We start from the raw sequence: 69,542 nt of genomic DNA, 5'->3' as shown, positions 1-69,542 counted from the left end.
AATTTGAAGTAGGATCCATGGAGGAACGCTTCTTGCTGGCTCATACTCAGCTTGTTTCCTCATATAGTTCAGGACCACCTGCCCAAAGAATGATACCACCCACATGGGCTGGGGCCTCCTAGATAGACTAATAGTCAAGGCAACCCCACACACACAAACATTTCCACTGGCCAATCTGATTTGAACAAGACCTCAGTTGAGAGTCCCTTTTAAGGTGACTCCACAGAGTGTCAAGTTGGTAACCAGTGCTGGCAAGGACACCAGCATGGTGGCTCACATATGTCATCTCAGCCATTGCAGATGCTACAAGCCGGAGGCCAACCTTGTTTCCATGAGATCCCATCCTAAAAAGTCACGATAAAGATATAACAGAATAAACAGCTCAACAAGCATATGTCGAATGGATGGACCAATGAAGCCAGTTTGAAGCCTGGTGATTACCTGTTTCTAGATCTGCCTAGGATACCATGTTGGAAGAAAGTCTCTGAAGAGTCCTGTGAAGTGTTTTCCTTAAACCTGGGGTCCCAGGGCACTTCAGGGACTTTCTTCCCCTTCCCCTCCCAGGGACAAGATGAGGACTAATGACTGGAGCTTAAGAAGTCGTGAGTAGGGAACAGATAGAACTCTAGGGTAAGGCTATTGCTTGTGGAATGAAAAGAAGAGGCTGGGGCTGGCGAGGAAAAGAGCAGGGAATATAACATAATCTTTGCTCCGGGGAAAGCTCTCCTCTATGCAATGAGATTAGAGGTAATTGTAAGATACTAAAATTTGATAAGACCTAGAGAGGCTATCAGGTGAGGGCAGCCAGGACTGCTGGCTGGTTGGCAGCTGTCGCTCCCCTCCAGCACTGGTAATCAGCTCTCTTGTGAGGACTGAACAAATAGTCCTGTCTGGGCCAACATCAGTGCCGCCTATAATGGGGGCAACTGCAGGAGCGGGGGCAGAGGGTGGCGCTGATCTGGTCACCCACAAAACATGAAACTTCCCCCTAGTCACTACGCCATGCCTGGCCCAGGAGCCCCCAGAGCCTGGACCTGCTTTGGGGCAGGAGGCTAACCAGAGTGGTTAGGCTAGAACTAATGTCCTTTCCCTTGACTGCAGGACACCAGAGGCCCTGGGAGGAACCAAGGGACACTAGGACTTGGCAGGACAAGATATTTCCTCCTGCTCTGTCCCCTTTGTCTTCTTTTTCTCTTACTAAGGATATGGTCATGAGCAACTTACACCATAAGACAGAAGGAAATACAGAAAGAGTTAGTTAAAAAGCACAGGGCTGCTGTGTGGTGGTGACACACACCTTTAATCCCAGCCTTCGGGGAGGCAGAAGCCGGTGGAGCAGACAGATCTCTGAATTTGAGGCCAACCTGGTCTACAGAGTGAGTTCCAGGACAGTCAGGGCTACAGAGTGAAACCCTGTCTCAAAATAAGAAAAATAAACAAAACTAAAAATAAAGAAGCATAGGGCCATGTGAATGTGTAACAGGGACCACCCACCCATGTGGTCCTCGGCTGCAGCAAGAAGAGAGTTTGCTCAAGAAGAGAAGTCTCCAATTGGGTCTGACACGCACCTGTGTGTGGGATAATGAGGGGGACCTTAGTGGGAAAGCATAAAACAGGAGGAGATACCTTCTAGAAAGTGTAGTAGACTCTGAGAGACAGATTTGGAAAGACATTGCTGAAGTGACACTAAAACAGCATGGGAAAAGGCATCACCAACTGTCTAAGGATCACAGGCTTGACCTAAAGAGGATAGAACTATGGGTGCCAAATGTACCCAAACATCTTACAGCAGGAAAAGACACAGTAAAGATCCAGCAAAGACAGTGATGCTGAATTTTATTTTATGTGTTTATGGTGAGCCCAGTGACAAAGTGGAGCCCGGATTGTATACACACTGGGTGGAAAAATGCTTTAATAAAAATGCATAGGAAGGTCTGTCATGGTGGCGTATGCCTGTAATTCAAGCACTTGGAATATAGAAACAGGAAGATCAGGAGTTCAAGGTCATCCTGGACTACATAGCAAGTTGGAGACCAACCTGGGCTACATGAGACCCTGTCTATAAAAACAATAACAGCAGAGCTGTATAGGAAGTTTTGATCCCACTGGTTGAGAGAAAGGCCACTACCACAATTTAAAGTCAAATTTGAGCCAACAGAGGAAGATGGGAGGTGGCACCTTGTAGGGGCAGGAATTTCCATAGTTCACAAGGGAAGCTGGGAAGTGTAGTCATTCAGCCGAAAAAGATCAGCTACAACCTAACATCAGTAGGGTGGGGAGGCAATAGATCAAGTTCTCCTGTCTCTACTTACAAGGGTACTGCTATGGTCCTGCAGGCGCTAACTCCCTGGCCTCATTACCTTCAACCACCAACGTATTGGACATTAAGGTCTAAGCAAAGAGATTTGGGAGGCCATACAAATATTGGGTCACAGCACACAGGTCATAAAATGTCAGCAAGTTTAGACACGGGTCTGTTGACTGGTTGTTACTGGTGGGTAGAAGAATGAGTGTCACTTTCACTGTCTTTGTTGACTGAGCTATCTACCTGATCCCAGATAGCTGTGACTTAAAAATAATAATAATAAATTAATGAAGAATCAGCGAGTGTGGTGGCATGCACCTCTAATCCCAGCCCTTGGGAGGCAGAGGCAGGTAGATCTCTGTGAGTTCAAGGCCAGCCTGGTCTATATAGAGAGTTCCAGGACAGCCAGCGCTAACAAAGAGCAGTGGTTCTCAACCTTCCTAATGCTGTGACCCTTTAATACAGTTCTTCATGCTGTGGTGACCTCCAACCATAACATTATTTCATTACTGTAATTTTGCTACTGTTATGAATCATAACGTAAATATCTGATATATAGGATATCTGACATGTGACCCCTGTGAAAGGGTTGTTCAACCTCCAAGGGGTTTGTGACCCACAGGTTGAGAACTGCTGACATAGAGAAACACTGTCTATTTTACATGTATTTATTTACTTTTTGTGTGTCTGAGGTTTTTTTTACTTGAATGTATGTGTGTTCCTGGTGCCTGTGGAAGTTGATCAGAAGAGGGCATTGGATTCCCTGGAACTGGAGTTACATATGATTGTGAGCTGCCATGTGGATGCTGGAAACCAAACCCTCTATGGCAAGCACTCTTAATCACTGAGCCATATCTTCAATATGTGAGTGTGTGTGTGTGTGTGTGTGTGTGTGTGTGTGTGTGTGTGTAAAAGATGTGAGCATGTTTTATTTCAATTATCAATAAAATGACTACAGATATTCTTAGGACATTCTTAAACAGGAAAGGACGTAGATTTGGAGAAACACTGAGCTGTCTCCATATATAGTTCCTCTTTTCCCTTAGGACAATGATGTTAATGGACACAGTGTCTCAGCAAGGACAGATCTTTGCTTTCATTCTGCAATCCAGGAACACTGTGTTAGGCTAAGCACTGAGTCATCTGGCTAGGTATGATTACAGGGGTGGGGAGGGGAAGGGGGACCTGTGAAACCAAGAGGGCCCCACATCCAGTTGAACTGACATGGATGACAGGGAGGGGAATTTGTTTATAAAGAAACATGTGAGGATGGTAGGAGACTGTCTTTGCTAGGACAGGACTGCAGGCAGGGAAGAGACCTGAGTGATAGGATCAGAGCTGGTCCCCCGGAAGAGCGTTTGGGGGGGGGCGGGCGGTGGAGAAACACTAAAATAGCCAGTACATGTACTTCCTCTCCTCCCTCAGGACAGCACTGTTGAAGGAGAGGAGGGATCCGAGGGTGTCCTGCATCCTTGCCCACGTTGGAGGCAGAAGGGTTCAGAGGGAGGTATCCTAGCAACCCCTGTGCTTGCCTAGCAGGCTTCCCTTAGGGCAGTAGGCAGGGAGCTGACTGAATCATCCCATTCCTGAGTGCTGGGAAGAAGAATGTGTGCGAGGGTGGTGGTTCCCAGTCTTGGCTGACTAAGGGACTCAACTGATGAGTTTTAAAACACTGAATCCTAGCTGGGCCTGTAGCACAGTGGGAAGGCGCCTGCTTAGCCTGCATGAGTCATTAGGTTAGACCCCCAGCACTGAACAAGAGCAGGTACCGTGGCACATGGCTGTAATCCCAGCACTCAGGAGGTGGAGGCCGAGGATGATGCTCAGCTACACACCGAATTTAAGAGCAGCCGGGCACAAGTGCGACTCAGACAGAAAAAGGTCAGATAAAGAAGGAGAGAAAGACAAGCAACCCAAGCCAGGCCCACTGAAAAACTCTCCCTGGCTTCTCTCTCGTGCGCAGTTTTCCAGCCACTGCCTTGGCGTCGTGTCAAACACACCAGGATCCCACGGTTTTGTCTCAGACAAGCTCCTCCACCTTTTCATGGAGCAGGCACCAGGCAGCGGGCTGCTGTTTGGCTGACCCTACTTTTAGAACATTTTGAGGGTAGTGACAAGGTCCACTACAGCGTTCGCAGAGCTCAGCTACTTCTGCCCAGAATTTTCCTGTACTTTCTGCCTTCCCTTCCTGTTCCCCCACCCTGCCCCCACCACATAGACCTACTCCCTTCTGAGTGCTGCTCCCCTCTGAGTGCTGCTCCCTTGTGAGTGCTGCTCCCTTCTGACTGCTGCTCCCTTCTGAGTGCTGCTCCCCTCTGAGTTCTGCTCCCCTCTGAGTGCTGCTCCCTTGTGAGTGCTGCTCCCTTGTGAGTGCTGCTCCCTTGTGAGTGCTGCTCCCCTCTGAGTGCTGCTCCCTTGTGAGTGCTGCTCCCTTCTGTGTTCTGCAATAGAACAAGACTGGGAAGGGGAAAGCACGTGTGTTCACGGTGTCACCTCACTGGGACCTTCTTCAGTAGTTTGTGGAAGTTGGGGTGCTGGGAAGGACTGTAACCCTGAGATCCAGGTGTATGACTACATATACAAAAAAAAAGCCATCATTTTTGATATGGTCTGCTAAGAAGCTGGGCTCTGTGCCAACACTGTCGGGTAGGCGTGAACCATAGAGAGTTGATATTTGTGATAGGTATCCAACAGCCACAATAACTGGCCGAGAAACACGGGCCCCCTCCAAAACGCGAGGCCACCTACAATTGCTCTCCTTTTCACTCCATCCAACATCTTCGAGTGACAAATGAAAAGGCAGAGAAGTGTAAGGACAGAAGTTTGGGGATGCTAAAGCCATACAGTGTGACCTTAATGCGATCAGTCACTCCTCTGAAGACCCAAACAGGATTCTGTGTTTCTCCCCAGCTCCATTTTCCTGCCAGCTTATGAGTGGGGAGTCTCAGAGACCATCAAAGTTCCTCTAGGGACCAACGGGAGCGCTGGGATGGGCAAAGAGTCACAGCGAACAGCTGAGAACCACCTGGATGGTCTCTGCTCAGCACTGGGCCGCTTGAAGAGTAGGGAGGGGGGAGGGAGGAGGGAAAAGAGGGGGGCCGTCTTCCCCCTTCACTAATCAGGATTGTCTGGGGGGGGGGTTGATGGGTCCTGTATGCATCTGATAAGGTTGTTATGTCAGCAGGCACACCTGCCTGGCCATCTGGCACTTCCATTCGGCAGACAAACCACCCTGGGCCTCCTTTGCCCACCTTTTCAAAGGTCAGGGCTCCAGGGGTCCCAAAACACCTGCTGGGGAAGAAAGAGGGCACCTCTCTGAGCCCCGGTTCGCAAGGCCCCCAGGTATCCCTTGGGAATTACTTTGCTTTGTCTGATGTGTGTCCCTAGCTGTGAAGTAGTGGGGCAGAGCTTCTCTAAGCCACCCTCCCCCCCCCCAAGAGTTTAAATGTGGATCGACTCCGACCTTGCTGAGATAACAGTGTGTGGCTGGAACAGGGTGAGTTTAAACAAGACTTCCCCTCTCTTCTCTCCATATCTGACTGGATCAGAGCAGCAGCCCAGGGACCATTAATCATCTCAAAAGCTGGGCTTCTGAAGCTTATCTATGGTACAATCACCACATCCCCTCCTCTTCTGGGCTCTGGAAACCATAGCATTTAGGAAGAGAGCACGGTACCTATGTTAGCAAATCCTGTTAGGTTCTGGCCAGCTGCATGCGGGCCGCTAATGTATGCATTTAGCTGTTTCAATAAAGATCTGATTTGTGTTACAAGAATCAGGCATGTCTGCTGTATATGTGCCGTATCCCAGCCCAGATAAAGGGCTCTGTAGGTTTGTGAGTAGAGAGCTTAGGAGGCAGCCAAGTCATCAGTGAGCAGCTGAGAACACTACAAACATCATCGCACTATATGCTTGTTTGTAATCTTTTTCTCAGTACTGGGGATCGAACCTAAAGGCTTCATGCATCGTTAGGCAAGCACTCTTCCACTGAGCAACATCATCAACCGTTTGACCTATATGCATAAGAGCCCCCTCTCCATTTTGAGACAAGGTCATTTGGAGCTCAGGCTGGCCTCAAACTCACTAGGGAGTCAAGGATAAACCAAGCTTGCCTTATTCTCCTTCCTCTACTTCTCAAGTGCTGGGATTATGGGTGTGTGCCACCATGGACAGTTTGTTATGGAGTGGCAGATGGAATCCAAGGTTTCTAGCATGCAGCAAGGCAAGCATCCTACTCATGGAGCTACATCCCCAGTTCCAGGCCAGAGGGAGCTCACTTGACTCCTTTGCCATACAAGGATACTGTGACAAGGAAACCACCTAAGAACCAGGAAGCAACTCTCACCAGACACCAGGGTAGCCAGCACCTGGATCCCTCTGCCTGGAGAACTGTGAGAAACAAGTTTCTACTGTTGCTCAACCACCTAGTTTTGGGTTATTTTATTATAGCTGTCCAAAAAGTCTAGGAGAGTGGGACAGAGCTGGTGTTCTCACACTGACCTATTCACGCCCATGCAGGAATGGACGATGTATCACCGTCATCGGGCCATCAGCACCCGCTCTTCTCAGGCTCACAGGCCTGTGCTGTGTGGCTCCTTAACCTCCCAAGACAGACACTTCCATTAGGGGCCACCAGCATTTCCAAGCCCTCCTGGGCTGGGGATGTAGCTCACTTAGTTCAATCCTCAGTGCCATATAAACTGTTATGACATGTAATCCCAGTGCTCTGGAGGTGTCAGGAGGCTCAGGAGTTGAAGGTCACCCTCAGCTGCATATGGAAATCAAGGCCATCCTGGTGTATAAGAAGCCTTTTGAAAAAATAAAAACACCATCCCTCCTTCTGAGCCTGCATTTCCTTCCCCCCAAATCTCCATGTTGCCCTTTTAACTTCCAAACATTTTAAGCCAATAATGGCTCCTAACCTCACCAGGAGCCTTGTCCAGGTTATAGACCCTATACCCCTTTCCTGGTAGTTCAGCTGTGAGCCTCAAAAGCCCCCCTTGCTGGGCCATGCACTATATTCTCTCATGGAGGCAGTAGGAGGAGAATTTCTATTTCATCTGTGGGTGACTTTATGCACAGACCCTTAAAAAATCATGGCTATTATCATCCCAGTTCCCAAGAGCCCATTTCAGGACCTTCTTCTGTGTTCTTCACACTCTTTTCAGCATCCTGCATCCCTCCCTCCCCCAGCATTGATTCTGGTTCACACTAATTAGGCCCTCCTTGGACTATATAACAGGAAAGAGAGCTTTGCCATGTTCTTTAAAGAACCCTTGTGAGAGTCTGACCTGCTGGTGGTTGCCAGGCAACCTTGATGGCCCCACAGTAAAGACAAACTCTTGAGTCAGTGTGACAGGGCCAGAAAGCCTAGGTAACAACTACTGAATAGGAGTCCCTACTCCACTAACAGGTTCAACAAAGTTCTGGATGGCACTGGCTCCCATTGTTCCACTGTCTTGTCTTGTCTTTTCTAAGATAGGTACGTGTAGCTCTAGCTGGACTTGAACTCTATATGTGAGATTACAGTGTGTGCAACACACTCAGAGTTCCACTCTCTTTTTATATTAATTTTCCATGGGGTGTGTGTGTGTGTGTGTGTGTGTGTGCCAGTGAGCGTGTATGCAAGCACCCTCAGAGACCAGAGAAGGGTGTTGGATCCCCTGGAACTGGAGTTACAGGCAGTTGTGAGATGCTCAGTGTGGGTGTTGGAAGCCAAGCTCAGGCCCTGTGGAAGAGCAGCAGGTGCTGTTAACCGCTGATCATCTCTCTAGCCCCTTGTCCCAGACCTTTTCTGCAGTGTAGTGAAGGGGCAGCTTTACCTGACTGAAGGTATCAGGGTCAGGAAACCCGCTCAGGCTGCTGCAAGTAGTGCTGGGCTACATCTCCCTAACATTAGCATTTCTAAGTCTATGAATTTACTGAAAAAAATGATATGTGTAAACCAGGCGTGTATGCGCGCACACACACCAGTAATCCCAAGATTCGGAAACTCAGAGCAGGAGGATCATGGCTTTGAGGCACCCCGGGTGGAATAGTGAGACCCTGTGTCAAAATAATACTCTCTGTTTTGTTTGTTTGTTGGGACAGGGTTTCTCTGTAGCCCTGGCTGTCCTGGAATTCATTCTGTAGATCAGGCTGGCCTCAAACTTACAAAGATCCTCCTATCTCTGCTTCCTGAGTGCTGGGATTAAAGGCATGCACCATCATTGCTTACCTTCAAAATAATATTCTCATTGGTAGTAGCACTTGCATTTATATGACACAAAGACTGCCATCTACCATGACGGTTACATGTCTAATGCTTTACTTTATGATGACACAAGAATGATATGCATTCAACAGAAACCACACTTCAAAACCCTGGGTGTGGTAATACATCTGTGTAATCCCAGCTCCTGGGAGGTGGAGGCGGGAGGCTCAGAAGTTCAAAGTCACCCTCAGCTACACAGTGAGGGTGAAGTCAACCTGAGCTCTGTGAAATTCTGCCCATCTGCACCCCAAAAGACATCATCCTCTGAGTTCGGGATTTTGATCTTTTCCTGGGATGTTAACATGAAATATGATCATCTCCTAAGATGCTAAGAAGCTGCAGGGAGCCACATCTACCAGTGAGCCACATGCAGTCAGGCACAGGAGACCACAGCGAGTCCTCCCCTGTGTGCTGTTCTACTGAGCTAAAGTGGTCAGTGGGTCAGTTGTGTTAGGTGCTTTTTTGACCTGTAACATTTTCAACTTCAAAGACCATTTTTATCAGATTGTGATCTGTCACCACCTAAGGCATCTGTATAATGCATTGCCACACCCCTGACACCAAAAAAATTAAAAGCTGACAGAACACCCACCAAGGGGAAACTAGTAACTAGCCGTTCCGGTGGGGCCCTGACTAGAAAAGGCTCTGCCACCATTAGCTCCAGTAAGGAGTTGCCCCATGTATTAGCATGGAATGATCTCCAAGGTGTACCTTATACAAAAGCATAAATTCAGGTATAGAACTATATGTAAGTCATACTACCATTGGCATAGAAAAGAAAAATATCAACAATGGTTATAGGTACAATAAATATTCCTGAATAACAGAGTATATTGTGTTATCTACAGAGAAAACAAGTGGCTGCTGAGGAGCAGGAACTGGATGGAGACTCTTCCTGAGATGGATGGAGGGATGGATGGATGGATGGATGGATGGATGGATAGACAGACAGACAGATCATAGATCATGCTGGAAAGACACCATTGGGCATGTTTTACCTCTGCATTCAAAGTGACCCTGTGACTTTGCAATTGTCCTCTGCAAACGGAGCCTGAGATTATATTTTTACAGTACCTATAATTTTAAAAAATTAAATTTTTTTAAAATTTGAAAAACCTTAAGAAATCAAATGTCTCCTATAGAACTTGTCTTATAGACAACAGAGTAGCTAAAATCAGGAGACAAAAGTTTGATGAGAATGCAGGATAATAAAACCTCAGAGTATCTGTCCAAGCAGGTAGAAGGTGATTATGGCTGAATCTGAAGACCTAAGTTTGATTTCTCCTTCTATCTCCACATTCCCTACCCCAAGATGCACATAGTAAGAGAGAACCAACACCAGCAAATTGTCTTCTCCTGCTCTGGCAGTGGTGGCACATGCCTTTAATCCTAGCACTTGGGAGGCAGAGGCACTGTGAGTTCAAGGTCAGCCTGGTCTGCAGAGTGAGTTCCAGGACAGGCTCCAAAGCTCTACAGAGAAACCCTGTCTCAGAAAAACAATTGACTTCTTACCTCCATACATGCACCAAAGCATGGAAACATATATGCACAAACAAACAAATAAGTAAATGAAAAAATTTAAAGTATCTATCCAAGATATTTATCACCAACAAAGGTGACAATGATTTCCTAGCAAAGAAACATTTTAGGACCACCTTAATGAAGCGTTCAAGGTGAACAATAAATATCTAGACCAATAAGATATCAAAATGATGGGGTCTCCAAAATGAGCCTCTTGTATAGGACAAAGATGTCATCTGTAGGATACACCATCTCTTCCTATTAATATTTGACACCAACTTCACCAATAAGAGGGCATCACAAACTCAAACTAAGAGATGCTGCACGAAATAGCTGATCAACCCTTTTTCCTCCTTAGAAATACCAACTGGAAGATAATGAAAGAAAGAGCTGCCATAAATTAGAGACTAATATGAGGTCATGGAATAAATAAATGGGCTAGAGATGGAATGTCGCACCTGCTGTGCGGCCTGCATCCAAGAATGTAGCGAGGTGGTCGGGATAGATGACACAGAGACCGGTCGGTTGCTTTAAGAAAACTTTATGCTTCCCAAGTCAGCTTAGGAGGAGACCCCAGTCCGCTTAGGAGAGAGAAGTCTCAGGAGAAGTTTCTGGAGAAGTCTCTCTAAGAAAAAGGAGCTTCCCTTTTTAAGGACTTCTGCCATTCATCTACATACCATTCTTTCCTCCTGGCTGGTGGTCTAATCTCCGGCCCCAGAATCGGGGAGACACCACAGGGAAACAGGAAGAGGCATCTAGCCGTAGGGGGTGTGAAAGGCATGGTATTTCAGTGAGCAAGCCCTTATCTCAGCCCTATGAAGAGCTTTAAAGCACTGAATTGTTTTCAGTAAACATTACACAGATGCCTGCTCCCAGGCCGAAGGGGAAGTGGGTTCCTGCTCAAGGTCTGGTGTCCCCACAATGGAACATGAGGAAAAATGGTGAGAGTGTTCTGGCCATGAATATTGACATGTGGTTATGTTGACATTAATTCTTTATATGATTATTGCATTTATTTAACTATAAAATGATTTTGAAATAAAGGAGAAATGGACCAAGATAGAGTCAGCAGAAGTAAGTGAAAAAAAATTTAAAGCAAGGCAAGTCAGAAGAGTCAAATTTGATAGCGCCCTAAGTAACCCTTGTTTGCTGAGCAACATCCTCACTCTAGGAAATGACTCAGTCCCTTAAGAGTCTTATCCTATTGAGGAGACAGATATTCAGGCTACCTGGTGTGAGCCCATCCCTATGAAGACATGCCTTCCTCAGCCTAGATACAGGGGGAGGGCCTATATCTCTGAGGAGCAGATGGGGGAGAAGAGAAGGTATGGGGAGTGGGAGGGCAGAAGGGAGAGGAAACTGGGATTTGTATGTAAAATAAGGTTGTTTTAAAAATAAAAAGAGAAAAGCTACAGATATCTCTCAAAATTTGCTAGCCAATCACATGGGCCCATACATAGGAAGAACACATGTTAACTAGATTTCCACATCCAGTCTCTTTGGAAGAGTTCTTGTTCATAATAACTCATTTTCTTTCTTTCCTATGACTTTTTGTGTGACAGGGTCATGCAGCCCAGGCTAGCCTGAGACTTGCTCCATACTTGAGGGTGACCTTGAATTCCTGTTCCTCCTGCCTCCATCTCCCAAATGCTGGGATCACAGTCATATACCACCATGCCTGGTTCACACACACATTTACAATAGCATCTAGGAGTTCCACCATTGTGTAGTTGCGTCTGAGATCTGTGTGATTCTGAATCCATCATCACCAACACCATGGCTGTGCCTCTGGGAAGGATTTAACGGAGTTCCTTCCCTGCTCATCCAGCAGCGAACAAACATCTGTCAACAGGAGTGCACACCAGTTATGGCCATGGGCTGGCAATGCACTGGACAAAGAAGACAGAGTCCCCAGGTCAGCTAGGGGCACAGAGAACTAGAAATTAATCACCACATGCTCCACTTGAGGGAAATACTGTGGCACCAAGGACATGGGTGGCAAAAAAGACCTAACTTTGACAAAAGACAAAAAATCCTTTCCTTTTCCTCTCCCTTCCTTCTTTCCTTCTTTCTTTCCTTCCTTCCTTCCTTCCTTCCCATCTGTCTTTCTTTCTTCCTTTCTTTGTGTGTTTAACATAGTGCAGCATTTCTCAACCTCCATATCAGATATTTACATTCTGATTCATAACAGTGGCAAAATTACAGTCATGGAGTAGCAACAAAATAATTTTATGGTTGGGGTCACCACAACATGAAGAACCATATTAAAGAGCTTCAGCGCTGGGAAGGTTGAGAACCATTGGCATAGTGTATGTGTGTTTATGTCTACATACTGGTACATATGTATATGTGTGTATGGAGGTCAGAGATTTATGTCCAGTGTCTTCTGCTATTTCTCTTCACTTGATTTTTTGGTACAGGGTGTTTCATTGAAGCCAACACTCACCAACTGATAGAGTGGCTGACCAGCAAGTTCTGGGATTCCTCCTATTTAAATTGATGTTTCTCCTACTTATAGTGTAAAGTCTACTAGTTGCATGGATCTCTACTTTGGTGGGGTGTCTATTCAAGTCTTTGTCCTGGTTTTAAAGACTTTTTAATGCAGGTGTATGTGTGCATGCCATGTGTGTTTACATGTCTTTGAAAGCTAGGCATGAGTGTTAGATACCCTAGAGCTGGCATTACAGACAGGTGTGAATCACTCAACATGGGTGCTGGGAATCAAACCTGGGTCCTCTGGCAGTAGTCCATGCTCTTAACTGCTGAGCCATTTCTACAGCCTCTTTTCAGAGTTTTAAGTTACGGTGTTTGCCATGTAAGTTGATTTAAAAGCTAGAATTCCAGCTGGGCATGGGTGTATGAGTCTGTGGCTTGCAACTGCTTGGGAAGTTAAGGCCAGAGAATGGTTTTGGCTCAGGAATTCAAGGCCAGCTTGGACAACATAGCCAGACAACGTCTCCAGAATAATAACGTCTCCTTGCTAGCTCACTTTCTCTCTCCTTCATTCTCTTTCTTTGTCCTGTGTCTCTCTTTCTTCCTCTTTCCCTCCTTATATTCCTTCTTTTTTCTCTCTCCCTCAGTCTTCACAATCTCTCAGGACGGCCCAGGCTGTCCTAGCACTCTCCATCCTCCTCCCTCAGCTTCCTGAGGGCTGAGGTTAAAGCTGTGAATTACCATGCCAGCTGACAGAGAATGAGCTGTAAATAAGACACAAACGAAAGGATAAATTCAATAACATAAAACCTAAAAACTTTAGTAGATGAGAATGCCTAAACTAAACTAAGAATCAAGTCAACACATTGGGGAAAATATTTGCAAAACATATCTTCAACAAGAAAATAATGTCTAGAAAACCTAAAGCACTGGTAAAATTGACAAGAAGAAACAGAGTATTGATTTTTTTTTTTTTTTTGGTTTTTCGAGACAGGGTTTCTCTGTATTGTTTTGGAGACTGTCCTGGAACTCACTCTGTAGACCAGGCTGGTCTCGAGCTCACAGAGATCTGCCTGTCTCTGCCTCCCAAGTGCTGGAATTAAAGGTGTGTGCCACCAACGCCCGGCCAGAGTATTGATTTTTTAAGTTGTATTAGTTTTCATTATGCATATTGGGAAGGTGGGGTGCCCATAAGTGCAAGTGCCCATGGAGTTCAGAAGAGAGTGATGTAGCCTATCCATCTGGAGTTACAGTTGAGAGCTGCCTGACTTGGGTTCTAGGAACCAAATCTGGGACCTAACAATCAGAGGAGTAGATGCTCCTAACTGCCAATCCATCTCTCCAGCTCCAAGAGTACTGAAAATTCAGTAAAGGTTACAACCAAGCCCTTCACAGCAGAGGGTACTCAAAATAACAACAAACTTATAAAAGATACCCAGGGGGCTGAAGATATAGCTCATTTGGTAGAGCACTTGCTTAGTGTTGTAGGATTTCAACCCATTAAGCAATCTGTTGGGGCAGCAAACCAAGCCTTAGGGCTTGGCTTCCTGCTTGGCAACATAAAAGCTGAAGGACAGGGTTGTGAGCCCCTCTTGCTGGCAAGCTCTCTTGGGTGGTGGTCACAGTTAGGATTGTAACCTCCAGCACCCCAGGGCAGAAGACTTGGCAGCTCCCTACATTTATTGTGTGAGTGTCCCCCAAATAGATATTTGATGTTCTTTTAATTTGGGTTTTGAGGACTCCCTTACTCTGCCCACAGCTTAGTATGCATAAAGCCCTGAGTTCAATCCCTAGCATCACATAAAACCAGGCTTGGAGATGGATATTTGTTATCCCAGTACTTGGGAGGAAGAGGTAGAAACAAGGTCAGGAGCTTCAAGGTCATCCTTGGCTACATAGTGTGACTGAGGATATATGAGACCCTGTCTCAAAAAGTAAACAGTACCCAAACTGACTCCTCATGGAGGCAGTGCAAGTTAAACCATGGTAACAGGCTGGAGGGATGCTTCTTCAGTTAAGAGCAGTGGGTTTACTTCCCAACATCCACAAAGCAGCTCACAACAAACAGTAACTCCAGCTCCAGGGGATCCAACTTCCTCTGATCTCCCAGGGCACCAGGCACACCAAGTGGTACACAGGTTTGCACGCAAGCAAAACACCTATGTACATGAAATTAAAAATTTAAAGCAATTACAACAACAAATTACACCCATCAACTTTGAAAAATGAACAGGAATGATGGTGGCAAATGTTTGTGAAGATATAGTGGGAAGTTTTAGATGTTGTTCTTGGAAGTATACATTTCCACAGTTACTCTGGTGACTAGTGTGGCAATATCTAATTCATGTGAAGCTGTGTATAGCCTTCAATCCAGCAGTTCTCATTATTGATATACATACTAAAGAAGCTCATGTATGAACATTGGCACCTGGAATCATGTTCCCCTCTGTGGAACATTCTAGAAGGTGTTCATTATAGTACTGTTTACAAACAATAAGACATGGAAAACATTTAAATTTCTACTTAGGCAACAAAATACTAAGTAGAGAAGAATATAGAGTTATCAATGAACTTAATGGATCTGTGGAAGTTAACTTGACCATACAGAAAATACCATTGTGGTGCATTTCTGTGAATAAAACAAGTGACAGAAAGCCAAAAGCTGTAATTAAAAAAAAAAAGTTAAAAAGCAAGGTGTAAAGGCACACATCTCTTATCCCAGCAGTGGGGAGGCAGAGGCAGGAGGATTGAGAATTTTGGGCCAGCTTGGGAGACACAGTCAGATACTGCCAATAAATAAATAAATAAATAAATAAATAAATAAATAAGCAAATAATATTAGTGCAGTAATAACTGTCTAGTAACATGGACAGCAAGACAAGGATCACTTTCAGGATAGTATTCAAACCTGATAAGAAAGAGAGAAAATGGGATGGAGGCATCTATATTTGTACATTTTTTCTCATGTTTAAAAGCACCTGAAGCAAATGTGTTAACAATCATCAGAACAGGGAGGCAGAGTTGTTTTTCTGGAACACCCTAGGTGGTCAGCTGCATCAAAATGAACGTCTCACTCCCAACCACCAGCTGCCAGAAAATGGATGACGTGTTCAGTGCAAACTTCGTATTTCCGATGAAGAGTGCAACAGCCTCAGAAGTTGCCATTGATGCTCTGGCTGAAGAGTGGAAAGGTTATGTGATATGAATCAATGCTGGGCATGACAAACAAGGTTTTTTTTATGAAGCAAAGAGTTTGATCCACAGCAGAGTGCATGAGCTTTTGCGTAAGGGGAATTCTTGTTATAGATCAAAGAGAACTGGGGAGAGGAATTACAAGTCTGTTTGAGGATGTGCTGTGGAGGCCAGAGTGTTCTCAACTTGGTTATTGTAAAAAAAAAAGGGGGGGGAGGGGTTAATTCTTGGACTGACAGATTCCACTGTGTCTCAGCATTTGGTACCTGAAAATGCTGCCCGATCTGAAGACTTTTCAATCTCTGCAAAGAAGATGATGTCTGTCAGTGTACTATCAGAAAACCCTTAAACAAAGAAGCTAAGAAGCCCAGGACCAAAGCACCCAAGATTCAGGGTCTCGTTACTCCATGTATCCATGTATCCTGCAACACAAACGCTGATGTATTGCTCCGAAGAAATAATGAGAAAAACAAGGAGGATGCTGAGTGTGCTGAACTCTTGGTCAAGAGGATCAAGGAAGCCAAAAAGAATCTCAAGGGACAGACTAACAAGGGACATAGGCTGTCCTTGATGAGAGTCTTTAAGAGTAACAGATAGCAGTGTGTGTGGTAGCCTCTAATCCCAGCACTTGGTAGGTGGGGACAGGTGGATCTCTGTGAGTTCCAGCCCAGCCTGGTCTACAGAGTGAGTTCCAAAACAGTCAAAGCTACATAGAGAGATCCTGTCTCAGGAAAACAAAGCAAAGAAACAAACAAATGAAAATGAAAAACTAAATAAATGATTAAACCTTTTTTTCCAAAAAATAACATTTTATTTCAGAAGAGTCTCTTTCCTTCCTGTCTTTCATCATCCAGGTATAAGGAAGATTGCTTTATAACCAAATCAGTGAAATTAAGCTGCATTTTGTACTGAGATGTGGGAGGCCAGAGACTTCATTGTGTTCAAGGCACATCATTATTCTTTAAGGAGTAACTTGATACATGCTCCTACTTTGTCCTAATGATTTATATGAGGCGTTGTAGGGTGAAGCCTTTTCCTTGCCAGCCCCTTTGGTTTTTCCCCACCAGTCACCTGGGCTCAGCCGCATTGCAGTCCCCAAATAACACACAACACACTGTATTAATTATGAAGCTATTGGCTATTTGCTTGGTTTCTTACTGGCTATCTCTGATTTAAGTATTTAATCCATAATTATTAATCTAAGTATTTCTCTTACCGTAGAAAGGAGTCTGGACCTTTTACTCCTCTGGAGGCTACATTGTAACTCCCTGTGTTTCTCCTTCCCAGAATCCTCCTGGACTCCTAGTCCCACCTATCTTGCTTCCCTATTGGTCAACAGTGCTTTATTGACATATACACAGGACTTCCCCCATCATCTCCTCTTTTCTGTCTAAATAAAAAAAGATTTTAACTTTAACATAGTCAAATTATATATAACAGAACAGTTATCAAGTAAGAACATAGTTACAATATTTTGTCCATTAACATTTAGTAAGATTTAAAGAAAATATCATCTATCCTATCTTTGTGAGTCTAAAGTCTTATATGTAGCTTATCTTTTATCATAACTAAGGAAAACTATGATTATAACTATCTGTCTTCAACTCCATCAAAGACCACAGAAGGATAACATATAAACACTAGGATTGACAGAGACATCTTGCTGCCTGGACAGTCATCCAAAGTTCCTCTGTAATGTTGGGGTATCCATCTTCAGCCCATAGGCCACAGTGTGTCTGGAAGACTTCTCAGCAAAGCAAGAAATTTCAAGCTGTCCATCTGGAATGGCAGTCCGTCAGTCATTTTCTGTGTCCTGTGGAAAGTATGGTAGACTCTTCTATGAATCAGGAAACCTGAAGGACTGTTTGAGCTCAGCAGTCACTTTCCTGTGGGTCCTGCATATCCAGTTTATACAGCAACAGTCAAGCAGTCCAGGCAAGAGCAGTTTCTTGCCCAAATGGCTAATCTTGCCACGTTGAAAGCAAACTCCATAACGAGTTTCTTCGATGCCCATCTTCCTCTCAGATGTAATTGATTTGCCAGGAACAGACATTTCTCACTGTCAAGAAAAACCCTAAACCATTTTAAATGCCATTTTCTGAAGGTCTTTGAAATGTTTGAAGACTATGTCTCTATCTCAAATATATGTCTGTATATCTATAAAATCTAACTTACCTAACTTAAGTTCTGTCTATTATAAATAACTATCTATAGTATTTAATTATGTATTATGTTTTAAAAGATTAGTATAAACACAATACTTAATCAAGAGGAGAAATATACATATCACAAATTGACCTTGAATTTGCATCAATAAATGAAAAACCATACCCATACCAAGTATTCATTTCCATACCATAACACTCCTTTACCACTAAAAAGAGATTGGTTATGATCATTAACCAATTATAAGCAACCCCACTTAAATGAAAACAAAGATTTATAAACAATATGGGAATTTGGATGTTGCTTATTCCAAACTGCTTCCTGCTGGATGGGGGCGTTGTTCATACCATGGGTATCATGACAAAACTCAGAAACCTGTATAAGTCCTTATTTTAGGGGTCTGTAAGGCTGCATCATCTTAGCTGTTTTAAATGTTGACTCACTTGGGCCACTGCTTCTGGGGGTCTTGGTTCATCAAACCACAGAAGCCTAGAAGGAATCCATAGCTTTCCATTTTCTGTAGAAACATAAACAAAAACTCTTTTCCCAAGTAACCGACCCTTATATTTAAAGTTAGAGGTCAAAGGATTTTTGAAATATGTAAGTTGGATTAATTTAGCAGCATTTATGATCAAGTATATTTCAGCAGTTGTTCCTTCCTTAGCCACTGAACAACTGAAAAACACAATAGCATACAGTATCCAGACTTTCTGTGTATTTTCCATCTTTACGTGGCTTATATTACTCTATTTCATTTACTTTTATTTATTTTTCTCTGAGACAGGGTTTCTCTTTGGAAATCTACCTGCCTCAGCCTCAGGAGTGCTGGGATTAAAGGCTTGCCACTACACCCAGCTACTCTCTTTGTTTATATTTTCCTTCCCACTGCTGGGATTAAAGGCGTGTGCCACCACACCCAGCTACTTTAGTTTTATTTTTTTCAACATCTTGTTTATTTTACTCTCCCAAGTCTACCTATATTTTTCTTCATCTGAATCTGACTTCACTGTAAAACTTTTATGTTTTTCTGGCCACATGTCTTATATAGGCTAAAGAACGTTGCTAAAATTAAAGCGGAAACAGCCGCTGGCTTTCCAACATGGCGGGCGTAAGTTTGACTCCTGCTCATGGCCTCAGTCTATGCAGACATCCAGCAAAAGCTGCCTGCTTGGAGATGTGGTCACTGCCACTGCCAGATGCTCATACATACCATTTAATTGTTAGCAGAGCCTCATAAAAGAACCTTGCTGTTTTTGTTTGTTTGTTTGTTTTGTTTTGTTTTTTTGCTTGTGCTGAGTCAGGAAGACTCCCTTAAGCGAGCCATGCGAGTCTCTGCTTGTCTCTAGCAAAACAGAGCCCACCTGAGAAAATGCTGCTACCGAGAAGCTGTGCTTCTCTCCGTTCTTTTGTTTCTAAAATTCCTTTTAAGCTTTTGTCGTTCTACATGGAAATCCAATCCCACATGCTGACACCAAGACATCATCATAGTAAATTATACAAACATAGATTTGGTTGGGAACTGTAAAAATAATCCTAAAAATACCAATGTACAGCTAGGCAGTGGTGGCGCACGCCTTTAATCTCAGCACTCGGGAGGCAGAGGCAGGCAGATCTCTATGAGTTTGAGACCAGCCTGGTCTACAAGAGTTCCAGGACAGCCTCCAAAGTCACAGAGAAACCCTGTCTCAAAAAATCAAAAAAAAAAAGCTATATACATATATTAAACAAACACATCACTACAGTATGTTTAAAACAACACAAAATAGTAAGTATGTCAAATGTTTTCTGATAAACATACTACTTTTAGTCATATGGAAGAAACTGCATTCCTCTGCCCCACCCCCTTCGGTGTTAAAAAAAAAAGTGTAACTTCTGTCTGGAGAGATGGCTCTGCAGTTAAGAGTACTGACTGATCTTCCAGAAGACCCAGGTTCAACTCCCAGCACCCACATGGCAGCTCACAACTATCTGTAACTCCTGTTCCAGGGGGCCCAGGAAATGATACAGAGTGGTTCACTCTGTCTGTTTCAGTGGCTGTGATAGGCTGAGGTGCCAGGGTTTGCCTGGAAACTGCATTTGCTTTAGCGCTGCTGCTAATATGATTGTTTCCTTTATAGTAAGTCCCATCAGTTACTATCCCCAAACAATCAGACTTATTGCTTGCCTGAGGGTCATACACACCTAAACATGACCCTGTCATGTTCTGGAATCACCAAGACCTGAACATATGAAGACATATCTCTTCCAGTGTTTTTGTCTGCATTCATGCCTGTGCACTATGCCTGGTACCCTCAAGTCAGAAGAGGGCAAAATGGCAAACCTTAATTAGACCCTGAAAAACAAAAAGGGAGGGAAGGAGGGAGGGAGGGAGGGAGGGAAAGAGGGAGGGAGGGAGGGAGGGAGGGAGGGAGGGAGGGAGGGAGGGAGGGAGAGAGGGAGAGAGGGAGGACAATATGGTAGATAGGTACCTGTCTAGTTTCTGGGTTTTTTGTTGTTGCTGTTATTTTTGTTGTCCTTTCTTTTTCTTTTTCTTTTTTTCTTTTTTTTTTTTTTTGAGAAGGGTCTCAATTATTTAAGGCTGCCCCGAAACTCATTGTGTAGCTGAGAATGACCTTAAATTTTAGATTCTTTTATCTGCATCTCTCATGTGCTGGGATTAGAGTCTCCCACCTAGCCCATGCTTGATAGGTAAGTCCTGTTCCAATTCAGCACCTATTTTATGTATTTTAAGTATTTCAAAAGGCCTAATGATTAATTTTATTTTAATTTTTATCATTTTTATGTATGTGCCTGTGCACATGCCCGTGGGTGCTTGTGTGTGTACATGTGTGCAGTTTTGCACTTGCCTCGGTACACATACAGAGGCCAGAAGACACCTGTGGGATCCCTGGTTCTCTCCTTCCACCATGCAGCTCCCAGGGACAGAACTCAGGTTGTCAGGTTTGGTGACAGGTTCATCTCACCAGCCCTAATAACTCATCCTTAAAAGGCAGAAGAAATCCCTGCACAACATTGTTTGGCAGTGGAAACTGGTGTTTGGCCTTGGGGAGCCCTTCCTCCTTGGTCTTAGAGGAATGGTGACCCTTCATTTCCTATGTGGCAGGGCTTTGGTGACAATCAAGTATATGCAGAGGGGAGGGAGCGAGCACACACTTGGAAGACCATAAATTCTGCCTAATGCGTGATGCTATTGTTATCACATGAAATGAAATGACAGAACCATAATGAGCAGACAACTCAATCTGAGATTTATAACCACAATCATTCTAATTTTGAATTAGATTATAGAGAAAAGAAGGAACTTAATTTTCCTTTGTGTTCCCCAGGGTGTTCCAATCGCACAGATAAAAGCCGCCTGTCCAGGGATGAGTGCCAGCGTAAATCAGTCCCCGCAGCCCGCGGTACAGTCCAATACCACAGCCTTTTCCTAGAAACTGATAGAGGCAGCAACCCAAATGCAGCTTGTAGGAGCTGCACTGAGGTAAATCATTCTAGAAGGGATGAGGGTGAGCCGTTGACATTCCTGAGACACTCCTATGTAGCTCAGTGTTGCCTGCCCTTCAGAAAGTAGCTAAAGACCCCCATCCCCAGGCCCTACCAGCACCTCAGGTCCTAAATATTCATCAGGTGACCTCAGGCTGTCTGGAAGAAACCGGTTCCTGGGTGGGGAAAAATCTCACTGAAACCACTGTTTTCCAATCTTCAGGGGGAAATCTAGCTGAGGGCTCCAGGAACCTTTCCCTTTAGGGTGGTGTCCCACCACCCTGGAACCTTCAGGCCTTCATTCTGAAATGGCATTTCCTTTCTGTACAAGATGACTCATTGCTCTGGGCCCTGAGGCTATGACCTTCGTGCATTGCTAAGCAGCTGACTTAGTCTGTTATAAACATGTGTACAGGCTCTGGGTGGACTCAGGGACAAGACAACTGCCTTGTGCGCTATGTGATGGACACAGGTTTGCCAGTTTGACTGGATGTAGAGTCGCCATGCATATGTCTGCCAGGGTGATTCCAGAAAGAATCCATTTAACTGAATGGGGAAGACCCACTCTGAATGTGGAAAAAATGATTGTGGTGATATATTGTTTATGATTTATTAAAGCTTCACACTGAAGATCAGAGACGCAAAGCAGCCAAGTCAGCAGATCTTACCTCTACCCAGCTGAAATGGTAATCCTGTCGCCACAAATCCTCAGAGACAAAAGATTCCCAGATCCTGTCTCCTCCTCCTTTTATTCCTTCCTCTGCCCAGCCACATCTTCCTGTCTCCACCTTCCTGATCCTGGGATTAAAGTCATGTAACCCCAGGTGCTGAGATCACCTTTGAGTATCTAGTTCTTTTAGGACTGAATCAATTTCGTGTAGGCAGCGTGTCCTTGAACTCACAGAGATCTAGCTACTTATTTATCCTGAGTCCTGGGATTGAAGGCGTGTGCCACCACTTCCTAGCTCTATGGCTGCTGGAATTAAAGGTGTGTACCACCTGATCTCTGTAGCTTGTGACTGACTTTGCTCTCTGAATCCTCAGGCAAGCTTTAATAAGTCATAAATAATATACCACCACACATTATCCCACAAGCTGGGGTCCTGGACTGAGCAGAAACAAGAAAGACAGCTGATGAGCTGCATCCATCTCACGCGTCTGTCTCCTAACTGGAAAACAACGTGACCAGCTGCCTCACACCCCTGCCACCGTGAGGGGCTGTACCCTGAGCTGTGACTCAAAATCAGCTCTTCCAGCCTTAGGCTGCTATCCTCAGTTATACGACACAGCAAGGAGAGGAGAAATATGGAAGAGTGTTTAGTTTTAGCCTCTTCCAAACTGTAACATTCTGCATTTCTACCAGCAGCGGGCCACGTCTCACCAACGTGTGGTGCTCCTGGGGTTCCGGATGTCGGGCACCTGAATAGGCACACTGTGGTATCCTGTTGCTTTAATTGATGTTTGCCCAGTCTCTGGTACAAAGCCTATTGACTTTATGGATCTCTGCTTTGGTGAGGTGTCTCTTGTGGCCCTGACTCAGTGTTAAATTTGGCTGTTTTCCTCTTGTTGAGTTTTGGTTGTGAGCCTAGCCTTTAACGGCTGAGCTATCCCTCCAGCCCCCTCTTGTTGAGTTTTAAGGGTGTAAGTTTTTTGTGCAATGGGTCTCTATGACATCTATTGTGTGTGTGTCTCCCAGTTTGTTGCTTGTCTTCATTCTCTTCCCTGAATGACATAGTGCAAAAATGTATAATTTTGATTAAGTCTAGTTTATCAGTGATTTTTTTCCCCACGAATTGTTCCTCTGATGTTGTGCTAGCTCAGCTGGTAAAAGGCAATTCCTGAGCAATTCGGGTGGCCTGAATTCCATCCCCAGATCTCACCAGTTCCTGAAGGTTGTTCCCCGGCTTCCACATACACAACATAGCACCTTTGTGCCTACATCACATGCGCGCGCACACACACACATACACACACACACACACACAATTTTTAAAAAGTCATTACCATGTCCGAGGTCATCTAGGTTTTCTCTTTTGTTCTCTTCCTTGAGTCACTTTTGTCGGGTATTTTGTGACTGACATACATCAAGTAGCTACTATGCCCTGTTTCCAAAACCAGCAAGGGACATACTGTTGTCACCCCCTCCTTATCACTTCAGGTCTGAAGGGAAGTGTGGTCAGAAACAAGGGAAGAGGCTGAGGCCACCTGGGCTGACAGTGTATCTGAGTTAACCAACAACCAAATGTCCCTTATCAGCCTTTTTGCTGATAAATCCAAGCTATGTCATGGTCACTGAATACCCCAGGCAAGATCTGAGGCAACATACTCAGGTCTCTACACCTGTCCCAATTATGTCCATCTGGAACAGGGCTAGATAAGTGACGGCTCCATAACAAACACTACTGCCTCCCCTGTTTCTGCCAAAGAGCATTTTAACTATAGAAGCTACACAATCCTGTTTCAGAAAATTTGGGAAACATGATAAAAAGAAAAAGAATGTAAAAGTCCCCAAGATCTCTTTGCTGTAGTGTAAATGGTCACATGTGATGTGCCTCTTTTCTGTCTTGTGTGTGCAAGCTGTTCTAAATGCTGCAGGTAGAACCCAGAGCCTTGTGTTTTGCTACCACTGAACAAACATTAAACAGCCCTACATGTGCAGTTTAGTGTTATTATTTTCATTATGACTAGGACTTGGGATGTGTACCAGAGGTAGAATATTCTCCTGGCTTACAAGCAAGGCTCTGGATGCAATATTCCTAGCACCACACACAAAAATGAAAGAACTTGAATTGCTGTTGAGCAAGCTAGTCAACATGTTTTGTTTAGTTTTTATAATATAAATGCAATATTTCAGTATTACATTTATTTATTTATTGGGGGAAGGTATTGGGGAAGGGAAATGTGTTTGTACCACAGCACAAATGTTAAGATCAGAGGACAACTTACAGGAGTTGCTTCTTTTCTTCCATCATGTGGGTTCTGTGGATAAAACTCAGGTTGCCAGGTTTGGCAGCAACTACTTTTACAAACTGGGCCATCTTGCCAAGCCTAAACATAGATTTGAGAGTTGATAGGTTACTCCATCTATTCAACCATCAATGTAGTATCACTTAAGGTTGGATATTTATACTGCTTCTACTTTTCAAATCATTAAGCAATGCCAGAAGCACACTCTGATGGCTAATGCTGATTTTCAACTAGGCAAGCTCCAGTATCACCAAGGAAGCTGATCTCTGGGCATATCTGTGAGGGGGGTTTTAGGTTAAGTTAATTGAAGTGGGCAGATCCATCCTGAATGTGGGTAGCACCATTCCATTCCATGGGCTGTGGTTCTAAGCTCAATACAAAGAGAGCAAACTGGGCCCCAGTAGTCCTCTCTCTCTCTCTCTCTCTCTCTCTCTCTCTCTCTCTCTCTCTCTCTCTCTCTCTCTCTCTCTCTCTCTCTCGTCTCTCTCTCTCTCTCTCCCTTTCTCTCTCTCCCTCCCCCCCTCTCTCTCTGCTTTCTGACTGTAGATGCAAGATGATCAGCTGTCTCAAGTTCCTGCCATCATGATGGATTGTACCCTCGAAATGTAGGCCAAAACGAATTCCTCCTCCTTAAGATGCTGATGTCACACATTTTCTCGAAGCAGCTAATACATACACTTTTGTATATTTAGCATTTCCTACATTTAGCATTGCATTACTAGAATACTCAAAAGTAGACCAAGAGGGGTGAATGAATTTATAGTTTTTAAACAAAATATAAATTATTTTCCAATGAATTCAACGAACCAATTTACAGCCTCCACAAGGTATGAATCCTCATTGCACCATGCCATCTTCAGCACTGGGAGCTAAATTAAAAATAATCCAGGAAAATAAAAAGTTTGTGTATCAAGCTTTTTTCTTTTTCTTTGGTGAGTTGCCTGTTTCATAGTCTACCATCTGAGCTAAATCTTAGTCCACATTCTTAACTCTTCAGTAAAGGACTTGGTAACTCATACAGAGGAGACAACTGGTCTTTCCAGTAGAAACAGCTGTAGTAACTTTGGTAAAATAGTCTATACTCTGCCTTTTCTATACAGAACAAACAGGCAGATACTCTGAAAAAAATGTTGGTGAACTATCCACCACATACTGTGGAAATGTTGGGGGATTATCCACCAGACACTGTGGAAATGTTGGAGAACCATCAACTGGATACCTTGGAAATGTTGGAGAACTATCCACCAGATACTGTGGAAATGTTAGAACCTATTTACCAAATAGTGTGAAAATTCTGGGGAAGTATCCACCACATATGGTGGAAATGTTGGTGAACTATCCACCAGGTACTGTGGAAATGTTGGAGAAATATCCACCAGGTGCTCTGTGAAAATGTGACTGACTCTCCAGTGTTCCAAGAAGATACTACTGTGGATTAACGAGTATTCTCAGCCTCGCAAGAGCAGTGCCTCTGCGAGACTGGCGCTGTAATAAGGGATAAACCAAGGAAACTAAAGGGCTGGAAGATTCTAGGCACCAGAGAACTGGAGCAATCCTCTGAGAGATGAGCTGCAAAGAACCATGCCTGGAAAGGATGTAGTGTAAAATTACCCTGCTGGGCATCCAGAATTTACAGACATTTAAATAGGAGAACAAGCCCACATGAGTAAAAGTCTGCTTGTCCTTAGAGTGTCTATACTGGGAGGGAAAGAAGACAATTTCCTCCCACACTGGTACAAGTACTTAAAATGTCCACTAACACCAATGTGTAGGGCCTGAAGAGATGGCTCAGTGGTTGAGAGCTTATGCCTTTAACTATTTAATAAATGGCTTAATAACTCATACAAAAGAGACAACTGGGTCTTTTCAGTTGTCACCTTGATGTTCCCTCTGAATTTGGTTCTTAGCACCCACATAGTGAGATTCACAATGGCCTGTATCTCCAGCTCCAGGATATCCAACAACCTCTTCTGGCTTCCTTGGACACCTGCCCACACATGGCATTCACTCATATAGACGCACACTCTTTCACAAGAATAAAAATGATAAAAATAAATCTTCATTTTTTCTCTTCCTTTGTTTTTTATTTAAATCAGAAACAAGTTTGTTTCACATGTCAGCCAATCCCAGCTCCCTCTCCCTCCCCTCCTCCCCATCCCTCCCCACCAGGCCCCTAGTCCCCCACCCAATCTCCACTCCGATCCCCCAGGGAGGGTGAGGTCAAAAATAAATCTTTAAAAAATACAAAAAGCAGGGCTGGAGAGATGGCTCAGGAGTTAAGAGTACTGGCTACTCTTCTAGAGATCCTGAGTTCAATTCCCAGCAATCGCATGGTGTCTCCATTTATAATGAGATCTGGTGCTCTCTTCTGGCCTGCAGGCAGAACACTGTATACATAATAAAGAAATTAAAAAGATACAAAAAGCAAAAAAAAAGCAAAAAACATATTCTGGAGCCCATCCACATCCCTAACACGTTGGGGGAGGGGCTCACAAGACCCCACACCTAACTGAGGAGCTGTTGTCCATTAATAACTTCTAGGGAAAAGGGATTCCCCCCCCCCCAGTGGTGTCATCACTAGTACTTTCGTCACGCCTCAGTAAATAATCCCACACTCAAGGTCATGCAAGTAGTCCTAAGTAAATTCAGTGGGTCATAAAAAGAAAATTCAAGCAAGAGAAATGGGGACTCAATGGGAACAGGGGTCCAGAGGTAGTTGGGAAGGAATAAGAGAGGAAAATGGGCCTGAATATGATCAAAATATACTATGTGACATATTAAATTATCAAAAGAATTAATTAAAATATTTAAAAGGGATGGGACATGATAATCCCAGCTCTTGGGAAGCTGAGACAGGAGTTCCCAGCCAGCCTAGACCCATAGCAAGACTCTGTCTCCAGCAAAATTCATATTATTGACTGTTAAGTGAGAAAGGGCATGAAGTCCATGGTGGTCTTTGTTATAGGGAGGTTGTTTGTTTATTTGTATATGTAGTGATGGGTTGCATTCATGAGAATGGTTTTAACAGAAGTATTTACTCTGCCAAGCAGAGAATGTAAAATATTACCATGCTCATGTAAGGATAATTGAGACTGGAAAGTCTGACACTTTCTTTTCCATATTTTTTTCATCTATTGAGGAAAAAAGATTTGATTTTGCCGTAAACAAGGTAAAATGTGTTCTTTCTAAGACTCGGGTTTGAATTCCCAGAACTACAAAAGAATGTTCTAAGTGATCAGAACCCTTGGGGGTGGATGAAAACCACAATTCTTAAGTGTGTCCAAGCACCTGAATATTTGACTGTGAACTTACGGTCCTACCCCTGAGTGCTGGGACAATAAGCAGACACAGCCAATGCCTGGTTCACGATTAATGCGAACACAGCAAAAGGAAAGGGCCACACACACACCTAGCAGGAAATGTCCCACCGTTTGTGCCAGCAGGATGGAGACAGCTGTTACCTGGGCCAGAGTTGGGCCTGCGGGGCACTTTCCAGTGAGGGAATTGCCCCTGGGGAAAGCTATCACTAACGTCTGAGCAGTGCCTCCAAGACCCTGTGAATAGCAAGCACCGGTGAAGTGACACAGGCGAGGGTGAAACAAAAGTCACCTCCCCCTTTATTATAAGGAGAAATGTATATGAGACAGGTGACAAAAGGAGAGGCAGGCCGTTTCAACAAGGGAAGCATGTAGTGCATCAGGTCTCCATGGAAGAGGAAAATCCAGATTTCCATATGGAATTCTCCCAATCTTTCTGACTAGGGAGAGGGTCAGTAAATGCTTCTGTGTCTACGGAGTTCGTTGCCCAAGATCCTAGGAGGGTTTACTATTTCCTGGTCTGGTTGGTTGCTTTCTGGAGCCCTGGGCGAGCTTCCAGGTCAGGTATGAGGAACGAGAGACAGGTGGCTCTGCGTGGGTGCCGCCTCGTGGGTGGGGGGAGCCCAGGAGCGCCAGTCGGTGGAGAGTGAGTGGGAGCCTTGAGCTTTGAAGTCCTTGAATTAAAGAAAAATCGCTGCGTGTGGTCAGGTGAACCAGATCTCACCGGCTGGGTGGGGATGGAGTTGGAGGCTAGAAGTGACCTTATGAAATGCAGGATTCTGCTAGGTCACCTCTGAGAGCCTAAGGGCAGCCGACCTCAGGTTCTCACCAGCCTGGGCAAGGACCCCGAGGAGGACCCTACACTGATTGCATTGCTAGGTGCGAGCCAGGCTAAATTCAGGACTCCTGAAGCCGCTCACTGGGGCCCTCTGGAGAGAGAGGGGGGCTTTGGGCAGGCGTTGGATCCCTTCGCCTCTCCTCGGAAGCTGTTGCCATGGCCACAGGGGACTTTTGATGTGAAGCACGATGACCCCCTCCTCTCCATCCTCCCCCCCCCCCGCTTGCCTTCAAGATGACGTCAGAGACGTCAGCCTCCCTGACAGGCCACCTGTAGGCTGGTCTCGCCTTTAAAGCAGCTGTGCCCCTGTCCCTCCGAAGTCCAGCCGGCGGCCACCATGTCCACGCTTGGGAGCATGCTGCGACTCCAGACCTACCTGTCTCCCCTTAGCGCGAGCACTGCGGCGGACAGGACAGACGGCCGGAGACTGGCAAGTACCCACCGAAGGCTCTCCGGGGTGGAGGGGGTTTCTTCCAGAAGGAATCAGAGAGCAGAGGCTACCCTCCACCCCCACGGCTGTCTCAATCCCAGCCAGCGCTCCCATCCAGTCCCTTCCCCTGGTCAAGACTCAGATTTGAGGAGCAGCCCAACCCCAAGCCCCAACCCCAGCTCCCGCGGCTGCCCCGGAGGGGAGGGGAGGATAGGGGAGGGGGCCGCTTGACCGCGGGTATGGTGTCTCCCTTCCTCCAGACCGGAGGGCTGAGAAACCGGCTCGGGAGCCCGCACTGAGCTCTCTGGCCACCTGGAGTAAAGAAAGGGGTGTGAGGGCGAAGCCCCGCGCTGCCGCCGCCGGGTCTTCCACGCCTTCCGCCCAAACTCCAGATGCAGCCGACCTGTTGCCTGCAGGAAAGCGTCCCGCAAGGTCGGAGCGCCAGGAGTCCACGCAGAAGTCAGCCGTGATCCTGCTGGGGAACATCTCGAGGGTCCAGCGCACACAGAAGGCAAACGTATACAGTGCCGGGAGAAGCAGAGGGTAACCAGCCCAACGCAACCAACCCCCCTTCCTACCCTTGCGCCATCAGCTGGTGGCCCCGCTAGCCCGGGGAAGTCAAGGGACTGTGGGGGCCGGGGGAGCAGCTACTGAAAAGGTGAAAACGGGGCACACACATCCAAGGCTCCTCTTTCTACTCTGTGGGTCCCTGTCTAGAGGTCAGGATCCCGTATTAAGGTCCCTGCAGCCCCTCCCTGAGGAATCCAGCTTCAGCACCATTCATTCAGCACCAGAAGCTGGACAGCACCTGGTCCTCCCAGAATCTGAGGTCGGTTCCCACGCTCTGATCACCCTGCGAGGCCCATTCCCCCACGCTTCCACAGAATCCGTTCAGACGAGGCCAGGAGGTGAGATGCGGTTTGTACAGGAAGGGAATGGGAGGGGGGCTCGGCTTTCTCATTTCTCCAGGGGTCCGAGTGTCTAGGGAATCCCTAAACCAGAGGGGAAACAGCGAAGTTCAGGAGACGCACCCACAGGGTCTGGTGGGGTCGCCCGGCACTAGTCTTCTATGAAGAATCGTCACGTTTGAGTCTGTCTTCTCCCTAAATCTTACAGGGAGTAAATGAAGGGGAAAAACCATGGAGTTGGAGAGAAAAGGTTCTGAGACTATGGTAGGAAGTATTACATTGTGTCTGGGTTCCAGCCTTTGGGTGTAGATGTTGTCTGCCCAAAGTGAACATTCAGGTACACATTTTTTTTAAATCTGAAGAAGCCCTAAGAGCTTTTGTAGAGGAGCACAGATGATTGTTTTGCCGGGGAGGAAAAAGCCAGGGAGGGGGAGAAGCTGTCACAAAAGGGCTAATGGAGGTGGGGGAGGAGGAGAGCAGAGCGGACAGGACGCCAGCTCTAGTGTGGTTACCAAGCAACCACCCGCAGCCCCTGCTTCCTGTTGCCTTGGTAACAGTGAATGGAGGGGCTTTGGCTACTGTTTATCTGTGAGCACCTTGATTCTCTAAATTAAATATCTCCTGGTAGCCCCTGCCTCAGCCTGGGCTGCGTGGGAGAAACCGCCATTCCCATGTACTGCTCCAATTACCAATTACCAATTACCAATGAGGATGCCCTAGGTGATTTTCCCCCAGTTAAGTCAAGGATGTAAGATCCCCAAAATCCTTCCCACCCGTACCCCAGTCTACTTCAGAGATGAAATCATAACCTGCCCAACCATTTTCTTGGGATTTGCAGTTTACAGCCCTCTCATTTAACCCTTTATACTAGAGGAGCTACCCCCATACACACACACCCTTTCCCCTTTAAATGACGCACAAGAGATACAAGACATTGTTTAAGTGTGTCTTCTGTAGATACAATTGGTTTGACAGCCCCCCTCCCATTCTTTACTCGGGAGATGGGTCTGGATTCTGGATTGCCTCACTGCTGAACTTCACAGTGAAGCGAGGTTAACAATTAGCCACTAGCACAGCAGCATTGGATGCTTCAAAAGTCTAACTTATTCTTTTCCTCCTCCGCATTGGTTTCGTCGCAAAGCCAGCACTTGCAGACTCAGTCCTCCGGCTTTTCTCCCTGCCCCTGGATTGGCAGGCGCTCTGGCTCTACTTTTCCACCTGTCACCATCACTTACTTGTCTGCGTGCATTTGTAACACTTGGGTGGGAAATCTTCAGACCCACAAATTCTCTAGCCTTCTCAGGGGGTGAAGGGGAAAAAGGAAATGCCCAAGAAGTTACCGAGCAACCTGGTTTATGCATTGATTCATCTAGAATAGTTCTCACTAAGAGCCAAGAACTTGCTTCCAGAACAAAGCTGTGTTTCACACTGCCGTCATCCGATGACACAGATAGAGAGAAAACCCGCTGCTCCAGACGGTAGCTACCAGTATGCCTCACATCAGCAAATGGGATCATATTTCCATTCCTTCATCCTTCCCACACAAATTGCAAATACAACATTATAATGAACCATTCTATATAGCCTATGTTTAAAGTCCTCACTCCCCAAAGAGACGGCCTGTTTAGATATACTATGTGTGGGGGGCATTTACATCAAAATGCCTTTCTCTTGCATGTTACTATAGAAATCTCCTTTACACCAAACCAGACAGCTAGTCTGCTTTTTGCAGTTTGCTGCTTAGAGGATTGCCTTTTCCTTTACTAGTTCTCTGGGCTAGCTATCACTGATTACATCAGTAACTCCCCCAGCAACAATAGTCTTTTACTTAAAATTATTACTATTATCATTTTTCTCATTTCTTTATGGACAAAGGGTTTACTTTTCTTTCAAGAAGATAACTTAGACCTTATTGGCCAGAAAGGAAAAGCCAATCTCTCATTGGTTGGTATGTATCGCCTCATTGACCAATAAGAGGATGCCATTTATCCTTTACTGACTAGCAGGGAGAGCAGAGTACCCAGAATGATTGAGCCTGCCTTAGTTTTATCCAGCAGCAAAGGACAGGTTCAGAATTCTGGAACCCAGGGTCAGGGTCTTGCTTTACCTGGTTCAGGTTGTACTTGATTTACATGAATTAAGTTTGGTGCTTATTTATTTGTATCTCACTCAAACATACCGATGGGGCACATTGTTCTGTGTTTTCCCACTTTATGATGCATCATAAATGTATTTCCAAGGCAGCATAGGTTATTTGTAGTATCAGTACACCAGGGGTACAGGGATCTGAGATCTCTAGGAATACAGTGTTGGTCCTTAAGTGTGAGGGATTTGTGAAAAATTGGAGCGAACAGGACGGAGAAGAGGGAAGCATACCTCACCTGCGATGGGCAGGCATCTCTGTGCTGGGGACTCTGCTCAGCCTTGGCGCTCTAGGATGGTTTTGCGTTTGCTCTTTGGCATGTTGGCAGCTGCCCTTTCGGTGTGAAAACAGGATGGATGGAGACAGTGACTCAAATACAGGAGAAGGGCAGACTGGCCACTGTTCGGGAAGGCTCCTGGCAGGTAGGTGATGGTCCCTGGAACAGTGTGGGGGCAGGTCAGCTTTTCTGTCACCGTTTGTTTCCTTCTTCTCTGCTCCAAGCCCTGAAATGCGGATGTGGATTCCAGTTCTCAGGGAAAAGGTGCGTCGGGGGAGTCCACTGAAGATTCTCTTCGTCCGGGACAAGCACACCTGGAGGATGCCTGACTGTGAGTACAGGCTCAGTTTGTCCCTCCTGGATTCTTGGGACAGACACCATCAAGGGACACCTTCTCCCCCCTCCCCATGCTGGGCTGAATTCAGTGGGACCATGCGCTCCAGGGCGAGGCTGTGCTTCCATAGTAGGGGCTCTGATTCTTCCAAGGTTGAAGCAGGGGCTCAAGACTAAATCTTCCGGGACAGTACCAAGAAAAGCCCTCTGACTTCTCTGTGACAATGGTAGTTCAAGTGCTGTGCCTACCCCCACCTCGGGCTCTTCCTCCTTATCTAAAGCTTCATATTCTCCCAGCCTGCCTCACAAAAGATACATGAAGGCTCAATTAATTGTTACCATGGTTACATGGAGTGGCCACACTGAGGATTCCTATCACCCATTACTGTCATGAGGTAAAAGAGAGGAGGGGTTTGGGGATCGTTGTCATGGAGGAAACCATGGAAACCATGGTTGCTAAGGGGACAGCTCTAAATTCAGAGCCAAGAAATGAGAAGTGGGGAGTGACACTTAGTGGGCTCAAGGGCAGGTCACTATTCCAAAATGCGATCCTCTGAGACTGTAGCAGTGTTTTGGGTACCTTGCATCTTCTTCCAACTCAGAGAGAGCTGGAGTTTAAGAATTTCAGAGAGCTCGAACCACCACCAGGTCAAGACCATCCTCACTGGATCTATCGGGAGAAAGGCAATAAAAACGGATTGATCCCATGCCTACCACAAAGTTTTGCTGCCTCTGGACTCTGCCTCTCTGCCACTGTTTTGCCAGGCTAGTTAGGAAGAGTCCTCGCCCCCCTAGACAGTGTAGGGCAGTGACTGAGTTGGTGGCTTTTGAATCAGGGTTACGTGAATTCAGGTCTACAAAGTGATATACAGATGGCTTCTGAGAGTCTCTCTGAAGTTTTCTGTCACGTCCTTTAGCTTGTCTCTTATCACCTGAAGGTCATGCGGAAGGTCCCTACCACCTACTCTTGGCTCAGCAGCCCAATTAGACTTGATCTTTAGCACACACTGAGGTCGAACCTCACTGTGGTCCTGGGCTAGAACTGGGGACACACCTTGCATTCTCTGCAAAGCACTTTTTAGGGTTTAGAGTGTAGAACTGTGCCCCATCCCAGGCCCTGGGCTCTGAAGGGGTTGGACTGAGAGTCCCTACCCACCCCATTTGCTGATGACTGTCCAGGCAAGCCCTTCCCTAGTCTAGAAGAACAGAACAAATCAAAGGATGGAGGTGGGGTGGGGCAAAGAGAACCAGCTAGCAATTAAAAGGCAAAAGAATTAAAAGCACCAATCAGGAAGGGTAATAATCCTTCAGCTGCTGCAGAAATACAATTAGGGCCATGGGCTCTTAGAGTTACCAGGATATTGTGGCTTTTCCTAATTAAGGAGCGGATGTGCCCTGCCCATGCAATTAGAGGCTGGTTCAGGCAGTGGGGGCCCTGCCTACCTTTTATTAAGGTACTACAAGGGGAATTAACCAACCATACAGCCTAAGTCCCCTTGCCTAGTAGTCCCACTTGACTCTGAGTTGCGGGTTATGCGCTCTGGGAACCCTTGGAAAGGGGAGAAGAGGCCTGGGGTAGGCACTACTTGGAGCTCTTCCTTTTATCCATTCTCAGTGGTAGCACAGGGTTTTATGATACCTGAAGAAAATATGGAGACATGGGCTGCCCCACCTGCTTTCTGTGAGAAATAAGATTCCCACATGATTAAAGGAAGCGTCCTCACTGTGGAAAATAGGGGGAGAAAGAGAGGGGGATTTCTCCCCCTTTTGGGGCCGGAGACTCCAGGGAGTTCTGGGATGTGTGGGGTACGTGGGGCGGGGAGTTGTATGGGGTGGTGCAGTGGAGAACACAGGGAAAATTGTGGGCGTGGGGGAAACGCTGGCCTTCCCTACAGGAGTGTCCAGCTGATAACAGGTGGTGGCCAAGGCCCAGAGGAGGCGGTACACAAGGCCATGGACAGGCCAGCCCCGTCTGGAAGACTAGTGATTTTGTTGTTGTCACTCTATACTCAACAACAAGTCCCAGTCTGCCACACGGTGCTGGTCCTCTCGGCATCTGGGGGAGGTATGGGAGCCCCATTTCTGGATGTATTTTCTCTGCCTTCTATGTTCCCTAGCAAGCACCTCTAGAAACTACCAAACTATTCCTCTAAGGCCTCGACTGAGGACACCTCAGAGGGACCCCTCCAGAAACAAGGACACTGAATCTGGAGTGGGGCAGGGGACAGGATGCCTGTCCTCAGGGAATGGTGAGCGGCTCTGCATCCACAAACCCTCCCGTGGGCTTATTCATTCACCTTACAAGCTCCTCCTTGGCGAGAGACACCACTGGGCCAACAGACAGGCCTCACAGAGAGCAGGTGCTGTGCTCCTTCCCTATCACCTGGTGGGCAAGTGGGCCACCCGATCCTGGCTGGTCTGCAACGTCTGTGCCTGCCTGTGGGGAGTAATGGTATAGAAAGAACTCTTCAATGCCAATAAATAGAATTTTAGAAGCCCTGGCCCTGCCTGTGCTTGGAGGCCACCTCGATGGCAGAAGTAGTCATTTCCCCACAAATGTGGTGGCAAGTGCCTTTAATTCCAGCACTCAGAAAGGAAGGAATGGAGGGAGGAAGGGAGGAAGGAAGGAAGGAGGAAGGAAGGAAGGAGGGGAGGAAGGAAGGAAGCCCTTTGCAGCCCTCCATCCTTTCTGGGTGTCATGTAGCCCAGGCTGGCCTTCAGTTACCTATGTAGCTAAGGATGATCCTGAACTCCCATTCCTCCTGCTTCTGCACCGAGCGCTGGAATTACAGGCATATGCAACCATACTCGGTTTATGCAGTGCCGGGGGCACAAACCGAAGGCTTCACACAGAAGCAAGCTTCTACCACCCGAGTCCTCCAGCCCTTCTCTTTGCTTTCTCTTCTCTTCCTCTCCCACTCTCTGCCCTCCCTCCTTCCCCCTCCCTCCTTCCCCCTCCCTCCTTCCCCCTCCCTCCTTCCCGACATTCGTTCTTCCATTCATTTGCACTACTGGAAATAGAACCTAGGGTTCTGTGCATGCTAAGCAAGTGTTGTATCCCTCTGCTACACCCCAGCTCCTCCCCTTTCTCAATGCCCTTGTCTGGAGGCCACCTTGCCCTAAGGTGGGTACCAAGTCCTGATGTTGACACACTCGGTGGAAATAAATTCCTCAGCAACAAGCTCAAGCGCCCTCTCTGTCCCTTTCCACGCTGAGTCTCACTGTCGTCCGGGACCCATGAAGCAGACAGAGCGTGCTGTAGCACCTGACACTGAGGTTGGCCGGGGGCCACACCTTCAGAAACCGTGAGAATGTAACCTCGGCTAAGCTAAGCTCAGCAGGATGGTGACTAACACTCGGAAGCTGTGTGACCTTTGGCAAAGGCACTTAGCCTCTCTGAACCACTTCACTTCACCTGGCTGTCCCCTCCCCTCCTCCAAACGGCTCTTTCCAATTTCTCCTGGCTCCAGCCCTGCCAGTAGGCAGCCGGTCCTATTGAAAATCTCATTCACACTTGAGAAGGCTACAAATTGGGTCACTCAGCAGGGGTCCGTCCTGCAAGCCGCAGGTGGAGTGTGCGAACACGCACCCAAGTGTGTTAAAAGAGATAATGGGCAGGGCTAACAAGAGGAGAGGGAGAGGGGGGGTGGAATCTCCCCCGGATGCCCTCAGCATCCAGGGGTGACATGGCAATGAGAAGACTTCCATCTTGGGTTCAGGAAGCAATAACTCAGGAAGGGGAAGGAAGTGAGGTGTATGTCTGATCCGAGAGCTGGATAAGACCACCTCAGAGCTGTGGGTGTCGAGCAGACCCATGGCTCTGAACTCAAACTCCTCGGTTTCAAGCCTCCTTCCTCTGCTGTCATGCTGTGTGACTTCCACACAGGCGCTTGCTGTCTCTGAGCTTCACATGCTGCTGATCCCATCTACCTAGCTAGGTGGTCATGATAATTCGGCAAGGTGGGGGGGTTATATTTTTTATTGTGAGCCTAGTCTTTAATAGCTGAGTCATCTTTCCACGGGGGGGGGTGTTAATAACACACGATGCCTCTTGTCAGTTTTCCTCTTCTCCAGCCCATCACCCTCATTTACTTCAAAGCCTTCCTACTCCCTTCCCACATAGTTTCATCAGCCCACTTAGCATTGATCTTCCCCTTCCCTTGTCTATTTCAAGTCAATCAATACATAATAATGCATAATAAAAATTATGGAGTCTGATTAAACCTCTCCTCATCTTAAAGACACGAATCAAGGTTTAGACAGGTGACAACTTGCCCCAAGTCACCTGGCAAAATAGACAGTTCTTTAGTTTCTAAGGTAAGGGGACGTTTTAGGGCCTCTGCAACACAAAGGGGTCGTTGACTCAAGGGTCAGATCATCTGGGTCTCCATCAAAACCTCTGGTAAAATCACTGTGCACGCGTTTCCTTTCATACACGGGGCCGCAGCGCCCTCTGCTGGTCTCTGGGTACCTGCTCTCCAGCAGCGGTTCTCGGTGGGCCGGAGTGAAGAACCGATCCAGATCTTGTTAAGTCAGAAACTTGGGCTGTGACCCAAATGTCGGTGGTTTTTCAAGCTCTCTAGGATCAGTCGAAACTGAAGACCGCCGAATTAAGGGTTAATTTGATACATGAAAAAGACGTGGCTTAGAACAGTACAAGCAACGGTGGTGAATAAAATTCTCCAGATGGAAGCACCCCAGTCTTGCGTGATAAAAATCAAGTGTGATATTAACCTGGGCCTGAGTGCTGCACGTCCTACGGAGGTGGGGGAAGGATAATGGCACCACACATGTCTAGGTCCAAAGTCCAGTTCGGTCGCCGTTGGTTTTGGAGTGATGTTGGAGGGGGAAGCTGTTGAGTGAAGTAAATGATTTACATGTGGTCCCTTCCATTCTACCAGCTGAGCTTGAACTTGGTCCTGCTTCCGGATCACTACCAAGCAGCTTGTTAGCTTGGAGACAGATTGCTGGGCTGGCTGTGTGGTTCAGTGGTAGAGTGCTTGCCTCATAATGTGCTAAGGCACTGTGTCCTATCCATGGCAACACACACACAATTGCTAGATCCCACTTCCTTGCTTTTCATTCAGGGAGTCCAACCACTTCCCGGGCGATGCCTATGGCTCTGGCATATAAAGAACCACCACTCTGAAAGTCAACCCGACGAGCATCCCCTGTCAGATCTGCACCCAGTCAGTAACAAGGACATCCCCACAACACTCTCCTCAGCTGTCCTCAGGATGGGTACTCTCCTCAGCTGTCCTCAGGATGGGTACACATGGCGTAGGACAGCGCATGGGGCATAATTTGCAAAAGCAAAAATATCAGTTCTTGCCAGGTGTGGTGGTGCATGGCTTTAATCCCAGCACTGGGGAGACAGAGGCAGGCGGATCTCTGTGAGTTCAAGGCCAGCCTAGTCTACAGATGTAGTCCAGGACAATCAGGGTTACACAAAGAAACAATGTCTCGGAAAAACAAACCAGAACCAAAACAAACAATCAAGTTTTACTTCCCAAATGTTTCCTTTCCCCCACTCACATCTGCAATGGTAACCTCGAACGGCTGGCTCCTCCTGCCTCCACCTCCCAAGCGCTTCGACAGCAGAGGTGCACCAACCACACCCCTGAGGATCAAACTGTGCATCTGAAAATCACCTAGAGGAAGGCATCCTTAGAGGTGGGGCTTGAGCCAGGCCCAGCTCACAAAGTTTCTGTTATGGAAAAGCTCCCAGATGTTTTCACTCAGGATTGGGAAAGTGAGCTCAGTGGCTTAAGAAGTGAGGATGGGGTCCGGCGGTGGTGCACGCCTTTAATCCCAGCACTTGGGAGGCAGAGGCAGGCGGATCTCTAAACCCTGTCTTGTAAAACCAAAAAAAAAAAAAAATAAAGAAGTGAGGATGGGTCCTGCCATCCTTAGTCAAAATGCCAACTGTCCTGAATGCCTAGCACCTCCATTCTTTTGTTTGCTAATATTAATGACATAGATCTAAGTAGACACAAAGGATGTACCATAAATAGTGACATCTTAAGAAAATTTTAGGTCAGTATGATTGCTCAGCTGGTAAATGAGCTTGCTGCCATACTTGACGACCTAAGTTCAACACCCAGGACCCTTGTGGTAGAAGGGAACATGTTTTTGAGTTATCTGACCCCCACACACACACCATAAAACATATGAATGCTGGAGATAAAGCTGGCTGGTAGGGAGCTTGCATACAGGAAGCCATGGGTCACATCCTCTGCCCCTTGTACACTGAGTATAGCACATGCTTATAATCTTAGCATTTGGAAGGTGAAGAGAAGAAGTTCAAGGTTATCCATGGCTACATAGCAAGTTGGGGGCCAACCTGGGCTACACGAGACCCTTAAAAATATTGGCTGAGGGGTGATTCAGGGAGTAAAGGTGCTTGCTGCCATGACTGACAGCCTGAGCTGGATCCCCAGAACCCCCCTGGAGGAAGGAGAGAACCAACTCCCACAGGTGGTCCTCTGACCTCCATACCAACCCCATGGCATGTGCATACCTACGCAGATACAAAATAAATGTATTGGAAAAAAAAGCCAGAGCCGGGTATTGGTGGTGCATGCCTTTAATCCCAGCACTCGGGAGGCAGAGGCAGGCGGATCTCTGTGAGTTCGAGGCCAGCCTGGTCTACAGAGTGAGTTCCAGGATAGCCTCCAAAACAATACAGAGAAACCCTGTCCTGTCTCTAAAAACCAAAAAAAAAAAAAAAAAAAAAAAAGAAAAGAAAAGAAAAAAAAGCCAGTATTGTCAAATAAATGCAACCAAACCTCCATAGTATAACCATCTTGATTTTAACTTTACCAATTGTTTTTTATTTTATTTATTTTATTTTGAGACAGGCCCCTTGTAACCCAGATGGCTTCCAACTTGCTATGACCTTGTACCCTCGACCTTTGACCTCACCTCCCAAGTGTTGGGGTTGCAGGCATGTGCCGCCACGACCTAGCACATTATCTTTAAAGACAGTGCATCAGTACATAGCCCTAGATGGTTATCACGCCAGTCACATTATCAGTTTTTGTTTTTGTTTGTTTGTTTTTTGTTTTGGTTTTTCGAGACAGGGTTTCTCTGTATTGTCTTGGAAGCTGTCCTGGAACTCACTTTGTAGACCAGGCTGGCCTCGAACTCACAGAGATCCGCCTGCCTCTGCCTCCCGAGTGCTGGGATTAAAGGCCACATTATCAGTTTTTAAAGTTATCTGATGACTCTTGGAAGAGATTATACTGACTTTTACCCAAGCACCATGCTCCAAGAAATCTACAATGGGGAAGACTTTCTCCCTCCATTTTGAGTTCTGGAAATAGCTTTCCATAAAGAAACACCTCTTCACATATAGTGAGATGAAATTCATGAGCGCAGCGGTCTTGCCACATCCACAAGACATTGTTTTCCTCCAGTCCTCCCAGCCTCTGGCTCTTATGGAGACAGTGCCCAAGCCTTGGGAGAAGGGATGTGACACAGACATCTCCTTTATGGCTGAACACTCCACAGCACTTATTTCCATCTTGACCTGTTTTGAGTGTCTGTGTTAAGGGCTGTCCAGTGCACAAAGAAGCTTCTCTAATGAGGTCTTAGAGTTCCATCCATCTAATTTATGAAAATACAAATTTTTTTTGTTTTTTGAGACAGAGTTTCCTCTGTATTGTTTTGGAGGCTGTCCTGGAACTCGCTCTGTAGACCAGGCTCCAACTCACAGAGATCCGCCTGCCTCTGCCTCCCGAGTGCTGGGATTAAAGGCGTGAGCCACCAACGCCCAGCGTCAAAAGATCTTTGAAGGCTGAAGTTCATTGGGCATCAGATCAGAAAGGGTAGGCCTTCACTAGCATCTGGGACAGAAGAAGGAGGAGTCTTACTAACCTCCAAACACTGCCCTCTCCGCGCACAAGCCACGCCCCGTAGGTGGCCCCTCCTCTTCTGGTCTGGCACACCTACTCGAGGAAGACCAATAAGAAGAGGCCTTAGGCGGGCTCTGCGGCCCAGAGAACCAATAGGCGGGCAGCCGGAGCCGGGCTTGTCCGGGCAAGCAGTCGCTGCGCCGGGCGAGAATTTCCACGTGTAGGCCAGAAAGCGCGGACCGGTCTTTAGGTGAGCTGCGAGTCGGCCGGGGGAGTCCGAGCCGGGAGTCGGCCCGGGGAGTCCCTGCCTGCGGGTCACTGTCGCCAGCCGCCTGCCGCTCTCGGGGCGGGGCGGTGTGCACCCAGACCGGCGTGCGGTCTCACGCGGTCCCGGCCGGTCTCGGGGACTGTGGGCCTGAGGAGGCGGCGACCGCAAGGAGCGCCGGCCGGACGCCACAACCAGTGGGGAGAGCGTAGTCCCCACAACCCTCCTTGGTCTGGTAAGCTTTTGGGTAGCACCGGGCTTTGCTAAACTGGGATCATTATCAGAATCGTGACCTGAGGGTGGGTCTCGGGTCCTGTCCCCAAACTTTGCCTTCTCCCTAGGGCTACCTAGTCAAAGCTCGCGGTTAATAATCAGGGGACAGTGCCTTCCCGAGGTCATCTGGTTATTTCGAGCTGGAACAGGATCTAAACCGGCCCTCTGATAGAGACCTGGTCTGCCAGCAGAGAGATGGCCCTTAGGCTACTGACGACTCTGGCTTTGCAGTTTCTTGGGCGCCTTCGCATCTGGAGTCCTCTTGGGCCAGGGACCCTCACCTGAAAACCGAGTGCCTACCGTACTGACCAGAGTTAAGACGAGAGAAAATTTTGTATGTGCCCTTGTTGAAAGGGCTGTGCCCTCTGGATACTTCTCTTCAGCTAAATTGAGTTCCATTCAGTGGGTTCTCTTGGTAATTGTTGGTTCTGACATGTCCACAGGGCCAGGGACTATAGGAAATGACTGCTTTTATCTCTTCAGATACAAGGCCAGAGACGGTTCCTCAAGGGAACCTAATATTAGCTTCTTTCAAACCTTGCCAGCAGGGAAAGTCCATGGTCAGCAGGGCCAGCACAGGTCTTCTGGGCCAGTTTTTTTTTTTCTTCTCTTCCATTGCTGGGCTAGGGCAGTTTGAGATCCTGAATTTGTCAGTTTCCGAGATGTGGTTTGTGGATATGAAGAAGTTGCTGGCAATTTCTGTTTAAAAGAGGGAGTGCTATTTGGAGAGCGGGTGAGCGAGCCGAGAGCAGGTGAGTCAGCAGGGCTCACCCAGTCTCCTCCTGGCTAAGTGGGCAGTACGCCTCATACAGGACTTCCCCTCTTTTCCCCCCTCTCCTGGGCCACCACTGCCCAGGCCCCTAGTCTAACCTCCAGTGAGGCAGCTGTGGTGTCCCCTAAAGCCCTCCAGTGTCTTCCCCTTGTGTTACTGAGCTCAACCCCGTGTCACTTGCCTGCAGTGACTCCCCATCCCCCCTCCACCTGTCTCCGCACCCCCTGCTACCAAGCCATTGACAGACTGCACCAAAATCTTGGTCCTCTCTCCTGGGCTCTTGGCTTCGTGCCTGTTGCTTCCCTTTTCTGAGCGCCCTTCCCCTCCCTGGGCTACCCGGGGAATCCGTCTGAAATGATGCAGCGTCCCCTCTATTGCCAGGCCCTCCTTAACTCAGGGTTTCTTCCTGTTTGGGTGCCTACTCGGGTTCCCAGGTCCCCTTCCTGTTAGTCCCGCTGCCCTGGGGTTCCAAGGATATTGAGCTCTGTAGTACCCCAAGGCCGGATACTGGGAGGCCCAGCTTGGGCTTCTGAAAGGAGTCTTCCAAAAAACAGGGAGAGCAGACACAGTCTGCAGCTTGCTGACTTGAGGCAGCTCTGAGACTGCCCGATGTGTTGTAGTACACAGGTGAATTTCTTTGCTCCCAGATAGACAGCTAATGTCCTGGATCAGGGCTGCTGGTCTACATTTTACCGGCCCACCTGGGTGTCTCGGGCCTCCCTCACCTGACCAACAGACACCAGGGTGGGGACACTCACCTAGAGGAAGAGTGGCTTGTGGATGGACCACGAAAGTCAGTGGCAGAAGATGAAGTTTGAAAAAGGAAGCAGCAGCCTCCCCAGCTGTGATCCATCTTGTACTATATGGTGTAGCCTGGTGGCTTCAGGTGGCCCCTCTGCCTCAGCACCAGGCCTTTGTCCCTGGGGTCTCCCGCTGCCCACTGACCTCTGACCGGTTACTGTTCTCCATTGACATGGAAGTGACTTCCAGGAATCATCTGCAGGCTTAGTCTCTTTGGCCTCCTTGTACCTCTAGCCAGCTCTCGGCACACCATCTGCTGCATTTCTGTGTCTCTGGTCAAAACAAGCTTCCTGGCCAAGGATCCGTCTTAGTGGCCACCCAGCATCTGGTATAGTTGGGACCCCGGAGAATCTCTTGGCAACATTGGGGAGATGCAGGGGTTCCAGACAGCTTTTGCTGGCACAGTGCTGCGACTGAGTCTGCAGCGATGGGGGCACTGAGTTCGATGGAGGCAGCTCTGGCCTAAGGATAGCTGGCTGCCCAGTGTGAGAGAGAATCTCCTTGCTGGAGGAAAGGAGCAGAGAGCTAGCTAGCTGTTGAGCCTTACTGTGCGTGAGGTATGTGTACGTCAGACACATAAAATAAGGGTGGTATCAGTGGAGAGCTTGCAGAAGGCATGTATGGCATGTGTGGTGTTCGGATGCAGTTTTTAGTAAAGGTGTCTGAGTTTCAGTCAGGTACTTGAGCTGCAAATACCACCAGGCGTGGCCTGGCATCCTCCTCCAAGTCCCTCTTCTGTGTGCTCTCTCTCCAGCACCCTGCCCCGTTGGAAGATAGCTTCTCTTGTTCCTGGCTGTGAGCTGCCTGGCATGGTGCTGGGAGAGGCCTCTGAGTCTACTCAGTGTCCATCCCTCGCCAGCCCGAATACCAAGGATGTGGCTCGGAAAAGACACAAGAGGAGAAGCCGGCAGCACCAGCGGTTCATGGCCCGCAAAGCCTTGCTGCAGGAGCAGGAGCTGTGGAACATGGCACCAGGGCCAGGACCCTGCCCTCTGCCCTCCCCATCACAGACATCAGCAGACACAGAGGCTTCGGGCAGCAGAAAGCAGCGTCCCAAAGCCACGTCTAGCAGCGGTGGCCCATGCAGCAAAAGGCCTGTCCCCGGAGAGACCCCAAGGCGTGGGCCTAGCAAATGTGTTGCCATTGACTGTGAGATGGTGGGCACGGGCCCTCGTGGGCGGGTGAGCGAGCTGGCCCGCTGCTCTGTGGTGAGTTACAGTGGCGATGTTCTCTACGACAAGTACATCCGGCCTGAGATGCCCATCGTGGACTACCGCACCCGCTGGAGTGGCATTACCCACCAGCACATGCGTAAGGCCATCCCCTTTCAGGTGGCCCAGAAAGAGGTGAGGACTCTGGGGTCTTGTTTGGCCTGAAAGACAGGTTGGGGAGAGAAGCCCTGGTTTAAGTCACCGGGGCAATGTGGGGCCTTGAGAAGTTGCTTCACCAAATATGCAGTTCCTTTTCCAGAGTACGGGTTAATATAAATCCAGGTGATGCCTCTAAAGGGTTGCCAGGCTGAAGGCAGGGGGCTGCTGGTAGAAAGGTTATATGAAAGGTAAAGGCACAACAACTTACAAAATGTTGGGAGTCTCTAAAATTTGCCTACAGTCCTGTCACATTCAAGTGTTGTTTTAGCCCATCTCCTGAGGGTTTTTCAGTGCTTGGAAAAAATGATCAGTCGTTGGGATCCCACTAATACTAGGAATGTTTTATCACATAAATAGAAGCCCTAAGTAAGACACATTCAGTGATGCCCCAAGCATTGCATTGGAAAGACTTGATCATGAATAGAAGCAATAGGAAGGTAATCTGTGTGAGCCCTCCAACTCTGATCCCTGCCATCCATGTTTGTGGATGGTAGTGATCCCTGGAGCAGGCTCACTTGGGCTTACGTCTATGTTTGATCTCTCCCCCACTTGATGGCAGGTGGAGTATGAGACTGGGGGTGACCCCAATCAAAGTCTAAATACGTCCTACTCATCTGCCTCAAAAACTGGGTTCCATGCTATTAAGGGTAGACCATAGAAGGCCAGCAGCTAATGACCAGGAGTTGGCAGGCCTTAACCCTGTTTCTCTGAGCATGGGGAAGGTGCTGGGCAGGGAGGAACAGGGTGTGTCTAAACAGCTGCAGAGCAGGTTTAGAGGGTAGGTAGGAGGAGTCAGTGCACTCAGGAGCAAGGAACTGCCTCATTGAGCACTAACAAGGACTTCTACCAGGCATGGCTCTGTTGGTTTCATTCAACCGGTCTTTATTGATCAGCAGATAAGTTGGCTGGGAGACTGAGGTAGGAGGGTTGATGTTAGTTCTAGCCTGGACTGCAGAGTGAGCCTTGTCTCAAAAAGACCAACCCATTAAGCAAAAGCAAATCAGTAAATGCTGTGCTCTGGGTGGACATCACTGGTCAAGTCAAAGGAGCTTATTGTGCGGGAAGGGAGACTAGATCATCCCAAAAGCTAAATCCCTACCTAGAAAGTGTGGCTAGCTTAAAAGAAGGACCGGGGCTCCTGGGTAGATGAGGGTCATAGGAGACCCTCCAAGGAAGACTGATGAGCTGAGACCTCGGTGGGTGAGAAGGTCTTGCAGCCAAGAATTGCCTGTGCCGGTACAAAGCTGCATGGATCTCCCAGTTGAAGGCCTGGCTTACCCTCACAATGGTTCCCTGGAATGCTGAGACAGTATCCCTTTTGCAGGTGCTAAGATGGGTTTGTGTTCAGACTTGGGACATCATGGTCAACTGGGGCTCAAAGGCGCTCCCTTCCCTACTGCTGCACCCTTCTAGAGTGGTTCGTGCATCAGTGCTAAGGGCACTCACGTGTGTCTCCTTCCGGCCTGCTCTCTCCTCACAGATCCTTAAGCTCTTGAAGGGCAAGGTGGTGGTGGGCCATGCACTGCACAATGACTTCCAGGCCCTCAAGTATGTTCATCCTCGGAGCCAGACCCGGGATACCACTTACGTCCCAAACCTGCTCAGCCAGCCCAGCTCCCACACCCGAGCTCGAGTCTCTCTGAAGGACCTGGCCCTGCACCTGCTGCACAAGAAGATCCAGGTATGCGGTGCAGTCTCTTGGGGCGGGGCTCATGTGCCTGTCATAGCTGCTGAGCTGTGGATAGGCCTGTGGACTATGGCCACCTCCTTTCCTGTGGGAGTTCCCTAGTGGTAGTGATTCTTCTAGACTCATCTCTGTAGGTCTTTGCCCTCCTAACTCCTGGCCATAGTTATCCTGTATCCCCGTAGGATGTGCTCTGACTCACACTCAGATCAAGGGGCCTGTGACTCTTAGCTTCTGGAGCAGGAAATTGTTTTTTAATGTGTGTGGGTGTTTGGCCTGCATGTATGTCTACACACAGCATGCATGGTGTACTTTTGGGAGGCAGAAGAGGGCATCAGGTCCTCTGGGACGGGAGTTAGACAGTTGTGAGATGCCATGTGGGTGCTAGGAATTGAACCTGGGTTTCTGTGGAAGGGCAGCCAGTGCTCTTAACCATTGTGCATCTCTCCAGCCCCCACATAAAGAGATGATTATTTTGGTTCATGGTTTAGTAGAGTCCATGAAGCTGTATATCTTTAGTGAAGTAAGCAGAGAAAGGAATAGAGACGGTGTACTCGCAAGGTCTTTTTCAAAAAAGGTAATCTGTTTCCTTACGCTGAGTCCCACCTCAGAGTTTCTAATACCTCTCAAAATAGCACTGTCAGCTGGGGAACAAGCCCACAACACAGGAGCCTTTGGGATATATTTTGTTTCTTGACCCTTGGAGGCCATCTTTGCTTCGGGGTTGATGGTCCCGCCCATTTCACCACCTAGTGTTGTTATTTTTGCTCCTGTTCTAGGTAGGTCATCAGGGACACTCATCTGTGGAAGACGCCATGACAGCCATGGAGCTCTACCAGCTGGTGGAGGTGCAGTGGGAACAAGAGGCCAGCAACGCCCAGGCCCTTCCTGAGGACAGGGGATCCGACAGCAGCACTGACGTGGAGCAGTACATGGAGGATCAGTACTGGCCTGATGAGCTGTCCCAGAGCACCAGTGCAGAAATCAGGGAGGCCCAGGAAGGAAGGGAGTGAGACGAAGGAACAGTGAGTGGGAGAGCCAGAAGTGGTCCTCCCTAGACAGACAGGGTAGGTAGTAGCCTGGAAGACGGGGCAGAGCACTCACTTGACCACATGCTGGTTCACAGCACCACCTCCTGTGACTAAGGGATGCTTTTCCCAAATCCCTGTGGGTTTGCTAATGACACCAGGCAGGCTGTGTCCTAGTGCCTAACAGATACAGGGAAAGTGCCACAGAACTGTCCAAAGTTGTCACTGGCTTCCTGAGCCAAGTCTTCTGCGGTCACTGCTGTGCTACTCTGGGATAAAGCATCTATCTCTCCTGGAGTGGTGGGTGTGGTCGGTGTCCAGGACTCCCTCTTCCATCACTGGCAGGGTGATGTTCATTCAGTTGCTGTTGCTACCTCTCTTCCTCCACAGATATGTTCAAAATGACAGTAACTTAAAGAGTTAAGTAAGGCCCTTGAGAAAGACATGCGTTCCCTGTCTGTTACTTTCTTAATAGATGTCCTATGTCCTAAGGGTAACTTTAGGGGACTATGTTACTAAGCAAGGACTCTAATAAAACCTCATCATTACTGCCTTGAGACATTGGGCAAGCCTGTGACTTCCCTGTTGAGCCTGTTTCCCCTCTCTAAGTTGGGGAGAGTGACAGACCTACCTCTTGGGTGTCTAGGTGCGTTGTGCGCATCCTCATGATGGGAGTGAAAGTGCTCTATTCAGGCCGGTGCATGACTTCTGAGCAGCTGTGTCCCTGGCAGGACTCTTGTTGGGCTTTCCCAGCAGATGAGGTGGGGGCCAGGGCAAGAGCATTGTAGGGGAGTTCTGAGTTCTCAACAGGTCCTGCTACAAGCTTTTGGCTTCACGTCAGCATCTGGCCACTGTGTTTGGGAAAGTGACAGCGGTAACCCAGACAGGGTCAGAAAGGAAGGAACACTAGTGAGACCACACTTCCAGCTGTCAGTCCTGATGGCACAAAACCTTAGTTGAGTCATGGATTGTATGCTTGCTCGCTCCTCCCTGCCAGGGAAGAGGAAGCTGGCTGAATCATCACTGTGGCCCGGCGCCAGGGGTAAGCTCTTGCTTCCTTAAAAAGCAGCAACTTGTGCCAACCTCACTGCTGGGTAGTTTGATGGCTTCATTTGTGGCTTGAAGGGTGGTGGAACCGGTAACCTGTGGAAGTATACTGTGAGAAAGAACTATCTTGTACTGAACCATTAATGCAGGAATAATAAATTATAAAGCTCAATTGGAAGAGTGAGTGAAGTGATCCTTTCTAAACAGTCAGTGCTGCCCTCAAGGGTGGCTGGTTGAGGGTTGGGGAGGGCTAGAGCGCTGAGCTTTGCTGGGTGCTGGTCTTGAGGTGGCGTCTTTGGGGATCTAATGAAGTTTGTGACTTCCTTTTGAAGTTGCCCTGTTACATAGCCCACAATTTAACTTGGTTTCTTCCCAAAACTATATGCTTACATTAAAAATTCTTGGGGTATTTTGTTGTTGAAAAAGGATCTCGTGATAGAACCCACACTTCCTGTAACTCCTTATGGAGCTCAGGCAACCCTGCCTCAGCCCACTGAGTGCTGACATTGTAAGCACTTGTTGCCACTCCTGATAGACTGCCCTTTAGGAATAAGATTCCTTTGTGTGTGAATAATGTTAGGCCACCTGTCCTCACACAACATGCTCAGTCACCCTCTTGGCTATTGTGAGTTAAGTAGCCATAAGCGTGGCACACAGATATCTCTGCTATCCTGCCTTCAAATACTTGGGTAGATTCCCAGGAGGGGAAATGCTGGGTCATGTGTTTGGGCAGCTCTTCCACAGCAGCTGCGTCATCTTGTATTGCCTACAACTGTTCAAGAATTTCAGTTTTACTTTGAGGACGGGTCTCATCGTGTGACCCGGGTTGACTTGGAACTTGTGGAGATCCTCTTGCCTCAGCCTCGATTCTGGACAGTTGAGCTTACAGGTTGCCTCTAGAGAGCGCTGCCCTGCTGCTGTTAATTGTCTTTGTCTGTTTTGTATTGCATAACAGCACCCGAGGCTGGTGCTTGATTCAGATGTCTGTAAAGGCTTGGTCTACAGGGCTCTGCTGAAGCCTGTGGTGGGTGTTGTGACGGTGGCTCACGAGGCAGGACAGGAAGCGGGAGAGGCTTACACGTTAAGCCTGCTCGCACACTGCCAGATACAGTTCAACTTCCTAGAGACTGTTACTCCATTTGTGAAGATGGTATGTGTATCAAAACCCTCACATTCTTCCCATCTCTTCATGACTCAACCAAACGTGGAACTGAGCCCCTAGACCAGGAATCTTTGGGAAATACTAAGTTATACCTACCATGTTGTAGCCCACGTTGTGGGGACTTTTGTCAGGTCCAGCCAGCTTGTCCAGTCCGTTCCCGAGAGGGGGAGTATGGGTAAGAAATGGCAAGTAGAAGAAGATAACTAAAGAAAAGACAGACAAAAGACTTCCTTACCAAGACAAAAAGAACAAGTATTTTCAATACCCAAAACATCAAATAACCACACCCTAAACCAAAATCCTTTTGTTAAGGCAAGACATCCATTAGTTATTCCTTAGGCCAAATATTCTGTTGTTTAGCCTTGAAAGAGCAATAGTGGGTTTGAACTCTGACCTTAAGTCAAGATGAAACTGAGTCAGTTTTATGGGCAACAACGGCAGAACTATATCATGAGTTCTCCATTCAGTGTATGACCAGGCTCAGTGGGGATTAGAAAGAACCAGTAGCAGCTACGTGTCATGATGGGTGAGCAACTGATGGGATGTGTCCCTGGAAGGCTGACAAGTTTGCCCTGAGTGACTCTCCTGTCACCTGACCAACACGGCTGTGGGCTTGGCTTGCCATTTGATGCTGTCAGGTGAAACGGGACATCAGGAAAGCCCCTAGCTGAGGTCAGGGCTTCCTTCTTCAGACCTGTTAATCACCAGTACCTGGGTCCGACGGAACTCACTGTACACCTGGACAAAAGTTCAGCATAACCCGTTAGGGTTCTGGGAGGAGGTTCCCTCTCCGCGGGGGAACCAAAGAGAGCAGATAGAGTGCACAGCATTTATGACCATGCTCATCCTATAGAAAAGGGTAAGTCTGAGGACGGCCTTAGCGAATGAATGAATAAATGAATGAATGAATGAAAAGAGGACAGGAGGTGCATTTACACAGATAGGCTCAAAGGGGAACTGTTAGGCAGACTGTGATAAGGGAAAGGAGCTTTCTAGAAAGTTGAGCAGGTATTGTAGAACCCTGTCCTTTAAGCAAACTAGATGATCTGCACCTGCTTACACTTACGCTTGTTGACTATTGGTAGTCCCTCATGGGGAGAGGTTGAGGAGGGTCTCTGGGCCCTCACCTGAGATTCCAGCTACTCCCCCAGTCATCAGTATGCATTCTGCCTTAATTGGGTGGGGCCTGGGGTCTCAGGCAGTGGTAAAGTATGTGAGCTGGGAAGGATTGAAACTCCAGCAGCGCAGCTATGGGGAAGCCATCATGCACACAAGGTGAAGACTTACTGGTGTGTTTATTTTGGTGTCCTCCCAGGCTCCTGTGAGTAGCCTCACCCATGCTCCATAAGTAAGCCCAATAAATTCATTGGTTCTCCCAAGTTGAACTTCGGTGGAATTGTTCTTTGGCTGGTTGGGGCCTTTTAAAGAGGAAGTAGTAGACATTGTTTTATTTCTCCCAGAGAAGCAGTTCTTGAAATAGGGCAGCAAATACCAAACGCTGAGACATAAGCATCCTGCTGCAAGACTCCCACCTAGAGTGGGTCCTGTAGTCCAGTGTTTCTCAACTTGTGGGTTGCGGGAACGGTGAGGGGGGTATCAAATGACCCTTTCACAGGGGTCACAGATATCTGGCATATCAGTTATTTACATGACAATTCATAGCAGTAACAGAATTACAGTTATGAAGTAGCAACAAAAATAACTTTATGGTTAGGGGAGGGGGTCACCATACATGAGGAAGTGTATTAAAGGGTCACAGCTTTAGGGAGGTTGTGAACCACTAGAGTCTAGTCACTGGTCCTGGCCCTGGGGAAATGGTTGACATCTCTGGAGGAGGCATGTGATCTGGGAAGAATCACCACCATCACGCCAAGCCCCAGAGCTCGGGTTTAAACGAGAAGAGGCAACAACGGCAGAGCTATATCAGAGGGTACAAAAGAGACTGGAAGGGGCCATGGGACAGATGAAAGAACATTACATGGGAGATTTGTGTAATAAGATTGGTCTTGAACTTGCTCTGAAACTAAGGATGACTGAATTCTTGATCTTCCTACCCCAATCTGCCAAGTGTTGGGATTACATGGTATACCACCACACCTGGCTAATGCTGAACATCAAACCCAGGACTTCTTGCATGCTAAGCAAACACTCTACCATGCTGAGCTACACTCCCCAACTCCAACATTTTATTTTTGAAGCCTGGTAAAGTCAGACATCTGGTTTGGCAAAGAAACCACAGATCTGGGCAAGTTCCTTTCCAAACCACAAATCTTTATGACGTCACAGCAGGCTGAGGACTGTAATTCTATTTAGACCTAGGCAGGGAGGCAGGCCTGGCTCTCCCCTTGTTGGACTCTCACTCTCTCCTCTCACTCTCTCTTACACAGTGTAAGAGTGCTGTTTTCAGTCTGGGTCTGATCCAGGTGTACCTCGTTTGTTTATCGAAAGAATACTGAACATTCCCTGGATGATAGGTGTAAGCAAAGAGCACAATAAAGAAACCACTGAAGCGATGGCTCCACGATGAAGGGGAGGATTTTTATTGTAGCTATGAGAGAACAGCCAGAAGCATCCAGAAACGTCCAGAGCCGAGAAGACAAGAAGCAGATTGACCACGGCAGAGAAAATGGGAGGAGAGAATAGCGAGGGCATTGGGGTTGAGGGTTATTGCTGGTTTTAAAGAGAGGGAGGGGAGTGAGCTGGGACAGCCTGGGACCTAGCATAGTGGAGGAGTTGGGAGGTGAGAAGGATCAGAAGGCTAGCATGGACTTTAGAATGCTGAAATGCATAGCAGGTTTATGTAAATAGGTACCAAAGGAGTCTGGATATGTAACCACGGTAATGGGCTGTAAGCACAGGTGTAGTCTGGCAGGCAGAAACAGGGATGCCGTGTGTGAATACTGATCATACACCAGTAATCCTGTATATAATCCAGTTTGAGCTGAGCCTAGGTTGTCATTTTGGATAAAGTCAGTGAACCTGCCCTTTTGGGGGGTTCTTGGGATTTTTCCCTTAGAACTTAATAATAGGTACCACTCTAAGAATTCTAAGTTCCAGCCCAGGAATCTATAGCCCCTTAGGAAGGACAGCCTGGCTTGAGGCTCTCTCAAGGTCTGCTGCTCTCTGTCAAACTATTCCAGGTAGACACCCGGCCCATGGAGGCACTTGCTGAACTGGTAGAAGGCACCAACAGACGTCCCCCCTCCCCCAAAGCCTCCTTTGTCTTCACTGGGACAGAAGCCAGGGACCTGCCCCCTCCTGCCCTTCCCAGTTAATAGCCCCAGTGTCTTAAGAGCAGCTTGTTCTGCCCTCAGAAGACCTCACAGAATCTCATTCTGACAGCAGATCCCAGAAGTTGTGGGACATTCCCCAGGCTCCAATCCCGGAGATGTTTATTCTCTGGGTGGAGGGTGAAAAAGCAAAGAAAGATGTTGCAATCCACTCCATCCACGTCAGACACATCATCTGAGAGGGGAGGGCACGACCCGAGTTGGGGACGCCCTGAGGCAGCCAGCCCTGACCCAGCCTGCCAGCCCCCCTTACCTGCCAGCCTCGAGGCGATGGAGCAGCCCAGCACACATGGCCTGGCCCCCCTTCCCAACTTCCTTTGATAACAAATCAGAAACTGAAACTAAAACAGGCTCAAGTTAGAGATGAGTCACTTCGCAAAGTGACTGCAGTAGCTGAGAAGTGACAGCTGAGAGGCAGAAGAGAACCCAGGGCTTTGAAGCAGACAGGTGAGCAGGAACCACACAGCAACGCAGCCTGCGAGGCAGAGGGAGGGGGCTTCTTATTGGTGGGACAGCCAGACAGGACCAGCAGGCTCTGGGACCTAAGCACAGAGAAGCTGAAGGGTGGCAAGGGGCCGGCTCCCCCTGTTGCCAGGTGGCATTGGAGGCAAAGGGTAGGGCTGAGGGTGTAGCCTGGCAGGGTGGTAGCCCAGATGCCTGGAGGCTTGTTGGTTCTTGAATGACACCCTGGTTCCTCCCCCTCCTCCAGGGCTTTCTGAGGGTCACCAAGGAGCATGGCAGGCAGCCCAGAGGTGGTGGCCATGGACTGCGAGATGGTGGGGCTGGGGCCTCTAAGGGCGAGTGGCCTTGCGCGCTGCAGCATTGTGAACTTCAGTGGCACCGTCCTATATGACAAGTACATCCGGCCTGAGGGAGAGATCACGGATTACAGAACCCGAGTCAGCGGGATCACGCCTCAGCACATGGTGAGGGCTACACCGTTTGGTGAAGCCAGACTAGAGGTAAGTGGAGGACCGGGAGTCAAGCCCACAGGGGTTGCAGGGATCCTGCCCTTCCTCCTCTGCTCCCCCCTAGGGTCTGTGGTCTGTGACTCTACCATGAGAAATTCCTCACATTGCTGAGAGAACAAATCTGGGCCTTGTTGTCACAGCCCCCAACAGATAGTTTCCCCGCCAACAGAGACCCTTAGGCTCGTATCTGGGATGTCTTCTGGAGCGTCTATCCGGTCCAACTTTCAGGTCTGGGGATGGGGAGACTGAATTTCACCTGTGTCCCTTCCTTTTATACCACACTGCCTCTGGGACATGAGGCTCTAAGGCTAAGCTGGTTCTGCCTCAGAGGCCGGAGACTCCAGGACTGAAGGAAATCTTGTTCCCTGCCAAGTGCTCTGGGCCACAGCAGGCTCCCTGCTCCGTTTAAAGCCCAAGGTTGAGCCCTTTAGCATCTGGCCATGTCTTTTATGTATAACTTTCTGTTTCTTTGTATGACTGAAGGGAAAGGGAAACTCAATTTTCCCCAAGAATCGTCACCTCTGGGCAGGTTCAGCAGAATTGTGGTTGGTCTTTACAGACATGCCCAGTGTGTGCCAGGGCACTGAAGGTTGGACATCAAAATCCCAATAGTGCTACTATTTATTAGGTAGTAGGGGTACTCTCTGTCTCTCTCTGTCACTCTGTCTCTCTCTGTCCCCTCCTCATCGCTCCTCCCCCTCCTGCTTTCCTCCTCCTCTTCCTCCCTCCTCCTCCTCCTCTCCCTCTCTTCTCTCTTTCCCCCTCCTTCCTTCCTTGCCCCACCCCCCAGGCTCATTCACCCTTCCTGAGTTCCTTTCCACCTCAACCCAGCCCAAGAGGTGCTCAGGTGCTGTCTCACTGGGAAGCTGACACTCGAGTCCCAGCTCCCTGCTGCTCAGGAACCGGCTCCAACCTAACACTCCATCTGTATCTACCAAGGACGTGCTGTCTAGAATCTGGAAGGTGCCAAGGGAATGTCTGTGGGATACAAGCAGAACTGATTTTCAGCAATGAAGTTGCCTCTGTATTCCAGTTGCCTCCACCCCTTTGTGAGTTGCAGTGGTACACACACAGGCAGCGTGGGGAAGAGGCGAGCCGTCCTGGGATCCATTCTCGCCTCTGCCACCTGCCTGCTCTGTGTCCTCGGGCTTGCTTGATGTTCGCCCTATTGCACCCTTTCTTCATTCCACAGTAGTAGCGAGAATGAGGTAGCCGGGCTCGTTACTCCCACTTCTCAGATGAGAGAGCAAGGGGCAAGGTCTGTGGCATAGGGGGAGGTGGAGCTGAGCTCATTCTGACTCAGGGCTGGAGCTGTAGTGTCCTCTTCCACCACTCAGCATCAGTGTCCAGTGTAAGTAAGGGACAACGCCCAGTGCACACTCTCCCTCCCTCCCTCCCTCCCTCCCTCCATCCACCCATCCATCCATCCACCCACCCATCCATCCACCCACCCATCCATCCAGGCTCCTTCAGCTCTTGACTGAAGCTAACCCTAGCCCAGCCTCCTAGAACAGGAGCCGAGTACCATCTCACGTCTCTCACCCCACTCCATCCCTTCCCAGTGGAGTGGTCCTGCCAGACACTGACCCCTGCCCCACCCAAGGCCTTTAGGAGGCTGCCTACATACTAGGTGCCCAAGCACCTAGCCATCCTTGGCCTTCAGGAGCACGGGATCAACCAAGATCCCTGAAGCAGCCCTGCCATGACCTCTGTGGCTTTCGAGTACTGAGGCATGAAGAAGGCACACATACAGAAAACGTGGGATGGGCAGGCCCTGGACTCTGATGGAGTTGCATCCTCAGCTCAGAAACCAAGGAGGCAGGTTAGCTAGTCTCAGTAGGGGAATCCGTCGGTCTCAGGCTATAGTCATCCAGTGGAGGAAGCCACAGCCGATCATATCTGTACATTTCTGTGCTTTTTAGCTAATGGTTAACCACGCATCAACATAACATCTGTTGGACCAGGGGAGGCCTTGCCATTCTCCCCAGCCAGACCTCGGGAAAGCCTCTCTGTCTGCATGAGTCTGAAGTGTCTGTATCCTTGACATGTCCGTTCTCATGTCATGAACTCTGTAAGGGAGGGCACGGTGAAACCACCAAACTGAACTGCTCTGTGGGTGAAAAATAAAATTTATTCAAACTGCCATGGCTATCTATGGTGCAGGCAGAAAGAAACTTGGCAGGGTGTCTTTGGGATGCACCACAGGGACATAGAGATGAGTGGAGCTTGGGGATCAGCATGTAATTACAGGTGTCTGTCATGACAATAGAGAGCTATAGGTCCCCTTTGCCAGAGGCGGGGGGGGGGGAATGGAAGTGGCTCCTTTTGGCCACAGAAACCCTTTTTACAGTTTCCTGAGGAATGCTGTGTGGAGTGTCCATCTATCCACCTATAATCCTTTTGTTTTCCTCTAATTAGAGCTCTTACTGTCATCTTGGACCTAGTCAGTGGGGGAAATCTGAGTGTTCCTTTTGGAACCCGACAGATATTTGTTTTTGTGTTGCAGGGATTCAACCAGGTCCTTATACATGCTAGGATTAGTGTTATACCAACTGAGCTACACCCTCAGCCTTTTCAGCTTATTTATTTATTCATTCATTCATTGATTCAAGACAGGGTTTCTCTGTGTAACAGTCCTAGCTGTCCTGGAACTTGCTTTGTAGACCAGGCTGACCTTGAACTCACAGAGATCCACCTGTCTCTGCCTCCCGAGTTGTTGGAATTAAAGGCGTGCACCACCACCACTGGGCTCTGGTTTTCCTTATACTTAAGATACAATCTCACTAAGTTTCCCAGGCTGGCCTTGAACTCACTCTAACCAGACAGGCTTTGAACTTTTGGTCCTGCTTCAGCTTCCTGAGTATTGGGGGGGGGTCTAACAGAAATGCACTTCCAAACCCATTCTCCATAATTTTGTGTGTGCAGTCTGTGTGTGCTTGTTTGTGTGTGCACATGTGAGTGTACAGGTGTGCATGTGTGTGGAGGTCAATCATTGTAAGGTGTGTGTCGATTTCTTCCCACCTTATTTTTGAGACTGGGTCTTATTGAACTCGAAGCACATCCTTTTGGAAAGGATGGCTGGCCAGCCAATGCATTTCAGGGATCCATTTGTCTCCACCTGGCCCCCAGCACGAGGTTTATAGATCTGTGTCTATGCATCCAGTTTTTACGTGGGTGCTGGGGATCTGTTTTTTGTTTGTTTGTTTGTTTGTTTTGTTTTTTCTTTTTTAGTTTTTACAAGACAGGGTTTCCCCGTGGCTTTGGAGACTGTCCTGGAGCTCACTCCGGAGACCAGGCTGGCCTCGAACGCGCGGAGATCCGCCTGCCTCTGCCTCCCAGGAGCTGGGATTAAAGGCTTGCGCCACCAACGCCCGGCGGTGCTGGGGATCTGAACTCAGGTCCTTATGCTTGTGTATTGGGCCCTTTACTGACTGAGCCGTTTTCCCAATCCCATCTATAATGTTCTGATCCTAAAGACAGATAACATTCATGGGCCCCATGCACTGGAGACCCCCAGATGCGAGAGGCTGCTCGCCCTTCCTCAGACCCACAGGCAGTGGCGCCTTCCAGCGGCATTGGGGGCTTGCCAGAACTGGGTTCTGGGAGGGCTTTCTGTTGAAAGCTCTTCAACCCCAGGTTTCTGGGAGGGACAGTGAGTAGGCCCAACTGACAGCATGCAGTAAGCCAGCCTGTGGTGGCCAGGGGTGCTGTGGGATATCGAAGAGAGGTTACTCGTAGCTGATATCTTGCCTTTGTCAGTTACTGCACAGGCAGAGAGAGGCAGTCAAGGAGTGGTGTCAGCTGGAACCTGGCCCGTGGCTTTGCTGGGGTCACGGTGTGCTGCTGGGGCTCGGCCACCTGGCAGGTCCCTTGCAGAGCTCAGCCAGGTGGGAGAGGCAACTTCACTCTTCTGTTAATCCAGGACAGCAGGGTGAGCCGGGGGCAGAGTGACCTGTGAGCCTGGCAAGAGACAAGAGGAAAGCGGGGAGACTGGGGCCATTTTTGATGATGACGACAGGAAGGCACTTGGTACTCTGGGAGGACAAGAGATCTCTCCAGTCCCCTACTTACAGGCATCTCTGCTGGGAGCCAGCAGTGAATGGACAATACAGGAAGCGGGGGGAGGCTGAGTGTGGAAGAGAGACAAATCAACAGGCCCCAGAAGCCTCCACGGTCCAGGCAGACAAACTGATCAGTGAAGTGGAACCCGGGGAAGGGTTGCCAAGCGCCCCCTCCAGGCACTTGGATCTTGTCTGTCTGTAGTGGGTCCCAGGGCTCGGAATCAGATTCATTTGGGAAATGCTGGGACATAGGACCAAGGAGCCATGGGGACGGGGTCAGCAGCACCTGGCCTTCTGACTCAGGACATGGGCCTCCTTCTGCACCCGGGTACCAGTTAGCCGGGCACCTCAAGTTTCTTGGCTGAGTGACAGCACTAGCCCAGAGATGCCCTTTGATGTCCCCAGGAGAAAGAAGCAGGTGGTAGAGCAGGGTTAGCCAAGCAGTAGGCTCTTTCCTACAATGCAGGTTAAGGTGCTGGCTGTATCCAGAGAAAGCTGAAGGCAGGCAGAGCTGCCCTGAAGTCCCAGCCAGGGACTGTTTTGTTTCCAGATGCCTCTTTCCAGCCAAGTTAAAGAATGTGGGTGTGCTGTGTGCCAGGGTGTGGGAGAGAGGCCAAGGGGAGGCTGAGAAGTCCATGCAGGACATGAGGCTGAGCACTCCAAGGGCTGCCCATCCTTCCACAGGGCTGCTAGATGCCTGGATCAAAAGCTTGCTCATCCAGCTGTATACAAGCAGGTGCTCTGAAGCCAGGCTCTGCCTCTACCCCACTGTGTGGGGATCCCAGTATACTAAGGGTGCTTAACAAAACACCCCCAAGATGGCCCAAACACTGGTAGCATTTGTCGCACTTGTGGGTCTGGTCTGACGTGACTAGGTAGTAAGGGCGTGTGGCAGGGCCAGCAAGCAGGAGTTAGGTGTAAGTTTACATGCCTGCTGTACTAGCATCGTACTCTGTCTGGGAGACAACAGCTGGGTCCTGCCCAGCTTATTCATCCATGCTTAAAGAATGTGGATTAAGAAATGTCAGGTAGGGGGCCGGGCGTTGGCGGCGCACGCCTTTAATCCCAGCACTCGGGAGACAGAGGCAGGCAGATCTCTGTGAGTTCGAGACCAGCCTGGTCTACAAGCACTAGTTCCAGAATAGCCTCCAAAGACACAGAGAAGCGCTGTCTCAAATAACAACAACAAAAAGAAAAGAAAAAGAAATGTCATGTAGGAAAATTAAAGATACTAAAGAAAAGACAGACACAAGATAGAGTCCACCTGGTGAGTAGCAGGAAATAACTACCCCAAGTTTATTCTTTTATGCCCCAATCAAAAGAGGGGGAGGCAAAAGACTTCCTTACCAGACAAAAAGAACAAGCAAATGTAATTACTTTCTCAATAACCAAAACATCAAGTAACCATACCCTAAACCAAATATCCTGTTGTCAAGGTAAGACGTCCATTAGTTACTCCTTAGGCCAAATATCCTGTTGTTTAGCCTTGAAAGAGCAATGATGGGTTTGAACTCTCTGACCTTAAGTTAAGATGAAGTGGACATACTAGATTTTCCCAATTTATCTCTATGTCTGACCCTGGGTTTCCCCTCCAGGGGATTCCATTCCTCCTCCTTTGTTTGCTTAGGGTCCCATGTACCTCAGACTGACTTTGATGGAGCTGTGAACTGATCCTCTTGCCTCCTGCCCCCAAATTCTGGGATTACAGGGATGTACCACCACATCCTTTATATGGGATAGAACCCAAGTCCTCCCCTGCTAGGCAATCACTTTACCAGTTCACCCACACCCTAATTATCTTTCTTTTTATTTATTTATTATTTTTTTTTTGGTTTTTCGAGACAGGGTTTCTCTGTGGCTTTGGAGGCTGTCCTGGAACTCGCTTGGTAGTCCAGGCTGGTCTCGAACTCACAGAGATCCGTCTGCCTCTGCCTCCCGAGTGCTGGGATTAAAGGCGTGCGCCACCAACGCTCGGCCCTAATTATTTTTCTTAAGGTGTTAAGGGAAGCCTTTTTCTTTGAGAGAAGCCTTCCCACCAGCCTGGTTCCAGAGCCGCATCAGTCCCAAATAAACACACAGGAGGCTATATTAATTATGAAGCTGTTGGCCTTGCTTGTTTCTTACTGGCTAGCTCTGACTTAAGTAATTACCCCATAATTGTTAATCTAAGTATGTCTCTTACTGGAGAAGTTTCCGGGCTTCCTACCGCATGGCGTTACATCTCGACCCTCTGTTTCTCCTTCCCAGAGTCCTTCTGGACTCCTAGTCCCACCTATCTTGATTCCCTATTGGCCAGCAGTGCTTTATTGACAAATGCACAGGACTTCCCCCCCAACATTAAAGGACCATGAAGGAATGAGCAAACATTTAAAACGATCAGGGACACTCAGGGAAAATGATTTCACTCCTCTGTGTTCCATTGTAGAATTCTGTTAAGCCCGGGCCTCCCTCTTAACCAGGTTAGGTTTTTACAGCTGCTGAACAGAGCCAGCAATTAAAAGCTTTAAGACAACATGAATCCGTTGTCTTAAAGATCCTCGTTTCAGAAGTCCAACCTGGGCCTTATGGCACTGAAGTTAAGGAGTCTGCAAGGCTGGCTTCTCAGGCTCCTTTGCCAGCTTCTGGAGGTGGCTTGAACACCTTGGCCTTGGTCCTTCCTCCCTATTCAAAACCATCAAGAGCCCACAAATTCCCCTCATAAAAAACCCCTGGCCTTCAAAGATAAGGATCCTTGATGTTGGGGACCATTCTGGAACGCTCATTCTCTCTGTCCAGTGTTAAGGACGGGATCTAATAACCGTCCCACTGAGTCACACTTCCAACCAAAAGCTGTCCTATTGTAAGATCTTTCTCTGGCTAACCATTTAAGTTCCACATGCGCTTAGGGGCCCCCTCTCCAGTATGTGGTCACATATCCCCTCAGAGGGGTGCAGACACCTCTGGGAGGTCATTCCTTGCCCTGACACAGCAGAACAGCTGAGATTAAAGGATATAGTCTATGTGCTGTGTGCCCGTCCTTCCCTTGAGCCACGGGAGCAGTTCAGGCTTGGACTCCTCGCCCAGACTTGGACCGCCTTGAGAAGGGCTCTGGACCTCGCTTCCCTCCAGTGAGGGAAGGTGACTGGTCCAAGGTCACATAGAAACTCCAGGAGTGCCTACTCCCCCACCTAGCCCGATGACTCTGGGGAAGGGAGGGCACCCCACCTGGAGCACCCAGTGTGGCCATGTGTGGGGTCACCTGTCTTCCTGGACAGATCCTGCAGCTTCTGAAAGGCAAGCTGGTGGTGGGCCATGACCTGAGGCATGACTTCAACGCATTGAAGGAGGACATGAGCAACTACGCCATCTACGACACATCCACGGACGGGCTGCTGTGGCGTGAGGCCAAGGTCAACCAACACAAGCGTGTGTCCCTGCGCCTGCTGAGTGAGCGCCTGCTTCACAAGAGCATCCAGGTGAGGAGCCTCCCCTCCTCCATTACCCTTCGGTCTCCCTTCTTCCTCCTCCCCCTAAAATGAGGAGTAACCTGCTCTTCTCTTCCCCCTTCCTCTCTTCCTCCAAGCCAGGAGTCCCGCCCCTCCCCCACTTTCTCCCTTAGTCTTCTCTCTCCTTAAAGGTGAGGCTCCTCTTCCCCTTCTAATCTCCCCTCCTCCCAAAGCAGGTTAGTACCACCTTGTTACAATAAAGTGCGTGCGCGCGGGACCTTGGCGGGGGAGGGACAAACACACCATGCAGACAGAGCATAAGTGAGTTTTACTAGAAAAGGGCGTTGGTGGGAGAAAAGAGGCAAAGAGACTCTGAGACAGGACAGAAGAGAAGCGGGGTGGAGGTGGTGGGGTGGGCAGGAAAAGTCCTGTCTGCCCTCCAGAGGATCGGAAAGCGCGGAGGGGAACGGAAGTGGGTAAACTTTTTCTTTTAAACAGCCAGGGAACATACACCTGCCATGTGCAGGTGAGTGCTAGGCGGGGCCAGGTTGCTTGGGTTGCAAACACACCCACCTAAGTTGGCTCCAGGTAAGAGTCTCAAGCAGCCTTCTGGGTCTGGGCCTGATCCTTCAGGGCGGTCCACCGTTACTGCTGGAGCTCTAGCGCTCCCAGGATTCTTCCCTCCACTCTTGAGAGGGAAGGAGGGGCAAAGATCGGCTTCAAACCCATGCACCGGGAGCCTTGTGCCACTGCAGCCCCAGGGGAATGGTGGGAAGCCTGCACCTCCGATGTGCCATAGTGGACCTGAAAGCTGGGGTCCCTGCACACTAGTGCCTGTCATGTATAATCAGTGCTCCAAGATACTACCTCCTCAGTGTGTGGGGGCAGGACTCACTGCTGTCGTTTTACAGAGTGGTGCTCGAGAGAGGAAGATGCCGTTTGACAGAATTCAAGTAGAGGATTTTTTTTTTTAATTAGGGAAAGGGGTCATAAAATGGGGAAAGGGCAGGGGGAAGACCAGCCCTCTGGGTACAGGAGCAGAGAGAGAGAGGACCATTTAAAAAGGGAACATAGTGAACATGCACAGGTGGTGCTCTTAGTGGCTGCTGCTGAGGGGGTGTCCTGTTAGAACCCCAAGGACAGGCCAGTACAGGTTCCTGAATACTGACACCCTCATCCAAGTGAGAAGAACTGTGGGTAGGGGCACATCTTAACACTACACAAGGGCCCTCCTGGTCACAGTTTTGTTTTGTTTTGAGACAAGGTTTCTCTGTGTAGTCCTGGAGCTCACTCTGTAGACCAGGCTGCCTTCAGACTCAGAGATGTGCCTGCCTCGGCCTTGAGAATGCTGAATTAATGGTGTGCACCACCACTACTCAGCTGGAGTTTTTTGTTTTTGTTTTTTTAATTTTTCCATAACATAACATGCTGAGCAAACTCTCTACCATACCCATTGTTCAGAAGTAAAGTGCATCTGAACTTTCAGTAAAGATGTGGTTGGGTAAAGAAATGAAATCCATTTTCAGATATTCAAATGTACCACCTCCTTAAAGAATAAAAATAAGTTCACATTTTGATGCAGGAAAGGGAAGAGGAATTAATGGTGTTTTAAATATTTCTTAATAATTTTTTAATCCACTTAAAAACCATCTAACCCGTGCAGTAGTGGAACATGTCTTTAATCCCAGCACTTGGGAGGCAGAGACAGGCAGATCTCTGTGAATTCAAGGGCAGCCTGGTCTACAGAGCTAGTTCCAGGACAGCCAGGACTGCTACAGAGAATGCTTTCCTAGCATGCATGAAGCCCATGTTCAATCCCCAGCACCACGTAAAGCAAGCATGGCACCTGCCTGCAGTATTAGCATTTGGAAGGTAGAACAGGAAAGCCAGAAGCTTAAGGTCATCCTCAGGTACTTAGTAAGTTAGAGGCTAACTGAAATATAGGAGCAGAGGAGGGCAGTGCCCCGGGGATGGGGAGAGCATCCCAGGCTAGGAGAGCAAATTCCAGGACAGTTTGCAGGGCCACAGTCACAGAAATCCGGAAGGAGAGAAGAGACAGGGTTGGAGAGGGTACGTGAACCAGGGCCTGCAGTGTGCTGTTGACTTGGCTGAGTGAGTGGATAATGAAACCCCATCCCACCCTGCTGGGAATTGTTTTTGGAAGCAGGAGTGGGCCTGAATCTGGCTGGCCTCTGTTAGTCTCCTGACCCATGACAATGGTCTTGGTTTTCTTGTGTACCCTGGAGCACGCTGTGATCCGGTGTGCCTGATGAGTTAGAAACCTGGTATCTGCCCACCTGTCCTTTGCTATCTTCTGTGGCTCTCAGCCCAGGCCTTGTCCTGGGCCTTGAGCCTGGTCTATAGGACCCTTAGGCTCTGTCCCTCAACCGTGGTTATTCCAGGGACTCTGTTCATCCTCTTCACCAGCTCATACCTGCCCAGATGTTCTCAGAACCTGGCCTCTGGCTCCTGCTTGAGGGTAATGACCTTGTTGATCACCTCAATAAGAGCTAACCCAGGGTTGTCACAGTCAGAGGTGCTGATCCTCCTCTCAAGGGCACGGACCTCACATGGAAGGAAAATCCCTGGTGTTCTTAGCCTTTGGGCATGCTGGGAACTGATAATACTTTCATTCCTCGCAAGGCAGGTGAGTCCAGGTTATTTTACAGAAGAGGAAAGAGGCATAAGATTAAAAAAGACTTTCCAGAGGCTGTGAGGTCCTAGGAGGGAACTAGAACCGGACCAAGGCCTGAGCTTTCTACTTCTCCAGACTGACCAGCAGAGGGTGCTCCAGCCACCTGCTGCTTAAGCCTCAGATGGCAAAGCAGTAGAGTTGGGAGATCTGGCCTCAGACCCCTCACATACCCAGGGGAGCGAAACGGCCAGTCTTTGGAGGCATGGAGGACAGTAGCACTTGGGATGTAAGAGACACCACGGCCACCTGCTTATTAATAACACAGAATGGGGTGCTGAATCCTGCCTGAGCTGGGCCTCCCCATATGTGTCTGAAACACACCCAGTCTAGAGAGTAAGAGGAGCCCTTGGAAAGGCAGGCCACCCTAGCAGAGGCACATAAGGGAAACAGACCTGAGCGCCCGCCTGCCATCCACTTGCAGACAAGACTTCGGGCCAGGCGGAGGTGAAAGGTGCTGCAGGGAGCTGGCCTGGCTCTTGGGTACCAGCCGTCATTCCATAGTATTTGTCATGTGGAGCCCGAGTTCCACCTCCAGCGGAACTGGGCATGATCGTATCAGTCTCCAGGAGTTTAGGGAGGTTCCATAGGCCAGGTGATTAGCACAGAGCTAGCAGGTGGCAGTCATTTCTTCCTGGACAGAGTCTAGAGCTCCGTTCGACTCCGTGCTCGCCCCCCTCTTCAAAGAGCTTCTGGTTTATTGGCTCACCCTTGTCTCGTTTCCCGAGTACTGGCAGCCTGGGGTGGGGGGCAGGGATGCAGAGTGCCCACACCAGCATCCTCCCGCCCCACCCCTTCAGGTAGGAAGTGACCAGCATCCTCCCGTCCCACCCCCTCAGGTAAGAAGTGATGGAATGTGCATTTGTTGATGCCCTGTTGCTCTGAGCAGCCTTGCTTTCCTGCCCTTCCCTGGAGTCCCCTGCCTCCCCCTCTTGTGTGCTGCCCTATCTAGCTCCAACCACTTGCTGATGCCCTCTCAAACCTGAGGCCGGGACACTCTTACCTACCGGCCCTCTCCAGTCTTGGGGAGGCCAGGGTGTCTCCAAATGCAGCTCCCTTATCTCCCGCTCTCTCTCTCTGTCTGCAGAACAACTGGCGGGGCCACAGCTCTGTGGAAGATGCCAGGGCCTCAATGGAGCTCTACAAAATCTCTCAGAGACTCAGAGCCAGAGCCCAGCAAGGCCTGTCCCGCCTGGGGGCGTCACACTGAAGGTCATCCTTGTCCAGGGCCTCAATGGAGCTCTACAAAATCTCTCAGAGACTCAGAGCCAGAGCCCAGCAAGGCCTGTCCCGCCTGGGGGCGTCACACTGAAGGTCATCCTTGTCCAGGGCCTCAATGGAGCTCTACAAAATCTCTCAGAGACTCAGAGCCAGAGCCCAGCAAGGCCTGTCCCGCCTGGGGGCGTCACACTGAAGGTCATCCTTATCCAGGGCCCAGAGGCTTCCACTCCTCAAGGACAGTCATTTTCCACAGATGAGACCCATTTCTAGCAACAACAGAAGCAAAAGCAAAGGCAGAACACTCTCCCATGACAGCATTTCTCTCGCTTTTGGAAAAAAAATCTTTAGTAATAAATGACTTTTTTTTTTTTTTTTGTCTAATCAACCACTGGAACTTGCCTCTTGTCTTCCTTGGTGACAGAATGAAGACTGTGCCCAGGAAGTTAGGCAGGTGACTCCTTCACCCTGCTTTCCTCCTTCCCCTTCCCCCCTTTCTCTTTCCCTCCTCCCGCGCTCCCCCCAGATCTGTGTAGGACATTGCAAAGGGAGCACTGGGCATCAGTGAGAGGAGACCTTGCTTTTCCGTTCTTGAGCCGAGGTCCACCTTGCGCTCATGACTGTCCCAGCTTAGCCTCCTGAGTGCTAGCGTTTTAGGTGTGCGGTGCCATAGCTGGCTTAGACACTGGAGACCTCTACTGCTGCCTGCTGTCTGGAGACTGACCCTAGGGTCTTACGTGTGCCAGACAAGGGCTCTACCATTGAGTCATAGCCCCGGCCCTCTTTCTTCCTCACTCACCCCCCAGCCTTTTGCCATTGATTACTGTCATTTTTAATTTTAGACTCTATTATAAAAGTTGCAAGAATAATCACCCGCTAAAATTAATCAGATTCCAAGACTATACAACTCAGTGACCATCTGTACCATCAGAGCAGCCATTTGGAATGAAAGCTGTGGAGTATCACATTAGATTTTTATACCTCCGCAATATATTTCTATTCGCCGTCCACCATCAAAACCAAAATATTCATGACAGAGTTGGAAACGGAAAAACAATTAGCACTTTATTTTTTCCTTCAAGGCATTCTATCGGATCTCCCCTTCTCTTCCCTTTCTGTCACTTTTCTCCCCTCCTGTTTTCCTTTTCTATCCCCCTCCCCTCCCTCCCTCCCTCCCTCCCTCCCTCTCTCCCTCCTTTCCTCCCTCCCTCCCTCCTTCCCTCCCTCCCTCCCTCCTTCCCCCCTCCCTCCTTCCCCCTCCCTCCTTCCCCCTCCCTCCTCCCTCCCTCCTGTCATGGGCATGCATGCCATGGCCCATGAGTGGAAGTCAGAGCACAACCCTTGGGAGTTGGTTCTCTCCTATCACCTGGTCCTGAGGGTCAAGCTCAGGTCATGAAGCTTAGTGACCAGCACCTCTACCTGCTGACTCCTCACTACCCCCAGATCTATTTGGTACATTGCAAAGAGAGCAATGTGCTTTGGAAAGGGTCCTCACAAAGTTGCCCAGGTTGGCCTTGAACCTGCAATCCCCATGCCTCACTCTTGCAACTAGTAGGATTGTAGGCCTATGCCACCGACCATTCTTGGTATCTTGAATCCTGTGCATCCAAGGAAACCACTTTGGAATCTGAGTAACAGGTGTCTTAAGGCCCCTCTGTTCCTGTTGAATTTACACAGAGGGGCATCGTTTCCTAGGTGTCCTGCTTAGGGGTCAACCCACCCCATCTTGAGACTGGTGCTTTGAAGCAGAGGCACAGGAAGGGGAGTGGAGCCATTGCCCTCCCTCTATAAAACGAGAATGTCCAGAGTCTGTGGGAACTAGGTCAGGAAGCCAGCTTTGCCCTTTAGTGGCTGTGTGGCTACCTGACTTTGCCGGGCCACAGTCTCTGTCTGTGAAACAGGAAGTCCTATCGACACATTGTGAATTTACGAGCTGTTACCTCCAGACTGCTCGCTCCATTCCCATCCTCTATGAACAGGCAGAGAGGGTCAGTAACTGTCCTCATTCCTTGGGTTGTTGCCAGAATCTCCATCCCAACTCCCATCTCTCATCCGTCCTTGTGAGTTTTCAGTAAACGAATTTGGATATGAGCCACATGGCACAGTGTAGAAAACAGAATTTATTGCAAAGCAAGCACCATCAAGGGGTAAGGCAGACAATGGCCAAAGAGACCAGTGTCTAGACCTACACACCAGGCAGCCTTCATGTATGTCTGTAACTCCCAGCATTCCTTAGAGACCTTTGTTCTGTTCTATGGTGGTCTATCTCTTTGGACTGGATCTCTCTGACTTCCAGGAGGAAGCTCAGTGGTGTGTCTCAGAATGATATGTTTTTATTCTTTACTAGAAGGCTTCCCTTTTTCATCAACTTTAAGACGCCATAGAACCCATTTCAATTAGTTACTTCAGGCTGTCCAGGGGGGTCACTTTTCTTCCCTCAGCAAGAAAAATGACTCAGGTCCCAGTCTTATGATCATCACTACCCAGCAGTCCCTGTCCTGTTTTCTAGACTGCAGACTATGAGGGAGGGTCCAGCCCTAAGTTCTCCAAGCCTACTAATGTCTAACTACCTAACAGGGGCTTTAACCCAGACCAGCACATTGGGAAGCTGCTGGGGTTGGTCAGTACCTGATGCGTAGTACTGAGTGGGAGCACACTGTATTCAAATCCTGGGGTTCCTCAGAAAGCACCTCCCTGTTTCAAATGGCAGAAGATCAGGGTCCCACACGGAACTTGAAAAACCAGAGACACCTCAACCATACTACAAGAGCCAGGTCCTCATTTAGTGGCTCTGTCATGAGACACCAATAGAGATGAGAATGACAATCTGAGCTTGTCAGAGACCTTCTTATCACACATTCAACTCGCCTCCTGGGCAACTGGACTCTCCTGGGGCTGAGGTGGGGCACCTGCTTTGAGAAGTGCTGCTTGAGCGACAGGTGAGTGCAATATGTAGCCACAGCTGACAGCTGGCCCAGGGAAGGGACGGCTTGGTCACCCACCCAGCCTCTTCTTAGCAGACTGCTCATGCAGAGAGAGGTCTGAGGTCCTACAAGTTGGGTCCTAGGAAACCCTGCTCCACAGATGAGAGGCTCACAGTAAGAGGCCTGAGGATGTAGTTACTTTGTTAAGAGCAACCACGAGGGCCCGGGTTTGATCCCCAGCACAGGCATGGTGCCGCCTGTACACCTGGAATCTCAGCACTGGGGAGGCGGAGGTGGGAAGATCAGAAGTTCAAGGTCATCACTGGCTACACAGCAAATGTGAGACTAGCTTAGCCCGCTTGAGCCCTTGTCTCAATACAACAAAAAACGATACAAAAGGTAAGGTTGGGATCTGAGGGATTTGCGTCTGGTCCTACCTCACCACAAACCTGAGGTGCTTTTACAATGGCAATGCCTGCCATCTGTGCTAATCTGGGAACTTGGGGACTCCCTCTCAGGAGGAGAAAGTGCAGTTCTCATTCTCCGTGTGCTCCCTCATGCCTCACCCCCCCCCGCATGCCCCTTTTCCTTGCCCAAGAGCTTGCTGGCCTGTTTTATATGAACCTCAAAACCCTTGGTTGATTCTACCCTAGCTGACTGCCACTAGCCACTAGGTGGCGGTCATGGAACATCAGCCTGACAGGCTGCTTTGAAGGCACAGAGGTGTGAGACCCTTTCAAAAGCCTGGGTGCTGGTCAGGGGTGGCTAGTCTTAGTCTCAGAAAGGGGCTGAGACATGGCCCAGGCCCAGGGAGGCTCAAGGCTCTCTAACTGCAGCCCACCTTTCTTTCTTGGCTTTCAATTCTTTTGAAAGGCAGGACAAACCTAGATTCTTAACTCTAACTGAACTTCCGGCTTTAGGCTGCATTGCTTGGATGTCCGGGAGCCTAACTGTTACTCAGGGACACAACGCCTATGGGAAGAGCCTGCATCTTGCGAGGCACTGACTCTGTTCCCAGCTGTCCTGGAGGAGGATCCTCAGGTCAAGACCAGGGAAAGAGAAGGATTCAAGGTTATCTACTCTGAGGGTCCAGATGGAAAGCCCCAGGAGCAAGTCCAGCCATGGAGAACTGGGATCACCCTGCTGGAGTGAACAGTAGTTATTTACCCCTGGCAGATCGTGGCTACAAAGGAAGACTGGCCAGTGGGTACAATCTCAGGGCTGCCTCTGGCCTGTAAGGCTCTAGTCTGGCATCTAAGCTGCCTACATCCTGGCTGGCACTGGCCCCCTTTCACCTGGAGCTGTGTATCCTGGGCCTGGCCAGGGAGTGTGTGGGGTTCTGAGGACCTTAAACACGAGGATCCTAGGTTATGTACAACAGGGCTGGACCCTTAAAGCATACACAACTCAGGACCTAGTGACTTGTCCCATCTCTAGGTTTTCTGTCTCATTCTTCTGCTCCAAGTCCTTGACTTTCTAGATTGTGTCTCACGTTTCTTTAATGGTTTTACTCTGACCCCTGGCCAGCCCAACATCCTATACCGCACACCAAGCCCAACCTCTCCACCCTTCTCAGATCTCAGGTATAGTAGGGTTTTTAATAAGTGGGGAGAGTTGGGCTTTTTAGACCTAGCCCAGCCAGGAAAAAGAAGTGTCGTCTGTCTGTCTGTCTATCTATCTATCTATCCGTGGCTACTGGAGGGCTATTTGGCATTGAAGGTGAGTCACCCTTTGCCACCTAATCCTGAAACATAGAGGAAAATTTGGGGAAGTATTAGAAATAACTGTCGAGAAATGGCCCAGCTTGGTTGAGCACACACCTGAGTCACCTCTGACTCAGACTCAGACTGTAGGTCGTCTGCCTCTGGAAAACCTCTGTTTTCTTCACTCCTCCAGCCCAGCAGCTGAGTGAGAAAAACCCACCCACCTCCTCGGTCCATATGAGAGACTGTCAGCATCTTCCTGGGCTCCTGCCCTGAAAAATTCAATGACCTAGGCTTCATAACCCAGCACGTCGGCGCCATCCCGTCTTCTTGGAGGGTACCAGCCAACTCAGCCTGATCCAGCTTCCAGGAGTGGGAACTAGTGCTGCCCAGCTTCCTGCCCAGTGCCCTGTGGGCTGCGCCAGCTTCACGGC

General features: G+C 48.6%; 2 protein-coding genes and 2 long non-coding RNA genes across 13 annotated transcripts; 2 read left to right on the top strand and 2 right to left on the bottom strand.

The window, feature by feature from the left end:
• Positions 1–26,637: 26,637 nt before the first annotated feature.
• Positions 26,638–39,136, bottom strand: LOC121133469. Of its 4 annotated transcripts, XR_005870322.1 has the most exons (6): positions 37,038–39,136; positions 34,864–35,003; positions 32,195–33,236; positions 28,852–29,897; positions 27,782–27,874; positions 26,638–26,693 (listed from the first exon to the last, which is right to left on the bottom strand). It is a non-coding gene; the product is annotated as an uncharacterized LOC121133469 (long non-coding RNA). The 4 variants fall into 4 exon arrangements; XR_005870318.1 differs by having other exon boundaries at positions 27,782–29,897; XR_005870317.1 differs by lacking the exons at positions 26,638–26,693; positions 27,782–27,874; positions 28,852–29,897 and having other exon boundaries at positions 30,746–32,547; positions 33,147–33,236; positions 37,038–39,129.
• A 1,442-nt stretch (positions 39,137–40,578) lies between these two features.
• On the top strand, positions 40,579–47,834 carry Aen (apoptosis enhancing nuclease). 2 transcript variants are annotated; one of them, XM_013118907.3, is made up of 4 exons: positions 40,579–40,672; positions 43,288–43,879; positions 45,384–45,584; positions 46,367–47,834. In XM_013118907.3, the coding sequence occupies exons 2-4, from the start codon at positions 43,343–43,345 to the stop codon at positions 46,598–46,600; spliced, it is 972 nt and encodes a 323-aa protein (XP_012974361.1). In that variant the 5' UTR covers positions 40,579–40,672; positions 43,288–43,342; the 3' UTR covers positions 46,601–47,834. The 2 variants fall into 2 exon arrangements, with proteins under 2 accessions (XP_012974361.1, XP_012974360.1); XM_013118906.3 differs by lacking the exon at positions 40,579–40,672 and adding an exon at positions 40,784–40,922.
• A 728-nt stretch (positions 47,835–48,562) lies between these two features.
• LOC121133471 lies at positions 48,563–52,454 on the bottom strand. Its single transcript, XR_005870325.1, has 3 exons — positions 52,368–52,454; positions 50,112–50,242; positions 48,563–49,027 (listed from the first exon to the last, which is right to left on the bottom strand). It is a non-coding gene; the product is annotated as an uncharacterized LOC121133471 (long non-coding RNA).
• Isg20 (interferon stimulated exonuclease gene 20) lies at positions 52,419–64,751 on the top strand. 6 transcript variants are annotated; one of them, XM_021231643.2, is made up of 7 exons: positions 52,419–52,561; positions 52,824–53,076; positions 60,401–60,601; positions 64,064–64,102; positions 64,351–64,410; positions 64,513–64,577; positions 64,680–64,751. In XM_021231643.2, the coding sequence occupies exons 2-6, from the start codon at positions 52,849–52,851 to the stop codon at positions 64,573–64,575; spliced, it is 591 nt and encodes a 196-aa protein (XP_021087302.1). In that variant the 5' UTR covers positions 52,419–52,561; positions 52,824–52,848; the 3' UTR covers positions 64,576–64,577; positions 64,680–64,751. The 6 variants fall into 6 exon arrangements, with proteins under 6 accessions (XP_021087302.1, XP_040585987.1, XP_021087300.1 ...); XM_040730053.1 differs by lacking the exon at positions 64,513–64,577 and having other exon boundaries at positions 64,351–64,475; positions 64,680–64,746; XM_021231641.2 differs by having other exon boundaries at positions 64,513–64,718.
• The last annotated feature ends 4,791 nt before the right edge of the window (positions 64,752–69,542 follow it).

The sequence above is a fragment of the Mesocricetus auratus genome, unplaced genomic scaffold (assembly GCF_017639785.1).
Source record: "Mesocricetus auratus isolate SY011 unplaced genomic scaffold, BCM_Maur_2.0 Super-Scaffold_4256, whole genome shotgun sequence".
Taxonomy (NCBI): Eukaryota; Metazoa; Chordata; class Mammalia; order Rodentia; family Cricetidae; genus Mesocricetus; species Mesocricetus auratus.
Note: the sequence above shows the minus strand (reverse complement) of the source record. Positions and strands in the feature narration are given on the sequence as shown.

What these genes read in the sequence shown, in the direction of transcription:
- Aen (XM_013118907.3), top strand. Translation starts at nt 43,343, where the DNA reads ATGGTGCTGGGAGAGGCCTCTGAGTCTACTCAGTGTCCATCCCTCGCC. An exon ending in TTCAGGTGGCCCAGAAAGAG is followed by an intron (nt 43,880 to 45,383) that starts GTGAGGACTCTG and finishes CTCTCCTCACAG; the next exon opens with ATCCTTAAGCTCTTGAAGGG. An exon ending in TGCTGCACAAGAAGATCCAG is followed by an intron (nt 45,585 to 46,366) that starts GTATGCGGTGCA and finishes CTCCTGTTCTAG; the next exon opens with GTAGGTCATCAGGGACACTC.
- Isg20 (XM_021231643.2), top strand. Translation starts at nt 52,849, where the DNA reads ATGGCAGGCAGCCCAGAGGTGGTGGCCATGGACTGCGAGATGGTGGGG. An exon ending in CTCCCGTCCCACCCCCTCAG is followed by an intron (nt 64,103 to 64,350) that starts GTAAGAAGTGAT and finishes CTCTGTCTGCAG; the next exon opens with AACAACTGGCGGGGCCACAG. An exon ending in CCTCAATGGAGCTCTACAAA is followed by an intron (nt 64,411 to 64,512) that starts ATCTCTCAGAGA and finishes GAGCTCTACAAA; the next exon opens with ATCTCTCAGAGACTCAGAGC.